General features: G+C 35.1%; 6 protein-coding genes and 1 long non-coding RNA gene across 7 annotated transcripts; 5 read left to right on the forward strand and 2 right to left on the reverse strand.

Annotated features, from left to right (window-relative positions):
• Positions 1–411: 411 nt before the first annotated feature.
• On the forward strand, positions 412–4,230 carry LOC126722168 (L10-interacting MYB domain-containing protein-like). The gene is made up of 4 exons (XM_050425317.1): positions 412–633; positions 993–1,026; positions 3,213–3,563; positions 3,655–4,230. The coding sequence occupies exons 3-4, from the start codon at positions 3,483–3,485 to the stop codon at positions 4,228–4,230; spliced, it is 657 nt and encodes a 218-aa protein (XP_050281274.1). The 5' UTR covers positions 412–633; positions 993–1,026; positions 3,213–3,482.
• Positions 4,231–8,756: 4,526 nt separating this feature from the next.
• Positions 8,757–18,256, forward strand: LOC126722958 (SEC12-like protein 1). The gene is made up of 10 exons (XM_050426122.1): positions 8,757–9,152; positions 9,344–9,444; positions 12,200–12,332; positions 12,446–12,537; positions 14,415–14,514; positions 14,604–14,676; positions 14,760–14,880; positions 15,608–15,727; positions 17,547–17,617; positions 17,730–18,256. Exons 1-10 carry the CDS (start codon positions 8,964–8,966, stop codon positions 17,915–17,917), a joined length of 1,188 nt encoding a protein of 395 aa, XP_050282079.1. The 5' UTR covers positions 8,757–8,963; the 3' UTR covers positions 17,918–18,256.
• A 974-nt stretch (positions 18,257–19,230) lies between these two features.
• On the forward strand, positions 19,231–23,510 carry LOC126722959 (zinc finger BED domain-containing protein RICESLEEPER 2-like). Its single transcript, XM_050426123.1, has 5 exons — positions 19,231–19,855; positions 20,719–20,786; positions 20,875–22,993; positions 23,094–23,178; positions 23,309–23,510. The coding sequence occupies exons 3-4, from the start codon at positions 20,878–20,880 to the stop codon at positions 23,165–23,167; spliced, it is 2,190 nt and encodes a 729-aa protein (XP_050282080.1). The 5' UTR covers positions 19,231–19,855; positions 20,719–20,786; positions 20,875–20,877; the 3' UTR covers positions 23,168–23,178; positions 23,309–23,510.
• A 7,792-nt stretch (positions 23,511–31,302) lies between these two features.
• Positions 31,303–35,863, forward strand: LOC126722169 (mitogen-activated protein kinase kinase kinase 20-like). Its single transcript, XM_050425318.1, has 2 exons — positions 31,303–31,422; positions 34,865–35,863. Exons 1-2 carry the CDS (start codon positions 31,303–31,305, stop codon positions 35,861–35,863), a joined length of 1,119 nt encoding a protein of 372 aa, XP_050281275.1.
• A 6,740-nt stretch (positions 35,864–42,603) lies between these two features.
• LOC126724484 (uncharacterized) lies at positions 42,604–43,556 on the forward strand. The gene is made up of 3 exons (XR_007655004.1): positions 42,604–43,159; positions 43,236–43,336; positions 43,453–43,556. It is a non-coding gene; the product is annotated as an uncharacterized LOC126724484 (long non-coding RNA).
• Positions 43,557–44,450: 894 nt separating this feature from the next.
• LOC126722170 (uncharacterized) lies at positions 44,451–48,164 on the reverse strand. Its single transcript, XM_050425319.1, has 9 exons — positions 47,739–48,164; positions 46,690–46,879; positions 46,454–46,587; positions 46,178–46,290; positions 45,475–45,721; positions 45,159–45,314; positions 44,964–45,043; positions 44,806–44,855; positions 44,451–44,584 (listed from the first exon to the last, which is right to left on the reverse strand). The coding sequence occupies exons 1-9, from the start codon at positions 48,162–48,164 to the stop codon at positions 44,451–44,453; spliced, it is 1,530 nt and encodes a 509-aa protein (XP_050281276.1).
• A 7,826-nt stretch (positions 48,165–55,990) lies between these two features.
• On the reverse strand, positions 55,991–59,210 carry LOC126722960 (uncharacterized). Its single transcript, XM_050426124.1, has 9 exons — positions 58,718–59,210; positions 58,301–58,490; positions 57,839–57,972; positions 57,626–57,738; positions 57,175–57,421; positions 56,895–57,047; positions 56,718–56,797; positions 56,547–56,596; positions 55,991–56,309 (listed from the first exon to the last, which is right to left on the reverse strand). The coding sequence occupies exons 1-9, from the start codon at positions 59,144–59,146 to the stop codon at positions 56,176–56,178; spliced, it is 1,530 nt and encodes a 509-aa protein (XP_050282081.1). The 5' UTR covers positions 59,147–59,210; the 3' UTR covers positions 55,991–56,175.
• Between the last annotated feature and the right edge of the window lie 7,392 nt (positions 59,211–66,602).

Consider the following 66,602-nt stretch of genomic DNA (forward strand, 5'->3'; position numbering starts at 1 on the left):
AGCTCTTCAATCAACTTGAGGAGACAACTAGTTGTAGCCTGTAGGCCGCTTATAAGCAAGTTTTATGGCAATTCGGTTCTAGGGAGACTTTTTTCCAAAACTTCTCCCACATACTATATAAATAATTAAATACACATTCACTCAGCTAGACCAACTATGCCTTGCAAGTTTTATTATGCATTGTATTCGTCTTTCACCTCTCATCTTCTTCATTGGTTTTCTAATTTAACCATCGGAACCTTCTTAGCCACTCCCTTTCGGATGGTATTGGTTGGTCTAAGGTATTCTTTTAAAGTAGTTGACCATTTTAGTTATGGCCCGTTTGGTTCCACTTTTTCAGCCCAAAACGGGCGTTTTCAAAAAAGCCAAGCCCGTTTCTGCGTTTGGTAAGTTCAAAACGCAACTTTTTTATAAAAGTTGCGTTTTGAACTTTTAGAAAAGCTGAAGACAAAACGCGCATAGAAAATGGACCTTCAGCAGTCCATAAATCAAAACGCGCTATGCGCGTTTTGTTATATTACCGTTAGCAATAATTGAAAGACCGAAATACCCACAGACGCCCCTCATCTCTGATCTCTGCTCTCCCTTCGCATTTGACGCCTCCATCTCTTCTCTCTGCCTTGCTCTGCCTTCGTAAGTCTCTCTACTCTCTGTCTTTTTTCTTTGTCTTCCTTTTCTTCTTCCGCTTCGTCTTCCTCTTCTTCTTCTTTCTTTCTTTCTTTCTGGTTCTTCCTCTCCGTAAGTCTTTCTGTAGTTTTGGATTGTGGTTTGTTTTATGGGTAATGATTTTTCTGTGTGTTCTTTGGGTTGATTTGTCATGGGTATGGGTTGTTTTGATTTGGACCGAACCGGGGTTGATTCTCATGGGTCTGATTTGGGTTTTTTTGGTTTTGATTTCTCTGTTCTTTGGTTGATTTCTCATGGATCTGGGTTTGATTTCTCTGTTCTTTGGTTGATTTCTCACTTTTGGTGTGTGGGTTTTGATTTCTCAGGTACCAAAAACACTGATCTGCTACCAAAAACCAGGTACCAACACTGATCTGATTTTTTTTTTTTTTTTACCGAGTGTGGGAAAAAAAATTTCGGATCTTGCTATGAATGGGTATTGTTCCTTTACTTGTTTTGTTATTTGTTTTTGCTGATTGGAATATATAATGAAGTGTTAGTTTGATGAATATATAATGGGTATTGTTTTCGGATCTTGCTGATTGGAATATATACATGTTCTCATGAAGTGTTTTTGTTTATTTGTTTTGTTATAACAAAATTTCGGATCTTGCTATGAATGTGTATTAACTTGGAGATATTGTTATGCTTCACAGACTGGTTGTAACATGTTGTACTCTTCGAAGAACTTATATATTTCAGTTGTGTTAGCTTGTGTTTTGGTTTGTAACATTTAATGTCTAGATAAAGAAATTTGGGCAGATCTATGTGTTAGGGTTTTTTTTTTTCTCTATGTTATGGTTTTTGCTTGTTTGTTAGGTTTAGATTCTTTATCTTTAATCACTGTTTAAAGCTGTAGTTGAAGCTTTCAATGTAGTAGTGTAGTCATTTGCACTAATGGAAATTGATTGCTTATGTTTAATTTTGGATCCTTTGAATTAGCACTAATTGGTGTTTTGGTTGTTGTTATCTCTGATGGGTTGTGCATTTTTAAATATGCTCTAAGTAAGGTTGCTGGTTATTGATATTTTGTCATTACGTTTTTGCTAAATTAAAATGCATTTTGTTTCACAGTTTGGTGATGGTTGAGCTTGTTTGGTTTTCCACTGCTATCATTGTGGTTACTGCAGGCTCAATTTTCCATTTCTTGAGCTATGTTAAGTTTAACATGTCATTAAATTCAACTGCTTTCCTCTCATAGAATTGCACATAAGACAACTTCTATGGTATTTTCCGCTTTTTGGTATGGTGCATTACTGATGCCATCATTCATATGACAGTTACTAAGTCAGGAACCCAGTTGCAGTGCTTTTTGCTGCAAGTAATCCATGATAAGCCATATCATGCTGTCTTCCACTTAAGGGAAATGGAAGAACATGTTTGCTTTGCTTAGCCCATTTCTCTGTTCTGTGTCTTATGTGCAAGTATTTTTTTTTATTTTTTAACTAGCTATGCTTTCACTTTAGGCTTCTATCTTGTGCACATATTAATGACCATGTGACTGGTAATAGTCCTGCTGGTAATTTTAGTGTAAAGACTATTAATTTGTACAAGTTATATGCATTTGAAAGTTTTTCTGGTTAAAAGTATTCTCTGCAACGTGTAATGAAATATGTTTTAAGATGATAATATATAGGAATTGTTCTTAGAAACCATTTCTTCTTGAACTAAAACGTGGATATGTAAAGTATCCACTATTGTGTCTAATGTAATTCCTGTCCTGTGTTATGGATATTATATCTAAGGCTGTGATTGGCGCCCTATATCTAAAGGGTTGGATTGGATTGAATTGAATTGACTATTTTCTGTACTGTGCTTGGAAAATTCTTTGATTATATTAAATAGAGAAAACATCTTACTGAATTTTTCTGCTGGTGGATTGTGGGCGGTGGTAAATATTGGAGTTGGAAGGGATTTCTTTAAAAAAAGAAAGTAATTATCGTTGGTTAACCATCATCAACAAGCATAAGTACACAGCAGTTGGCCGATAATGGCAAATTCACATGGCTGGCAATTCTCTGCTGGCAGAAAGATTTAGTGATCAGCGGTAATCTTGAGATCATTTGTGGTGATCTCAAGGTGGCTAAATTGCAACTTTTGGACAAACTGATAGGGTGACATATTATCCCCACAGGGTATATACAATTATACCACTTCCATCCTTGTGTTGTTATGTATGTCACATGGAAGATTAAAAATTCCAAAGGGATTAGTATATCCAATCCAATTGGTCATGCAAAATTGATAGATATGAATAGTTTTGTCCAATCCAACCTCTATCATGTCGCATCAAACACTGCCTGAGAACATTATAAATTGCTAGTTTGTGGTTTTTTCCAAATGAAGTGACATTTCATCTTTTAGTGTATATTTGAGGTTGCATTTATTGGTTGATAGAGATGTTTGCAACGTTTCTGTTTACATAAATTATAGAACATAGACTTCTCTGTATTGAACCTGCTAGTCCTTGTACCTATTTGTTTTGATCTTAATAAAAAATTTATAGTTTTGCTAATATGTTTCAACCTCATTGGTTAACTTTATAGATGGGTAAAAACACAACTTCCAACCCCGAGGCAAAAAAGGCTAGAGCATTATGGGATAATAATTCAAGTTGGACCACTACTTTTTGTAATCTTTGTGTGGAACAGATTCAACTTGGGAATAGGAATAAAGGTGCTGCCTTTAGTACCCTAGGTTGGACCAATATAGTGACCAAATTTTGTGATGAAACCGGTCAAAATTATGATAGGGAGTAATTAAAAAGTAGGTGGGATGTGTTAAAAGGTGATTGGAGATTGTGGGAAAAATTGAGGATGCATGACACAGGTTTAGGTTGGGATACAGCGAAGGGAACAATTCTTGCTCCTGATGATTGGTGGGACCGAAAGTTGAAGGTGAGTTGAGTATTTTATTAATATGTAGTTAGTTGGAAATAGTTTTTTTTTATTGTTGTTATCTGAGTGAAAGCACTTTTACATTTTGTAGGAATTACCCAAAGCTAAAAAATTTCGAGAGAAAGGTCTACAGAATCCAGAACAACTTGATATAATGTTTAGGGATGTTGCAGCAACTGGAGAAGCTGCATGGACCCCTTCTTCAAATACACTCCCTCCAACAATGCCACAAGAGGGTGCTGGTGATTCGGATGGTAGCTCCGAATTTAAGGATAATCAATGTGACATGAGTTTAGACATTGATAGTTTGCAACAAGGACATACTAGTCAATCACGTAGTTCAAGACTTAAGCGAACTAGTGAATCTATACCCTCACAGAAGAAAAAGAAGAAGATAGGAGGAGCTGCAATGTTGGACAATCGTATTAGTGAATTAATAACTGTATGTAAGAATAAGTCTGAAGGTACTTCTCGAGAGTCACCAAGTTCAGTTGATAATGTCATGGCGATTGTGAGAGCACTTCCTAGAGTGGATAGTAAGTTTGTGGTTCAAGCTTCCTTAGCGTTACTAAAAAAGATACATAGGGATATGTTTCTAACTTTCAAGGAGCCAGAGTTACAGTTGGCATACCTACAAGAATTGATTTCTTGGAAGCAAAAGAAGTGACCAACCTTATGTGATACTCTAATTAGCTTAGGACTAATATTAGCTTATGACTAATATTAGCTTTATGTTGTATTAACTATGTTGTATCAACTTTAAACAATGTTATGTGATATTTAGTATTAGCTTTGGACTAATATATGTGTAATGTAAACACATTTCGACTAATATTAGCTTTTTGTTGTATTAACTTTAAACTAAGTTATGTAATATTTAGTATTAGCTTTGGATTAATATATGTTGATTACTTTGTTAATATATGTTGATTACAAAGTTATGTAATACTTTGTTGATTACTATGTTGATTTATATTAGCAATGGTTGATTATTTGTTACTTTGTTGTGTAGCCTAAACCAATATGGATGATTATAATGGTACTTATGAGAGTGACAATTTTATGGAACTATTAATGGATGGGGATTACAGAAATTATTGTGATTATCATGATGCTAGTGATTATAATAATGCTGACAATAATGATGATGGTGATAACAATGATGATGATGATGGTGATAACAATGATGATGATGATGATGATAACAATGATGATGACGATGAGAGTAGTGATAGTGATGATGACAGTGACAGTGATTCTGATGATGATGATAGTAACGACGATTCTGATGAGTTTTACCAGCTTGTGGCAGTTACCTGCGAAAGCAGTTGTGACATATTTCAATAAGTACATTAATAAGACTCCTTGTTATGATTCTGAACAAACAGGGTGGGTTTGGGTGAGACGTTGTATGGAAGGTAATGAGGAATTGTGTTACAACATGTTTAGAATGAAAAATGAGGTGTTTCTTAATTTGTGTCAAGTTTTAGAACGTGACTTTAGACTTCAACATTCAAGGAATATAAGATTAGAAGAGTCAGTGGCAATCTGTTTAATGATACTTGGTCATGGAACATGTAACCAAATGGTTCAAGAAATATTTCAACATTCGGGTGAAACCATAAGTAGACATTTTGAGAAGATGATCACTCTGTTGGGTGCTCGCTTTGCAGCTGCATATGTAAAGCCTTCGGATCCAACTTTTAGTGAAGTTTCAACCAAAATACAAGACCATCCAATTTATTGGCCACATTTCAAAGTATGTGTACTATTGTATATTTGAATAAGTGTTATTGTCTATAAGATAATACAATGCATGTGGAACTGAAAACTATTAATGTTTTTATTAGGATTGCATCGGTGCGATTGATGGCACACATGTGACAGCGGTTGTACCTACTGAGAAGTCCATTCCATACTTTGGAAGAAAGGGATATCCAACCCAAAATGTGATGGCTGAATGTGATTTTGATATGTTATTCACATTTGTTTTGCCTGGATGGGAAGGTGCAGCACACGACACTCACATTTTTCTTGATACTATTCGTAAACAGAGTAACAACTTTCCGCACCCACCACCAGGTTTGTAATTGGTTAATCAATTGTTCATTATAATTACATATTATATGAGTGTGTTAAAACAATTGAATTTTTTTTTTCTAGGGAAATATTATGTAGTTGATTCTGGATACCCAATGATGAAAGGTTATTTGGCACCATACAAAGGGATATCATACCATCTTCAAGACTTTCGAAGGAGAGGTGGAAGCCCTAGAACTAGACATGAAAAATTTAATTATGCTCACTCATCTCTTCGATGTACGATTGAGCGCACTTTTGGTGTGTGGAAGAATAAATTGAGAATTATCAGAAACATGCCATCTTTTCCATTCCATATCCAAATGCTTATTGTATCTGCTACTATGGCTCTTCATAATTTTGTTAGACTAAATGATAGGGATGATAGGGGCTTCATAAATGCTAATCGAGATTCAATTTCTAGAAGAGAAAATAATAGTGAAGCAGATAGCAGTTATGAGCAGAATTTAGGATCTTTAACAGACCCTGCGATGGTGGTTCTTCGTGATTCCATTGCTAATTCCATTTGGGGGGATAATAATTAGTAGTTGTCTTTTTTTTATAATATCCTGTAGTACAATTTAAACTTGGGTTATTGGTATGTATTTTATCATATTTTTTACATTTTTGTGTTGTACAATTTAAACTTAGATTATTGATATGTATTTTATATGTTTTTACATTTTTATGTAGTACAATTTAAACTTAGATTATTGGTATATATTTTATCATCTTTTTACATTTTTATTTTGTGCTTCATGTTGATGGAAATTATTTAGATTTAATTAATATTATTATTATTATTGTTTAGTAAGTATATGAAATAGATGATTTATAATAAGTATGAAATAAACTCACATCCACAAAAAAAAAAAAAAAAAGTTTGAAATATCCCTTATATATACATTGTCCTTTTTGGTCATTTATCCCTCAAAAAGCCACTTTTAACAGTTTTTATCAAACACTTAGCTTTTTCATTATGCACTTTTTAACAGCTTTTACCAAACACTCAGCTTTTTGAAACTCCACTTTTTCATTATGCACTTTTACAAAACTCCACTTTTTCATTATGCACTTTTTCAAAAAGCTGAACCAAACTCACCCTTAGTAATTTTAAGTCTTTGTTGCGGTTCCATTGTATCACCAAATTTCATCCCCATATATATATTTGATTTTTTCCTTAAGGTTAGTAGAAAAGATCTATCCCTAAAATTCTGGTCCCCATCTCACATTTGAAAGAATTTAATATCGTTCCAATCTATTTCCCCTAAATTCTTAAAAAAGGGATGACTACTATTTTTTTTACTCGTATCTTTATTCCAGTCATTCTCAATTAGAATTACAGAATATAATAATTTTTAAGGCAAACGAATCTTTTAGCTAGAAAAATGTAGCGTTTTCCCGGTTGGTAATGGGTGAATAGGTATTACTATATATATATATATAAAAGTGTGCTCTCAAGAAAATAAAATATTTTTCTTTTCAATATCACATACCTTGTTTTCTCTTTTTATATTTTTCTAAGAAAGCAACAAATAAAGTCAAACACCAAATCCGCACTCAACAAGTTGGTGATGTGAAGTTTCGTGGTAAAGAAAAAAAAAATAAATAAAAGAAATGGATTCTACTAAAAAAAATATAAAAGAAATAGATAAAAAAAAATTGTGTACAAAAAAGTTTAAATAATACTAATTTCAAGTAAAATTATATTACTAAAAATTATCCTAAGATTGAACTAATATCAGGCACTACTTAGATTTAAAAAAATACGTGGATTCTAGTTAGCTCAACTGGTAAAATCTCTTATGGTTGTATAAGAGATCTGGGGTTCAATCCCGCCTACACCAAAAACTGATTGGTATCTTGGTCTGATAATAAAGAGCTATTATCAGGAGCAGATGTCATAGGTTGAAACTCTCTAAAAAAAAAAGATTTAAAAAAATACTAATATCTAATTTACTCTAAGCACAAACCACACTTAATAGTTAATACTGTTTGATTTATTTATTTATCCAACTATTTTTTCAACTTCATTTTTCATCTACACTATTTAGTATTTAGTATTTACTGTCTGGATAGTCTCCTATGCATAAAATTTTCATAAGGACAAAATTTGACAAATCCACCGTTAAATTACATTTTCATTTTATATCTTCTATGCTTGTAAAATTTTCAGAAAATCAAAAATTAATAGATATGTCATCAATCAAATATTTAAATTTCAAGTTTTTATAATTTTAAATTATATATAAAAAAAAAGTTAATGGATCGAATAGTAAATAATATTTGATTGATATGAAATTTGACGTGTGTGTTAAAAACACAAATAACATGCAATCTAACGGTTATATTTTCAAAATATATAGCTTTATAAATGTTTTTAGTGGGAGTTATAGTTCTAGGCCATAATCAAGTTTGTAACCAAATTTTGTCATTTCCATAATATAATCACTCCGTAATCGCATTGTGGTAATTAAATTGACCAAAAATTATTTTTTAGAAAAATGAGCACAAACAATATTAAGTGCAGTTTGTGATTAGGGGAAAATTAGATATTTCCGAAAAGCATGGGTAATGCTAGACATTAGCCCAAATTTCAAGGATGATTTTTATATTTTACCAATAATTTTAAAGAAATTTTATTATCAAATTAAAATTCCAATAATAAATCTAGTATAATTTTTGTGTGTAGGAATAAAATAAAGATAAGAGCAAGAAAAAAGTTATAGTTCAAAAAAGTCCAACTCTTATATTATTTATAAATTTCTTATTACTATGACCTAAATAACATTTTAAAATGGGTTTGAGTGGTACTCCATTTGGGTTTTATTTGAACCCACACCTCTTCACTTAAATAATAATAATTTCAATCAATTAGAATTCAATCATTATAAATCCTATCATTACAAGTGGGAAATAATTAAAAAAAAAAAGAAATTCTATCATAGAAAATGTTTTTTTTTTTTTTTTTTTTTTTTTTTTAAATTTTTCAAAAATGTAATGACAGAATAGAGCAAACCTCCACCGAAGAAGCAACGTCATAATACACTTCCCGCGGTATCCTCGGGGAATATCTTCTGCTAAGTTCTAACCCCAAAACACAACAAGCCTCGACGGAGTTGACATTGTTATTTGTAGCCAATTGCGACGGTGTTTCTTAAGTAGGCCCCACCCCCCACACACCCCATTATATACCAAAAATAAACAAATTAAAAAAATCCCAATCCACTTCTTAAAAACACACAACACACAGACACAGAGTCTTTCAAAAATAAGATAAAACTGTTTTGAAGAAACAGAAATTTGTGTTAGCATTTTCAGATGGAAGAAGAAAGCGGGTCGAGTCAGGGTCCGGTGGCGTGCGGGTCGTGGATCCGGAGACCCGAGAAAGTGAATCTGGCTGTGTTAGCGAGGTCCAGGAAGAAGCGTGGCGATTCTGATTCCTCTCCTTCTGTGCTTCAGATCTTCTCCTTCGACCCCAAGACCGCTTCTCTCTCTTCCTCGCCTCTGGTCTCTCTCTCTCTCTCTCTCTCTACAAAACGCCGTCGTTTTTGGAGTTTGTTATTCTGTTTTTGAAAAACAAACAAAAAAAAACAAATTTCCAACTGTTTTTATTAACCGTTGCAACTGTTTTGGCAATGACTTTCTCACCGACTTCTGGGATTTTTATCTAACTGGGGTTTTTTTTTTTGGGGGTTTAGACCACGTATGTTCTTGAAGAAGTAGATGGTGATCCAGTTACGATTACGGTGCACCCAAGCGGTGATGAGATTGTGTGCTCTACCACAAAGGGTGGCTGCAAGTGAGTTTCTTTTTCATCAATTTTCATAATTTCTCATACCCTTTACTTTGTTCTTATTGGTTTTTATGAATCAATAGCACCTTTGTCAATTTGATTATTGGACATTAATTGTTCGAATTGAAAGTTTAAGAACCAAATTGGCACTCGCTTTAAAGCCAAAGAATGATATTTGTAAAAATTACTGTTGCTTTAGAGCCAATTTGATCATTGGACACTAATTGTTCAAATTGAAAGTCTTCAGAACCAGTTTGATCATTGGATATTAGGTTTCATTCTTAAACTGCGAGTTTATTGCATTGGGATCAATTGTATCACAATTTCTCATACCATTTACTTTGTTCTTATTGATTTTTATGACAATTGTTGTTATTTTTGTAGTACGGTTATTATAAGTTTTTTTTTTTTTTTTTTTTTGGATATCACCCTTGGAAAAAAAAATGAGTGTCAATTTGATTATTAGCAAATCAAACAAGTTATGTCAATTTGATTATTGGACACTAAATTGTTCAAATGGAAAGTTAGGGAACCGAATTGAAACTCGCTTTAAAGTCAAACAATGATATTTGTAAAAATTACAGTTATTTTAGAGCCAATTTGATCATTGGACACTAATTGTTCAAAAATCAAAAGCCTAAGAACCAATTTGATAGTTGGAGATTAGGTTTGTGACAAATTAACAAGTTATGTCAATTGGTCAAATTGACAGTAATTGTTCAAATTGAAAGTCTAACCAAACTGGCACCTGCTTTAAAGTTGAAGAATGATATTTGTCAAAATTACAGTTATTTTAGAGCCAATTTGATCATTGGACACTGATTGTTCAAATCAAAAGTCTAAGAACCAATTTGATCATTGGATATTAGGTTTCATTCTTAAACTGCGAGTGTGCTTCATTCAGAACTTGTGCTACTGTATCCGTCTGTGTGTTTGTGTGTCTGTTTACTGATTGGTCAACAACTCATGCACCCAATTGGACATGAACCCATGATCTCACCTACTGGGCCATTCTAATTGGGGGTGGAAGTGCCATTTAACCCTGAGATCAGTGGCATGGCCTCTCTTAATCAAGCACCGCTGGTGGCTTTTATAGGTTCACCTCTGGATTATATGTAATGGGGTTTGGAAGCTATTTGACCAGTCTGAACTTTTTAAAATAGATAGTAATATGTTAATGGAGTTTAGTAATGTTAGAATAATGGTTAAGTGCATAAATTATTTAAGATTTTATTTTTATAATTTGAATTCTGATGAATTTGGTTTTAATTTTGAGGGTTTTATGGAATTTAATTAGATGTTTTTTTTAAAAAAAATATATATGTAATTTCTAAACCTTATTAAACTAGTGCTCTTGTAATCGTGAAGGAAATTAGAATTTGAATACGAATCTTATGAGTTGAGAATGTGTTTTGTTTGGTGGTGACACCAAACCTTAGGTGGTGATGCTTAAGGTTTCTGTTCTGTTCTGTTATGTTATTTTATATATTGCTGTTCACCTACACGTCCTACACCATTAGGCCTAGGCCTAGAGCTGGTCCTGCATTGGGCCCATCATGTTCAACAGTCATCGTTGACATAGATAGCCTTTTATTATTTTGGTTTATGGCTGTCTTACCTAGTTATAGGTAGTGGATTGTATTTTTAGAGCAAACTGGATGCCGGCATTTCCTGGTAGCAACAAATTTCGGTTTTAAGGTAGTCTGGAAGGGTCAGTTGCTGTCAGAAGGTTTGAGAAAGATCTGGGGTTTAAGGGTTTCTCAAGTTATGAGAAAAGGGTTATGGTTTGGAGCTTAAATGGAAGAAAACAGATAAAAAAAATGGTAGCTGTTTGAGGCTGTGTAATTAATGCTACATATAGTGAAGTGAACTGTAAGTAGGAAAAAGAGAAGGAGAAGGGAATGAAAGAGAGAAAGCTTCCCAGTAGGGCACACATGCCTTCCATAATTTAAAAAAAAAAATTATATATTCTCTATATCTGCACTTCTCTTAGTAAGACTATACTTTGAATAGTAACCAAACTCCTGATTGGATTGGACCAAAGTCTACACAAAAGCCTATAAACTGATAAGACTTGCCTATTGATAATTTCAAATTTAAGTTCTACACCAAAAAATTATGGAATTGCGAAAATATGCTTGACTATTGAAAAGCCAATTACTATAAAAGAAAATAAAACTAGTTAACTACCATAGGCACTTGTTCTTGGACCAAAAAGGCTTTTGGTTTTGCCTTAATCTTAGGCTTCCAAAGAGGATGTTTCTTCTCTAGCCATGCAACAGTTGCGCTTCAGTTGTTCTATTGTAGGCTTAGTTGTTTTTGTTCAAGCTCTTGTGCTTTTGCAAGGCTTACCTAATAAACTCTAATTCTATAGTTACTGCTTGCCAGAATATGGGGAAGCCAGAAGTTAACTTCATCTTTGCTGGTGCTCTCTGCCGGATCCTTGGCATTTTGTTTTATGAGAACATTTTCCCATTAATCTGCAGAACATCATTTTGTGCTCAAGATATTGTGTGAATATTATGATAGGTCTTTAAAATGATCTCTAAGAGAAAGGGGTTAAAAAAAGAGAGTGAAAGGCGGTCAGTACATTTTCTTGTAAAAATAGCAAGTTCTGCTTGCCACTCAATATCCTCTGGTCATTTTATTGTCTTTATTATTTTTTTTTTTTGGAAGCTACATGTCTTTAAGCATTGCTAGCTATCCATACATTCGAAAGGGTCTAGAACTATAATAAGGTGATTTCTTTTTTAATTTGCAGATTGTTTGAGTTGGTCAGTCATGATTCACAGACAAGGCTATTGGCCAAGGAACTTCCTCCTCTCCAAGGTGTTGGTCCACTGAAATGCATAGCTTTTAGCGTTGATGGATCTAGATTTGCCACTGGTGGGGAGGTAACCAATAACATATAATTTAATCAATCATTATCGTATGCTTTCTGGCACTGCATGTTTGAACTGTTTTTATATCAAACCACTGTGATGATATATTTATTAATCAAATATAGGATGGACGTCTTAGGATTTTGGAGTGGCCAAGCCTGCGCATTATTTTAGATGAACCAAAAGCACATATATCTGTGCGGGATATGGATTTTAGGTAACTTTAGGTCATATGTATATGTATTGTCTCTTTAAATTCATTAAACATGTTTTTTTATTTTTATTTTTTATGGTTATTTTATTTTATTATTTTGTTTCTAAAGTAATGCATTTTATTCAAGAAGAGGAGAAACATCCTGGACTCTAAAGAATGACAGTATATGGAACTACAATCTCTGAGAGAGTAAATAAAATTTAAAATAGAATGTATCTCACTAGTCACTACTTCCTAGAACTCTAGATTACCTAAATAAGAATCTAAAAAACAATGACTTTATTTCAATGATCAAGACCTCCACTCAATTAAAAGTGCAATTGTTTCTCTCCCTCGATACCACCCACATTAAGCACAAAGGGGCAATGTTCCGAACAATCTTCTGTGCTTAACAAACCAATTCCTTCACCAAAATAGAATATCTTCTACTTTTATAGGCTTTACACTTTGAACTCAATTATAGAACCCCACAATTCATGAACAACTGCACAATGCAACAGCAAATAATCCACAGTTTTTCTATTACTCTTACACATACATCACCAGTCTACAATAATAATGCCTCTATGAATAAGGTTGTCCCCCATTAAGATCTTCCCCCATGCTGTTGTCCACACAAAGAATGCAACTCTTGTTGGAGCTTTAGTACACTGGATACTTTTCCAAGGGAATGCAATATCTACAGAGCCTCTTAAAGCTTTATAATAAGATCTGACACGAAACTTTCCATTAATATTCAAACTCCACCTCATTTGATCTGGACCCTCGACTCATTCAATCTGCCGCAGCTCCCCATCACTAGAGTCACATATGATGTTTTACAAATGTGAGCCCCATCATTTTGAGTCTTCAAGTAAGAGTTAATTGAGGCATCCATTTCTACTGCAATATCATACAATTCTGGGAATAGTTGATTGATCCCATTTCTCCCTATTTCACACCAACAACTTGCCTCCATGACTGATTGCCTTCCTACCCAAAACGCCATAGCCATTTACCTACTATGGAACTGATTGTATGTGCCCAATTTTTGCATCCTCAAACCCCCATATTTGATAGAACATATTGTGTTGCAATCCACAATATGGTATTCAAACCTTTTTTTCCATGACTTTCCACTAATGTTTATTTATCTTAGTTGATGAGTGCCAAGACACTAAAAACAATTTTATGCAGGAAAAACATAAATAATAAGTACACTTTTGGTTTAGTTGAGCTACTACGATATGGACTGTTTCCCTTTTGGTATTTTGATGAACTAGCTTTTTATGAGATTTGAATTTTTCAAGGAAGTTATTCATTAGCTTTTTCCATTGTTCACTACCGTGAACTCTTTTTGTTTCTCTTACTTTTCTTTTCTAATAATATTCTCTTCTTACTTATCAAAAAAAAGATTTCAAGGAAATGTATTTTTTTTTTTTTTTGTCCTTATTCTTTATTTTAGGCGAGAGAGAAAGACCACCACTTTTGTTTTGAAAAAGTGCTGGCTTCATATATTGCTACAGATGCAATTTGAGAGCCCTTCAATAAATGTATTCTTGGAATGATAGTGTGGTTGTATTGGAGAGTGAGAAGATTTCAAACTATTGTCTTGTAGTACTCTTATAGAGAATCATTTAATGTTATTGGAGATTCGAGAACCATCAGATTGTCAACTGAATATCCTTTTCTTATATATATACACACACACACACACACACACACACACCATCAGATTGCCAACTGAATATCCTTTACTCATATATATAAAGTGTAAATAAAACAGTATTGCCTTTACTTTTTCCCCCCAATTGTTGGCGGAAAAGAATTTTGAAAGAGAGTTGGAGATATTGCAGAGCTAAGTGCTGAATTTTTGGCTTTCTCTGTTTATCATACTCTAGCCTAGACTCGGAGTTTTTAGCTTCAACATCTACTGATGGTGCAGCAAGAATATGGAAGACAGAAGATGGTGCTCCCTTGACTACTTTGACTCGCAACTCGGTATGGTTTATCTAATTTAAAAGTCTGTGGTGGTATTATGCAGATATCCCTTATATCTTGATGTCTCATGTGGTGTCTGTTTCCTCCAGGATGAAAAGATTGAATTATGTCGGTTTTCTAAGGATGGAACAAAACCATTCCTTTTTTGCACTTTTCAGAAAGGTCGTTAATTATCAATCTCATCTTTATAGTGAATAAATTGTTTCATCATTATTTTCAGCAACTTATTTGTATCAAATGAACAGGTAATAAGGCCGCAACTGGAGTTTGGGACATAAGTACATGGAATAAAATTGGGTATAAGAGGCTGCTTAGAAAACCTGCTTCTATAATGTCCATAAGCCTGGATGGGAAATATCTTGCTCTGTAAGCACTTAATTTTGTACTTTGGCTTCTGTTATTTGATAGCTAGAATTATTTTACTATTAATTCCAGGAAAAAGGAAACTTGCTTTTACTGATGTATGAGCTTGCATTTTCAACATTACTGTAATTATTTACTTTCATCTCTACTATTTCATAAAGGTAGAGGAAGACCAAAAATAATGTTAGTAGAAGTAATAAAAAAGTACATGTTAATTAGGGAAAGTAACAGAGAATATGACTTCAGATAGAATAAAATAAAAAAAAAGAATACATGTGGCCGACCCTAATTAATTTGTTGAGGATCCATATTTGACCCCAAAAATTTGGGACTAAGGCTTTGTTGTTGTACTATTTCATAAAGGAAACTCTTCCTGTGCATGGATGCTACATTGAATTATTTGACCACCCTTAATATCTTTCTTAACAAAAACTAGTGACTTTATTCACTTAAAAGTTTTACCACTGCATATTTGGAAATAACTCACCACATTTGTTTCTCTCTTGTCAGATGATGCCCCACTAACTTTTACATGAAAAACTTTTTTAAATAGCTATGGAGCAATAGAAGAGAGAGGAATGTTCTTTACATGTAAAAAGAAGAAATATAAGTTCAATTTGTTGTTTCGTTGGGGGAAAATGGTGCTATGATGACTTCATTAAGTAGATTTTGTTTTCAGAATTTTGTGATTGATTTTTTTTGAGTAATATGTTAATTTTTATTCCTTTAGGGGAAGCAAAGATGGAGACATATGTGTAGTTGACGTAAAGAAAATGGAGGTCTCCCACACAAGTAAGAGGCTACACCTGGGTGCTGGCATTGAGACGCTAGAGTTTTGTCCCAGTGAAAGGTCAGCTCCACCAATAACAATTTCTTATCTATTGATGGAGAAACTTATTATTTCTTTGGTATTACTTTTTTGATAAGTTATTTCTTTGGTATTACTATGCTGAATTGCCATAACTTTCTTTTTATCACTTTTAGAAATCAATATATTCATAGAAAAATGGTCCTTGATTTTTGTAAGGAAGACAGAATCTGAGTATAGGTCAACATTTCAACATTGGATAGACCATTATACAGATAAATGATTTACTGAATGTTTTGAATGTAGAAACGTGAATTTGTTTTCCTCTCTCTCTCTTGTAGTGTCTTCAAGGTCTATTTTGCTTTATTTCTAAGATTTTAACTTTTAGACACAACTTCAAAGGACTTTGTCTGGTATCCCCTATTCTTGAAATTCAGATCAGCATCATAAATTTTGTTCTTCCCATCTTTGTAAAACACTTGTTTTTATAAAGTTTGTAATGCTTCCTGTGTCCCTGCCTACTTTATTCTGGGTGTACTTTGTAACCTTTTTATTGGTTTGGAAAAGTAACAACTCTCTCTCTCTCTCTCTCCTCACTATTTAAGGTCACAGGGGGTAAATCTGACGTTTGGTATTGTTCTTTTGTTGTTTTTCCTCCCTTTCTGTTGGCCAGTCATTGAGATCTTGTTGCATTTGGATATGACTCTTTTTGGTTTATTGGCCACCGAGGTCCATGTTTACTTAACAGCTGCCAGGTCAATAAAGTTACAATCAATGGCTGAGATGATAGTGCCCACTCTACATGTCAATATCCAGGATCACATCTGGAAGTTTATGTCAAAATTCTTTGCATGGATTCTTTTTTGACGTTCACCACAAAAAATCCTGGCCTGTTGACAAACCTGGTTGCCCTCACTTAGTTTGAAATACATATCCTAAAAAGTTCTAGATGAAGGGTTCTCCCATAATGGTAGGGTTTTCTGTAGTAACTGAAGGAGTTAAAACACTCTTCAAGTGGCTGGGTGAACAACTGTGACATTTGTAACCCCTGTTAGAATTAGACCACATACTTCTAACAACCTCTAATAATAAAAAGTCGTGGAGATAAATGATTGATTGTTATTAGTCAAATATAAATAATTATATTAAATGTAGGAATGGAATTGATGCTAGAAGGAAAAATCCCCTTTGGAGCTCTTGGCTTATAAAGTGACAAGCATGAAGTAGGGGAAAACACTTCAAGGAATCATAACAATATAATTGCAGCATAATTGAATGAGTTAAGAAGAAAATCTAAAATAAAATTAGTGACTGGGAGGACTTTAGTCTGCACAAAAATATATATGACTCCAGTTTGTTCCCTTTTTGATTTTAGAGTTTGTTATGAGTTTAGTGATTGGAGGAGTTAAAAGTTTGGGAGTCTAGCTTTTAGAGTCGTTAATGTGGCTATAACCCTATGGAAACATACTCTGTGATCATGTATGCTATATGAATGATAAATGCTAGCCCGCACATGATTGTTTCTTAAAGTTTCTTCTGGCATCTTTATGGTTACTCCATCCAGATAATTGATCCTGACATCTATTTTAATGATATTTTTTATTCTTTAGTTTTTAAATGCTAAAATTTTAAGTCACTTGTCACAAGTCTAGGTATGTTTATTTCTTTTTCAAAATATCAGTCGTAGAATGTAATTTGTAAGAAAACAAAATTAAAAGACTTGATTGCAAAATGTTTTTTGAAGAGATACTCTTGAAAATCTACCTTGATATAAGCCTATTGTCATCAGTCTAGATCTTTTATGGTTTTCCGTTCTGGTTTTGGCTTCTCAATTATATGTGGGTGGGATGCATTCCTGCAGGGTTGTGCTTACTACTACTACTGAATGGGGAGCTGTGGTGACCAAGCTAAGTGTTCCAGCAGATTGGAAAGGTCTCTCTCTCTCTCTCTCTCTCTATATATATATATATTTATTTATTTATATAATGCGTGTGTGTGTGTTTTTATTTGGCCCTTTTAACCAGAATTTCTGTCAAACATGCAGAGTGGCAGATCTATATGTTGCTGTTAGGAATGTTTTTGGCATCAGCTGTTGTATTTTATATCTTCTTTGAGAACTCTGATTCATTTTGGAAGTTCCCAAATCAAGCAGCTAAGCCTAAGATTGGAACCTTATTAGGAGATCCACAATCCTCTGATGATCCAAATGTTTGGGGTCCATTGGATATGTGAGCGCTCTACACGAGCCATTCTCCAGGAGTCATACGAAGTTGCATCAGAAATAGGATGCAGAATAAGTTTTTTCTATCTTCAAGACCTTTTAGATTTAAGACTGAAAGTCTTGTAGCATACTAAACATGCAAGTCAAAATTATTTAGGTTGGAAAAAAACAGGAAGAAAGAATGTGTAGTTTATCGCATATTTTTTTGCTTATTTATTTTTTTCTTGTATTCTTTGAAATTTAATTTTAGAGCATATTAGTAGAAATTTGTGTGGTTTAAGGTTAAGAGGATCATTTATATACTTTTTTTGAAAATGAAAGTGTTCTTGTGGAAGGCAGAATTTGATATTTGTGGCTGGTGTTATAACCTTCAAACTTCCAAGCTTGCATTAGTGTTGGGGTCAGCACTAAAAGTCATATGCACATCACTATTACCTTGTTCTAACTTGTAAGATAGAGTTTGAATGCTAAAAGAATCAAGATTCACAATGTCATTAGCTCAATCCTAGCGAGATATATATATATATATATATATAGAGAGAGAGAGAGAGAGAGAGAGAGAGAGAGAGAGAGAGAGAGAGAGCCATTTGCAAGTGTAATCATGTATAAATTTTATTCCTCTCTTAAATCAAACTGACTCCGCCACTGTTAGGAGCAATTTGGTAAAATAATAAATATTTTGATAAATTGATTTGTTTTAGTAAAATAGGTTTGGTTATTAAAGGTACCTAAAACACTCAAGGCCGAACCTCTCCCAAAATTGATTGGGTATTAAAAAGTTCAATCTAACCATAAATATGCAACTGTCAAATTTTTTTTTTTAGAGTGGGTTACATACCTGGAAATAGGGCTGTCCAACGGGTTCAGGACCCGTTCAAACCGCCCGAATCCGACCGACCCGAAGCCCAACGGGTCGGCCTGAAGCTTTTGGCAGTTCGGGTTCGGTTCCTTCTCTCAGGAAACCAGAATATTCGGTTCGGGTTGCGGGTTAAGGGTTTAAAAACCCGTACAAACCGACCCGACCGAAGTTTAAAAAAAAAAAAAAAAAAATTCTGATCCAGGGGCAGATCACGTGAACTGAGAGTCAGTGGACTGATAATTGACAAGATGGAGCACTGTTGTTTCTGCCTCATTGAGAACCACACGGCACCTGTGCTGCTGCCTGCTGTGCACCACAAATTTCTTTCCACTCAAAAAGTAAACATCAAATCACCAGCTGCCCATAAGTCTTCAGAACGGCTAAAAAATTAAAACTAAACTCTAAGTCTCAACTCAAAAGCCTAAAATTGGAACTAAAACTCTAAAAACCTAAACTTTCCCAGTTTCCCTTCATTCTTCAGTCCGGCCTTCTCTCTCTCTCTCTCTCTCTGTAAAGTCTCAAAAGCCTAAAACTAAAAGCCTAAAATTGGAACTAAAAATCTAAAAGCCTAAACTTTCCAAAAGCCTAAACTTTCCCTTCATTCTTCACTAACACTTCAGAGTCCAGCCTTCTCTCTCTCACTCTCCAAGTCTCTTCACTCTTCTCTAGTCTTCGGCCTCCTCACTAACTCTCTTCCGTCTTCACTTTCCTCTAATTCTCTTCAGGCTTCACTCTCTCTCTCTCTCTCTCTATCTCTCTCTACCAGCCGGTCCAGCCCCAAATGGCTAGTCGGCTACCCTTCAAATCAAACTCAGATTTGATCTTTCCCATGCCTCTGTTCATGAATCATAGTTTAGGGTTTCAAGACTCAACTTGGCTACACTTCTCAAAATCAAAATCAAAATCAGATTTTCCCTCATATCTCTCTCTTATAAATTGGACTTTTCCCGAGTGTTCTACGTTCTCTCTGCTCTCTAGTCTCTCTAGTCTCTAGTGATTTCAAAATCTCTTATTTTTATTTTGAAACAAACAAATCCCTTTACTCCTTAACACTCAGCCTCTCAGACTCGGCTTCCTAGTCTCAGATCAGGTAAAGTTTCTTCCTTCCTATTTCATCCCTCTTTTTCTGTATTTTGTGTTTGTGATTCGGCAAATAAAGAGGAAAGCTTGATGATTTTCAGTCCTTTGTATGGTATAATCCGTTCTTCATTGATGCTAGAAATTGCTAAGCTTTATTTTATTTTATTTGTTAATGTTGTGATCTGCTACTTAATTGCATTCGGCAAATATGAAATCAAACTTATTTGTTAATAGTTTCTCAGATTGTTAATCCGTTCTTCATTGATGCTAGAAATCAAACTTATTTGTTAATAGTCTCTCAGATTGTTAAATGCATTATAAGGAATCTAATTTTCATTTCACCTTGTACAAATATGTGTTCTTTAATGTTGTGATCTGCTACTGAGTGTTATTTTCATTCGGCAAATATGTGTTATTTCCTCTTTTTTTGCCCAATCTGGGTTTATCATTTTGTTAGTGCTCTGTGTGTGATTTGTTAGTGCTCCCTGGGTTTATCATTTTCTTGCTTTGACTCATTATGGTAGTGCTCTGAGTGTGATTTGTATCTGCCCTATTTTATTCCTTGTTTGTTTTTTTTTTTAATGATCAATATACTTGTATCTTCACTGTAAAAAAAGAATATGAACCCCTATTTTAACAAGATGAAATCCAAACACATTTTTATTTTCTTATCTGCCTGTTTTATTCTTTGTTTTGTTTCGTTTTCTATGATCAATGTACTTGCATCTTCACTGTATAAAAAAGAAGAAGATGAGCCTCTATTTTAAAAAGATGAAATCCACATTCTTATTTTCTTATGTGATTGTATTTTATTACTCGTTTGATTCATTTTGCTTTCTTAACTTAAAATTTTGAAATGTTAATTTTATACAGGAGTTGAAATCCTAGGCTTTTTGCTTCCTTTTCAAGGTTAAATCCCTGATAGCTGAGAGTTCTTTGAGGTATCCTTTCTTTCTCTTTTAACTTCTTGTTATTGTTTGTGTGTTACTTTTATGGTTGTTTGCTAATCTATAAATTTGATGTTTATAGGTTATGGAACCCTCAAGTGATGCATCCCCTTCCCAAGCAACACCTACTGCCACAACTGAACCTGTTGCCCAAGCTGCCCAAGCTGTACCTACTGCCCATGCTGAGGTTCCCCTACTTCCACCTAAAGGTAAAGGCAATGTCTGTACTAATAGGAAAAAGCCTATTGCCTGGAACCATTTTGAAAAAGTAGATATTGGTGATGGTCATTTTAAGGCTGTTTGTAATTACTGTCAAAAAACTTATCTAGCTGATAGTAAGGGGCATGGTACTGCTAATTTGTTGAATCATACACCAATCTGTGTTAAAAACCCTAATAGAAAGATACTTAGTGGGCAACAAACCTTAATGTTTGAACCTAAAATGGATGGGGAGGAAGGGTTTCAGCTTGTACCGACAGCCTTTACTGTTGAGGCTTCTAGAAAGGCACTTGCTGAAATGGTTATAATAGATGAGTTGCCTTTTAGGTTTGTTGAAGGGTATGGGTTTCAAAGATATGCAACAACCTTACAACCTAAGTTGCGAATTAGGGATATCCCATCTCGTCAAACTATAGCTAGGGATGTGATTAGCATTTATGGTGTTGAGAGAGAGAAACTAAGGGGGGCTTTGAAGGGTCGTAGGGTGTGTCTTACTACGGACACATGGACGAGTATTCAAAATCTGTGTTATATGTCCCTTACAGGTCATTTTATTGATGATGATTGGAAGTTACATAAGAGAATTTTGAATTTTTGTCAAGTTGAAGACCATAAGGGAGAGACTATAGGTAGAAAGATTGAGTTGTGTTTGCGTGAGTGGGGTATTAATGGCATATTCACTTTAACAGTGGACAATGCTAGCTCAAATGGTGCCACTATTAAGTTTTTGGAGAATGTAACTAAAGATTGGGAGGGGACTGTTTTAGAACATGAGTTCTTACACATGAGGTGTTGTGCACATATCCTAAATTTGATTGTGGGGGATGGTATGAGAGAAATTGATGCATCCATTGCAAAGGTGCGTGAAGCTGTGAGGTATGTGAAGTCCTCACCAAATAGGAATCAAACTTTTGTGGGTTTTGTGGAGAGATTAGGTATTGAGTCTAAGTCTCTTCTTTGTCTAGATGTACCAACTAGGTGGAACTCTACCTACCTCATGTTAGAAACCGCACAAAAATTTGAAAAAGTGTTCATACGTATGGACTTTGAGGATGATAGTTATTCTTCATATTTTATGAACAAGGAGAATAGTGGTGGTATGGGATCTCCTAGTAGTATTGATTTTCAAAATTGTAGGATATTTGTGGGGTTTTTGAAGCTTTTTTACAATGCCACAAAAAAGTTTTCAGGTTCTTTGTATGTTACTGCCAACACCTTTTTTGATGAGATGTTTGTCATTCAAGAGAATATTTCCAATTTAAGTAAATCACAAAACCACCTCTTGAAAAACATGGCAACTAAAATGGAATCTAAGTTTGATAAGTATTGGGGGAAAGGGGATAAAATGAATCATCTCTTGTATGTGGTTGTGATTCTTGATCCAAGAAAGAAGTTGAGGTTTTTGAAGTTCTGTTTTTCTGAAATTTATGGAAATGAAGTGGCTGATGTGATGGTTGAATTGGTGAGGGGTGCCTTGGTCAAGTTGTATGATTTTTATTCTCGTGTTGATTCATCAAATGTACAAGTAGCAAGTGAGAGGGAGAGGACACACATAGAAGGTGAGTCAATAGGTTGTAGTGATCCATATGTGATGGTTAATTCTAGGTTTGAACGGTTTTTGGAGGCTGAGCAGTCCATAGGGTGTAGCAATGAGATTGACAAATATTTGGCTGAAAATTATGAAAGTAGAAGAGGGGATGTGAAATTTGAGATATTAGGGTGGTGGAAGGCCAATTCAGATAGATATCAAGTGCTATCCAAATTGGCTAGGGATGTGCTGGCTGTACCTGTTTCTACTGTTGCATCTGAGTCAGCGTTTAGTACCGGAGGACGCATACTTGATCCATTTCGGAGTTCACTCTCCCCACTTATGGTTCAAAATCTGGTTTGTGCACAAGACTGGCTTCAAGCCTTGGTTCCAATTTCTTTTCGCAAATCAAAAGATGAGGTAGAGGTCTTGGAAGATGAATTTCATGATTTAGGTAATATGTTAACTTCCAAACTTTGTCTATTAAGTGCTATTAAATGTGTCTTAAGCAAATGAAATTTAATCTAATAGTCTTCATTTCTTTCTCTTTCTAGTTATACGTCAAGCAGCAAGAGGTGGTGGAAGTTCAAGCTCAAGCAAAGGTATCTCAATTAACATTGATGACTAATCAAAAACTGGGTAAGTTTCTGCCCTTATATTGAGTTTGGTTCTGCTTTCTCTATTGTTTTTTGTTATAACTATTCTGTATTTGTTGGTCTTGTCCTTATATTTTTTATTGATAAATATCTTTTTGCCCATTTTCTTGTAGGAGGAAGGACACACATTTTGTATAGGAGGCAGATTTTTGGATGCAATTTGGAAGTTTTTTTGGACAGTGCTTTTCTAACTGATAATTGATAAATTAACTCTTGCTTATAGGAAAGAAAACTTATTAAGTTTAATAGGCTTTCTTTTCTATAAGTCATGGACTAAACTCTATATAGTAGTTGCTCTTTAAATGTTTTAGAAAAGCTATTTTTTGGAAGTTTGTAACTAATTATAGCTAGCTACTGCTTTACACACTTTCTGCCTTCTTTAACTCTATGGAAATATTGCAAGAGATGCTCTTATTATCTTTTGTTACCACACTTGTGATGTGGTAGTGATTGAATTATTTGTTAAAATTTGTTTGCTGGTTTGTTGGTTTGTTGCCATACTTGTGGTGTGGCTGTGACTGAATTATTTGTCAGAATTTGTTTGCTGGCTTGTGTTAGTTGTGTTACATAACTTACATGTATGAGTGGTTGGCACAACTTGGTAGGTTTAATAGGCTGCCCAGGTTTACATGTAAGTTATGTATTGTGAAGTTTTAACAGGGGGTTTACATGTTAATGCCTATAAAATTTTGGGCCTCCTCTTGTGCTTTTGCTGCCCAGGTCCTATAATGTTATAGGCATTTTGAAAAATTTTCTTTGTATTGTGAGAAGTTTTAACAGGGGTTTACACGTTAATGCCTATAAAATTTTGGGCCTCCTCTTGTGCTTTTGCTGCCCAGGTCCTATAATGTTATAGGCATTTTGAAAAATTTTCTTTGTATTGTGAGAAGTTTTAACAGGGGTTTACATGTTAATGCCTATAAAATTTTGGGCCTCCTCTTGTGCTTTTGCTGCCCAGTCCTATAATGTTATAGGCATTTTGAAAAATTTTCTTTGTATTGTGAAGTTTTAACAGGTGGTTAGAAAGTAATATCATGTGTTTTTTATGTGCTTGCAAATTGCAATTACCCAGGTTGTGTTGTTATATATTTACTATATTTTTTTGTCATTAGATGTGAGCTAGAAAATTAAATTTGGACTGAAGGGCTAGAGACCCAAAGGTTTCAAAGTTGTGTAATGGGCCAATTTGAAATAAAGGAGGTGAAAAAGGCCCATTTGATATATATATATATGATTTAATGATATAAATCTTTGTTAAAAGTAGTAAGCCCATTAATTTGGGCCCAAAAGGCCTGTCAAAAGTTGAATTAAAAAAAAAATTATGCAAATTCACAATTTTAGCCCAATTTTGGCCCAAACCCGCCTAACCGACCAAACCGACCCGTTCAACTGTTGACCCGAACCGTCGGGTCTGACCCATTATTGGGTCGGTTTCGGGTCAAATTTTTTATAACCCGATCCAGTCGGGTCGAGTTCGAGTCAGGCCCAAACCCGAGCCGGCCCGACCCGTGGACAGCCCTACCTGGAAAATATAGTTTTATTGCCATGCGTGTACATATAGCAACCATAGCTTGACAAAATATTTATGGTACAGAATAGTTACTGATGATGCACAAAAATCGTCAGTAAACTGATTGTCCTGATCGCTTCAATGGGTACTTGAAGAACAAGATACCAAGAACCTAACAGAGAGCACCGGTATGGTATCGGCCAAAGACTCTCCGAATGTCAAGTTAATGAATGAGAAATTTCTAAGAACTCTATAGTGAGAGATTTAGGGATTTTCTGCGTTCATGTACTTAGTAGCATTGTATAACATGTCGGCCATCATCTTTAGGTTGTTCTTGTAGATGGAGAAGAGGAATTCTCCTGATTGGAGTCCATTGGTGAATGCGGTGACCAAGACTTTGTTGTTGGCCTCATCGATCAATAGGGTTTCTTTGTTGAAACAAGTCACGTATGACCTCAAACTTTCATTGTCCTGTTGCTTGATGTTCAGTAGGCTTGCTGAGGACCTCTTGTACTTCTGGCCTTCGATAAAGTGGGTGACGAAATGTCTGCTCAGTTCCTTAAAGGTGGAGATCGTATTGGGGGCTAGCTTGTTGAACCGTACTCTTGCCAGTCCTTTAAGCGTGGTAGGGAATGCCCTACACATGATTTCATCCGGAACTCCTTGTAGGTGCATAAGAGCCTTGAAAGACTCTAGATGGTCGAATGGGTCTCGCGAACCATCATATGCTTCACTTGAGGCATTCAAAACTTGGTTGGAAGGGGGAAAGAAGTCACCTGTGCTGTGAAGGGTGAGTTGGTCCGCTAGACTAGTTTATCCAGGTTGGTGGATACCCATCCCCTCAGAGCGTTCATCATCATGTCCATCTTTTCTTTCATCATCTTCATATCCTGTGCCATGTGCATCGCGTTGCTCTCCAATTCTGACGGACGGTTGGTGTCATTCGGCCTATCCCGCCTGCTGGGGATATTGCTTTCTTCTTGGTCTTCCCTTTCCCGGCAATCTCCCGTTGGGAGATGATTGCTATTTTGTTCTTCGTTGTTCCACTCATCATATGTTGATCCTTGGGGTGTCGTTCGTTCCTCTGGTTCAGTTGTTGTTCTAACTCCTAGTTGCGTTGGGTGAGTCGCTTAACTGCTGCCGCTAGGGTTTGCACTTGTCTTTCCAATGCATTGGAGGGGTTACTAGTCTCCTGGTTGATGGTAGCCATTGGCGCTGTTTGTAGGAATCGAGTGATTGGCCATATCCTCGCCTTTAAGATAAAAGAGTTGTACGGTCCAAATGAGATCAATGACTACCATCAACCAATAATTATACTATGTTTCACTTTGGAAGATTTCCATCAATATATATTCTTGCTAACTATACAACTAAGATTTTAGTAGTTAGATTTGCATATGTTATATCTGTGCACGCCGGAAATGAGACTGTTGGACTTAACCTCACTTGGGCTCACAACTTATTTATAGGGTGGGCTTTAGGATTTCCTACTTTGGGTCGTTCTTGGCACAAAAACTCAAAGTAATATCCCTCCTTCCTTCCTCAAATACTGTTTTTGCTTCCTTTTTTCTGAACCCTTTTTTCTTCCCTAACTTCTCCTATTTATAGTTCTAAGTTAGTGGGGAGATCATGATTACTGCCATTGTTAGTGCAATTGAAGGTCCAATATTATCTGTTGTAAGTGGATGTTTAGGTGAGAGTGGAATGCAGCGATTATGGTTTTGGAACTTGGTTCCAACTCAGGTGAATATGCTCGGTAGTGATGTTCCCCGAACTGCCGAGCATCCTATGGTACGTCCGAACAAGGTTTCATTGATTGTTCGGGAAATTTATGCCGAGCATAGGTTAGGGCTGAGGCTCAAAACTCGTATTTCGTAAAGGTAGTTTCAAGCAGAACTTAAAGTGATGGGGCCGTGCCATTGGGCCTGAGCCCAGGGCCCATCTGGGTCTTGAGACCTTGGTGCCGTACAATATCCATTGAAATGTCAAAAATTAATCATATTGACAGTATCATTATTTCTTTATATGCAACTGAATTAGATTTTTTTTTTTCATTCAAAACTTTTTTAGGTGGTGCTCTAGTTGCTTGTGATGCTTAAGGGTAATGGCATTTGTATTATCATTAGTATGGGATGCTTAAGGGTAGTGCATAGCAGCATTGTTTGAGATGCTCATCAAACTTTGGTTATTCTCCATGACATTGGGGCCATTGCAGTGAGTCAGTGACAGACTCGGGACTTTTCTAAGAAACTTAGTCTACAAGATCTTATCATTGGATGTGCTTTGCTGCCAGTATATTTAGCTCTAATCTCAACCAACTTCAGTAGTTCCAGCTTTGGTCATCTAAAGAAGAGGCAATCTTTTCGTTGTATTAAGTTTAAACTTTAAAATTTGTACCAAAGAAATGTAAGACAAGTGCCTTGTATAATACAAATGCTTATGTATTACAAAAGATATAGTAGGGATAGTTTAAAAATATGTTGTTGGAGGATCTTCCAAATTTCCTTGTTAAGTACATACTGGATGAAGTTTATCATTAGAATCAATAAATTCTTTGTTCAACAATAGTACAAAAATGGGTTACACCTTTGCAAAAGAAGACTTATAAGCCAAAATATAATGGAAAAAGCATACCCCATTATGATAATATAGAGATAGTGGTAGTGTTGCCAAGGAGGTAACTGGGTAAAGGTGTTCTTGCTCTATTCATACTATCTATTGAGACCTTATTAAAAAGAAAATTCACTTACCTTTCCTCATACTTCGAGGTGTGACAATAGGTGTTGGTCATTCTTTTTATTAAAACTCCAAAAAGTTAAATGAGAGATACTAAATAAACAGATATCATGCATATGGTCTTATTTTAACAAGTTCTATTTGTTTATAGAGTAAAAAGTTTTACTAACAATGCATTTATTGAAATCTGCAATTCTTAAAATAAAAAAACCATTGTCCAAGCCTCATGTAGATCAAAATTGTTTTCCTATTTTTGAACATTACATAATGCCAAACTCTCATTTTTATATACAATACAATCTCAAATAGATAATCACCATTTAAATTTTCACTCACAAAAACGTTCAACATGCCCAAACCCCAAATCTCTCCTCCATCTGAATTATCCTCATTTTTAACCACAAATAGCTAACATCAAAATGACACTAAACTCCAATCCATTAGTGGACTATGAACCATCAAACTTGGCAACAAAATGTACAGTTAATCACAGTACTTGAATAGTATTCTCATATGGAAGTAGGAGGGACTGAAACAATAGATCAGTAATGGCCACTTCCACCACAATGAAAACCCATTTCCAATCTCCTTGAAGTTCCTAGAGCATTATAATTCAGCGACAAAGCACATAAGTGATTCCCCTCCCCTCCTAAAAATTTATATATAAAAAAAAAAAAAAAACCGAAGGGAGAGTTGATAATCAGAGACATTGTACAAAGAGCAAAATGGGAAAATTGAAAACTTAAAATCAAATTGAAGCAATAGCTTTAGCTACAGTACAGTTTAAGTTAAATCCAAAAAATTACAATGATAGAGCAGTAAATAGACCAAGGATTTTTTTTTTTTTTTTGAAAGGAACTCACCTACACTGCACTTGGATGTTGATTTTCGTAGTTCTCTTAGTTGAAAAAAAAAAAAAAAAAAAAGAAAAGAAAAAAGAAAAGAAAAGAAAAAAGAGTTAGTGTGAAATATGAGATGGGGGTGGCTCCTTATGGTTGTTGGACCAAGGATACTTAGGTATTGCGGCGGTGCAATGGAGGGGAGGGTGAAAGAAAAGAAAGTGAGGATAAGTGGTGCGACGGTGTAGTTGGGTGGTGCCGGTTTGGGGTGAAAAGGAATTTGTCTAAGAGCATGGCGGAGGTTCGAATTGAAAATTTGGGACAAATGGGATTTAGATTCCAAGGAGAAGAAACTAGAGAGAGAGAGAGAGAGAGAGAGAAATTTGATTTAGGAGAAACCAGACCACAAGCCTGGGACTTTATTGAATAAACAAAACAGAACTTAATGAACATCAAAGTCTATCAGCTCGGCAATGTCTAAAGGCAAAGCTTCCATCCAAAGCTGGCAGCCAACAATGGAAGAGGCCTTTTTTGCAAGAGCATCCGCTACTATATTACCCGAGCGGTTTACATGACTAAAAATAATTGATGAAAAACTAGGCAGTAGATGCCGTACATCATCTACTATATTTTCGAAGGAGGACAGTCTCGAAGTCCCCTGGGAAACTGCAGAAATAATTGTGGCCGAGTCACCTACAAATATTACGTGATGAAGATCAAGCTCAGCAGCAAATTGGACCACTTTGAGGCAAGCGAGAGCTTCCATATCAGCAACTGTTGATGATAGCATAGCAGGCACAGACAGAGCACCAAGGTTAGCACCTCGCCAATCACGCACGATGACACCGAGTCCAGTTGAGTTCGTGTGTTTGAAGAGGGCAGCATTGAAGTTCACTTTAACAAATCCTTGTTTTGGATGGCGCCACTGATGCCGAACAGCAGGTCGAGAGAGAGAAGCTTCTGGAATCTGACTGGTAATGAAGTCGTGGAGTAGAGCACATGCAGCGGCGCTGATCTTCGCTATGGGTAGAGCATCACGTCCAAAATGGAGAGCGTTACGTCTATTCCATAAGCTCCATGTAATTGTTGCGAACATCTCCGTTTTGAATTCGTCACCTACCTGCATAAACTTGTTAAGTAAATCACAGAAATTCAGGGGAAGGAGAGATATCATGGACTGGAACCATTGGTAGGGCAGCCACACAGGAGCTACATGGCTGCAGAAACACAACGCATGGAGAGCATCTTTTGGAGCAGCTTTACAGAGCTCACACGCATCCGATTCTGCAATATGTCTTTGCTTTAGATTGCATTTAGTGGGTAAGGCATTGTTACACACCCTCCAAACAAAATGTTTTATTTTGTTGGGCACCTGCATCTTCCAAAGACGTTTCCAAAAGCTCCTTTGGTTGGCCTGGTTGGACGAACTTGCATGTTTTGTTGAAGCCGAGGCAGCCAGCAACTTATAAGCACTACTAGTGCTGAATTCTCCGGTTGGGGTGCACGACCAAGACACACAATCAGGGGGATTTCTATAGCTTAGTGGAATACCTAATATCATTGAAGCTTCATGAGGTAGAAAAGCATGGTTTACCTCCTCAGATTTCCACACACCCAAATCAGGATTAATTAGAGAGCTCACCCTTCTTTCTGCCATCACTGAAGGGAGGGGGGAAAGGATTACTCTACTCGTATAAAAGGCTGAAGTGTTGATGTGTTTTCTTTGATACACATGTCACTTTTCATTGGACTTAGAAACACCACGTGGATGTTGACCTGGAGAAACAACATATACTTTCTCCAAATGCACACCCATAAAGTAATTTTTATTTATTTATTAATTAGGATGTGTGATTTGCCACAATATTTATTTTTCCATGAAAAATTGAACCATTGGAAAAAGAAATTGCGTTTCTTGAAGAGTGGAAACAGAGTTCCTTGGGGTGAAAGTCTAAGAGTATCTCCAATAGATTAGCCAAAGCCATTTTTTGGAGATTAAACCCAAAAAATCAATTCCAACAGATTCTCTAAACCCAAAACTTTTCCAATTTTTTTTTTTTTTTTTTTTTTTTTTTTTTTTTTTTTTTTTTTTAAGTTGCTACAATAGTTCTCTTAATCTAGAGAACACTTTAGCAACTCCAAATCATTATTTTATCTTAAAAAAAATACCCTGCTGAATAAAAAAAAATTCTTTCTCTTTCCTCCTCTCTTCTTTGTTCATCTCTCTCTCTCAAATGTATTAAACAATAACACAATCAAAACACAAACACAATCTAAAATCAAAATAAATTTAAGGGATAATTACAGTAAACTCACCTGTGGTTAGGCCCATTTTCACTTTGCCTACTCGTGGTTTAAAACTTTACACTTTGCTTACCTGAACTTCAATCCATTACCCATCCGTTACCCACCTCTCCCTTTGCCGTTAGAAAAACATATTTTTAAGGAAAAACAAACATAACAATGATCAAAATGTTAGGATTTTTTAATGCTTAAGAACTTCTATGAGAACAAATTTTCTCAATGCAAAATGAATTTTTAACCAAGCCCTATATTAAACAAAAGATATATCGAAGCAAATAACAACAAAAACAAAAACAACAAGGACAAGGACAACGTTGTCAAAACTGGCCTTCCTTGGTTTCTCCCCAACCTGGTTTCTCAATCCCATAATCTTCACCATCACTCCTAGACCCAGAAGTTGAACTTGAATTCAAATTCAAATCCGCACCACTTTCCTAAACCCCACTTCCTTCCAATCCCATCAAACGCACCCCATGTCGTTTCTTATACTCAACTATCACACACCCCATATGAAACAAACATTGCACCACATATCCAACAACCCACACCCTCAACGGTGCAATCGGCCTCTCCTCCATCCTCAGCCCCAACACCATCAACCTGACCCTAATAAACGCAAAGTTCCTAAGCATATCCAAAACCAAAATCGACTTTGAGTACGCCCAATCACTCTGCCTCTCCTCCAACTACTCTGCTGCATTCTTCCTCACCCGAACCAATGGCTCCTGGAGTGGCGCTGCACAAAGGCGGTGGCGTGCGCATGATGCTCAACCCACAAGCGAATTTACCCAATTTCTTTGAAAATTTTTCTGGGTATTTTTTTCTTTCGGGTTCTGAGGTTATTCTTTTCTGGGATTTACTCCTGGGTTGCTGTGGTTTTGGTGTGTTCTTATTGTTAAGATCTCACCGAAAATAGTGCTTGTGATAAAGACTAAGTTGAATATGCTCTTGAACACTTCAATACTTTGGGAGCTCTGTGCACGTGTTGGTCATTAGCTTGTGGGTTTTGAGTATATGGGTGCTGTTTTGATAAAAAGGAGGTTGCTTTTTAGGCAAAGAAACAACTAAGAGTACAGATCCAAACCAATACATGTTTGAATAACCCATTCGACAAGAGAATAGCAATACTGTTGATTTGTGGGCTATTCCTCTACTTTGTTCTTATAGAAGTTCTTAAAGCAATAAAAAACCCTAACTTTTTGATCTTTGTTATGTTTGTTTTCCCCTAAAAATATGTTTTTCTAACGGCAAACAGAGAGGCGAGCAACGAATTGAAGTTCAGGTGGGCAAAGTGTAGAAATAACATATCAAGAATAGGGAAAAAGACAAATTTAATTAGAACAACAAAGCTAAAATCAAAACAAAAACAATAGATCAAGAACATGAAAGCCTATCTAAGCTCCATTATAATAACAAAGTGAATCAAAACAAGAAAAGAAGGAAGAAAAAAAGAGAGAGAAAGAAGCCAATCTGACCCAACCAGGTTTGCATGCACTTGGTGGTGAGGAGGAGGACTGGCGGCGGTGAGTGGATGATCTCCACCAGCCTTCGCAGTGGTGACCTCTCTCTCTCGGAGATTCCTGTGGGATGATTTCTCTAATCTTTTTTTTTTTTTTTCCTCTCTGAAACAAAAAAGGAAGGGGTGGAGAAAAAATGGAAAATGTGTGTTGTGGTGGAATTGTTTTTAATGATAATAATTATGTTAAGTTTTTTTTTTTTAAGGAAATTAATTATAATTTAATCAATAATAAAAAATAAAAGGAATTGGTCTATTCCGTGTGGTGGACTTTTTTTTAATGAAAAGTATGGTAAGTTTTTCTAAAAAGTAATTAATTATAAGTTAATGAATAAGAGAAATGATATGTCTATAATATTTTTACAACAAATCCTAAGTGGCAGGTTATTACTGGTTGTTATTGTTAGGGCAAAAAAGTAATCTTAGTGTTAGTTTCAAATTTGAACCAATAACAATTAACCACCTGTGATTTGTTGTAAAAATGTTGTAAAAATGTTACAGACGTAGCATCTCTCAATGAATAATAGCAAAGAATTGGCATGAACATTTGGGAATAATGCAAGAGATACAAATATTATTACAAAGAAATTTACAACTTGCTGATGTGGTGAGTAGTTATTGGTAAATAAAAATGTGGTGTTAATGGTAGGCTTACATGAAAACTAATAAAAAGTTGGCCATATCAACATTTTATAAAAATGTTGTAAAATAGTTTGTGACTGTAGTATTACTCATAAAAATAAAAATCCCTTAAGAAATATTACCATTTGAGAAATTTGATTATTGAAAAGTTTGAAGAAGTTTTTCTTTTTTTTAAAAATATAGTTGTTAAAAATTTTAAAAATATAGTTGTTGGGAATGAACATAGGAAGAATAAATAATGATTAAAAAAAAAATGAATGAAGAAATAATACTAAAATGAGATGAAGAAAATGATAGAAAATCTGTTAAAAAGTGTATTTGAAAAAGTAAATAGGTAAAAGTTAAATATAGCTGTTTATTGTCCAAATAGTACAAAAATTTAGATAAGTTGCTCTAATGTAGCCAAGCCAACGGTTCGATTTGTTTTTTTGCATAAATTTCCATTAATCAATTGATCAGAACCATTTTTTTTTTGGTAAAGAGGAGATAATTAGATTAGATTAAATGGAAACAGTTACACCTCGAGTGGTTCGAGTATACAAAACACTAGTAGCATCATTAGTTAAGACCTTCATAACACCAAAAGGAGGGGAAACATAGTAAACAAAAGGATCAAGCTAGCTATGTCCTAGTTTAGCAAGGAAGTCAGTAGCACGGTTAGTCTCCCTGAAGCAGTGTTGTAGCTGGACCTCTTGGAAAGCTTGGAGAGTGTTCCTGCAATAATCCACAATGGGTTGGATTAGCCGATTAGTGGCTTTTGTGTGAGAGAGGAGGTTAAAAACTTCAAGTGCATCCACATTAATAATGAGTTTTTCAATATGAAGATCTCTAGCCATAATTAGCCCATCTCTTAATGCCCAAAGCTCAGATAAAAGGCAGCTAGACTTGCCAATTTTCCTAGAGAAACCTTTCACCCAGTCACCACTTGAATCTCTAATAAGACCTCCACCACAAGCATGATCCGAGGCTGCCAAAACAGAGGCATCGGTGTTGAGTTTATGCCATCCGGGGTTCGGCTTGATCCAAGAGATATGCAAACTTCTTTGAGGGATTGGCTGGTTGGCTCCTTGAGTGAGGTAGAAAAATTCTGTAGCTCTTGCAATACACTCTTTAATGCTAGGAGGGGTTGCTTGGTTCCTTTGATGAACAACTGAGTTTCTGTTTAGCCAAAGTGACCGAAGCCCGAAGCAAAAACTGATTCCCCATGGTACACGATGGCATTGAGAGGTGAGCTTGGAAGTACCATTGAAGTGTAGCCAATCAAGGAGGGGAAGTCCAAAGGATTGGATGACATTTGAAGGAAGACCAAGCTGGTTCCAGAAACTTACCGAGAAGTGACATTCTCTAAGGAGATGATTACTTGTTTCCTCATGGCTGTGACAGAGGGGGCAAGCTTAATATATGGTTAAACCCCTTGAACCCAAAACTTTTCTAACTGGTATACTATTATGAGAACAGAGCCAAACAAAAAGGATGATTTTTTGAGGGGTGTTCATTTTCCAAATCCAGTTAAGATTATTAGTAGTAGGGTTCAAAACATTTAAACCTTTAGCTAGCAGGTAGGCCGAACCCAATGTGAAATTTCCATCACTTGAAGGAGACCATGCAATAGTGCCACTACTTGGAGAGGTGGGATTGGTGGGAATGGCTTGAATAACATCCAGGAAAGATTGGGGAGGAGAGAAGGAGAGGTTATCCCAATTCCAGCAACCATTAGAAGCAACAAAGTCACTGACCAAATTGTTTTCTTCCTGAGCATTAAGGGGACCGAACCATTTTTTTTTCTCTCTCGCACTCTAAACGCTCAAACACTTTCACCTTTTGAATATCCACTGATTCTCTCTCTTCTAGCTAAAGGGTTTTTCTCTTCCGGCTAAAGGGTTTTTGATTTTACCCTCAGAGATTCTCTCTTTCACTGTAAAGTCGCTTCCTTTACTTTTGTACAATGAAGAGAAAGCGAGAACTGGAATCTGAATATGAAGAAGGCGAGTTTAAACTACAGAAAAGTCTAATGGGAGGGTCATGGCAATGAGGCCCACTGCTTGGAAAAGGGGGTTTTGGGTCTAAATATTTGGCTGTTCTCACTGATCCTGGACTAAGTATCTCTGCTAATGCTACCCAGGTTGTGGCCGTGAAGTCTACTAAGGAGGATGATTCTGAGGAGCCTTGGCTAGACAATGGTTTTCTGGATGCTCTTCAGGGCTGCCCTTACATTGTTACTTGCTTTAGAGAAGATTTTACCGTTGATGCTGAGGATGAAGAGGCCCCTTGCATAGCCAATTACTTTATGGAGTATGCTTCTCAAGGAACTCTTGCTGATCTAATCAAGAAATTAGAATGTGGCTTGCCTGAGGAGGACGTGAAGCGCTTTACAAGGATGTTACTTGAGTGGCTGGACTTTGTTCACAAGAAAGGCATTGTTCATTGTGATATAAAGCCTCAAAATATTCTGCTTGCACCTGATGAGACAGGTTTATTGGTTGCAAAAATAGCTGATTTTGGTTTGGCAAAAAGTACTTTAAGAGACTTGGAGATAGGTGTTAGAGGGACTGCCATGTATATTGCTCCTGAGAGCATTGTTGATGAGATTCAGCTTCAACCATCTGATGTTTGGGCACTCGGTTGTGTGGTTCTCAATAAGCTAACAAGGAGGCCAATTTGGAAACTGAATTTGGATGAGGGTATTGAAGACCTTTGGAAGCAAATTGCCTCGGCAATAACCAGTATCCCAGATAGGATCTCACATCTGGCCAAAGACTTCTTGCTTAAATGCTTTGTTAGGAATCCTGAAGAGAGGTCAAGTGTTGGCAGCCTCTTATATCACTCTTTCGTCAATGTTGTTTTACACGACATGCCCGAATTTGAAGTGGGTTTCTTATCCTCTTGTGCTGTTGCTTCTTCTGATCTTGAAGAAAAATTTAAAGAAGAAGAGGTGCAGGAGGTGTATGATGATGACATTATGGAGGACCCCTCTGAAATTGAAATTGGGAATCAAGTAACACTTTTTGGCTCATCATGGGCTTCCAAAGAAGCAGTGGAAGCTGCTGTAAAGCTTTTCAATTTTGTTCGTGTAGATAATATCATACCACTCGGTTCAGCAGTTAGATTCAAAAAAAATTGAGATCTCAGATCAGCATCGTCTTAATTTGATGGAGCGGGTACTTCCCAGAGTTATAATGATATGAAATATGGTTTCTGCTGTTTGATGGAGTGTAGCTGTACATTGACTCATTGTATGGCGACTTTTTTGTATACTTATTTTAGAGTAGGAAGCTTGTTACTCTCTCTCTCTCTCTCTCTCTCTCTTTTTTTTTTTGGACATTGAGAATACAAAGTTTGAATACTGAGTTCTATCCATATTTTTTAATATAAGGCTTTGGTTTAAATGCCCCACTCCCCTACAACTTGATTCAAGTCATTTCTTCTTCCTTTCCTTTAACTTAGATGAATTCTATTCTATTTCTAACTGTTACTATTATATTATTCCAACAGAATGTGATTAGTTTTATTATGCAATGTTGGTTTCATATTTGTTTTTTGGTAAAAATCCAAAATTGACCCTCTAACTTTCATCAGTTGTCATTTTAGTCCACTAACTTTCGTTTTTGTTATTTTAGTCCTCTAAGTTTCAATTTTTGTCAATTTAGTGTTACGTTAAAAGTCAGTTAAGTGGTGTCATTAAGTGAATCAAAATGATGCCGTTTTGGCTCTTTAAAAAAAAAATTGGAATTAAAAAAAATAAACAACTTTTATTAAAAAAAAAACACTAAAAATTAGGGGATTGAGAGAGAGACCTAGATTGACAAAATTGACTAAATCAAAGTAGTTCACTACTTTCAGACTAAATCCCCAAACTTCGCATACAAATCAATCAAAGCAGTCTGTAGAACTAAATTTTGCTCAAACGCAGTTCTCAAAACAACAAAATGAACCTCCTTTCCTGTCCATAATGTATTCAAAGTTGAACATGCCTTGATGACAAATGGAAAAGTATAATCATCAGAAGGGCAACCTGAAAATCAACAACTCAAATAGAGAAATAAGACTTCTTTATATAGACAATTATTGCATAGACACCTGATCATCAAATTATGCAAGAACAAGCTCGGCTTTTCAATTCATCGGAATATAGAGAGAACTATATTTGGGGCACCTAGATAAAAGCAAGAATTAAGGAATTCTCCTATGATAAACTCGTGCTCAACTAGACCCTTCACGATTAGTGAAGAAAACTGAGAAATCTATGAACAATTATGATGCAAGAGTAGTGAGAAAAGGCTTAAGCAGAGAGAGAGAGAGAGAGAGAGAGAGAGAGAGTGAGTGAGTGATGAGAACTGAAGAACTTATATAGATCCAGCCTAACACGCATAGACCTCTCTGTAGGGACTATAACAGACTCCAAATTATGCGGAGCTAACTAACTAATTACCAACGCTCTAACTAATCTTTGATTACAAAATATCTAACTAATCTTTGATTCCAAAATATCTAACTGGCTTCAGAGATAGCGTCGCTTGGCTTTAGTCTCAAATCCTTGCTTGATGAAACGCTGTCGTCTAAATAAGTAACTGCTTGTATCATTGCTTGCTTCTTATCTCTCCCATGTGCGTCATTAGCTCGATAAGAAACAACAGCGTTTCTATTATTGTCAACATCCCCCTTCAAACGAATGGGGGAAGAAATAGCCATGAGTTTGCGAACAAAGGAAGAAAATAAGGAAGCAGTCAGAGGCTTAGTGAAGACATCGGCAAGATTGTCTTTGCCAGAGACAAAATGCACTTGAATATCACGACAGAGGACTCTCACGAACAAAGTGAAAATCAACTTGGATATGCTTGGTACGGGCATGAAAGACAGTATTGGAAGCAAGAGACAATGCAAAGACATTATCACACCAAAGTTGTGGAACATAAAGAAGCACAAGGTGAAGCTCACGACACAAGGAACACAACCAAGATAATTCAGCAGTGGTAGTGGCGAGAGCACGATATTCAGCCTCTGTTGAAGAACGGGAAACAGTGAACTACTTCTTAGCGGACCAAGAAATTGAGCTAGAACCAAGGAAAACAAGGTAGCTTGTGTTAAACCGACGATCAAAAGGGTCACCGGCCTAGTCTGTGTTAGTAAAGGCTGAAAGGGTTAATAAACCATGATTGAATTGAAGAGAATGATTGAGGGTGCCGCAGACATAGCGCAAGACTTTCTTAGCAGCTGCAAAATGCTGATTAGTAGGGAACTGCATAAACTGACAAAGCTGAAGAACAACATATGAGAGATCGGGCCAAGTAAAAGTGAGATACTGGAGAACCCAAACCATGCTACGATAAGGAGATGAGTCAGAAAGAAGCTGTCCAGAAGTAGAAGTGAGTCTGGTTAAGGGGCAACAAGGTGTCTTCATAGGCTTGGCTTGTCCATGTCAAACTTATGAAGGGGATCCAGAGCATACTTGGATTGGTTGAGAGAAACACCAGTGCTAGTGGGAAGTATCTGAATCCTAAGGAAATAATTGAGAGGACCCAAATCTCTAAGCTCAAAGGCCCTGCCCAAGGCATTGACTAGAGAATTAATGTGATGAGGATTGGGGCCAATGATGATAGTATCATCAACATAGAGGAGTAGGTAGAGCAAGACATGTGGATTATGATACACAAATAAAGAAGGGCCAGCAACAAAAGCCGTGAAGCCAAGGTGAAGAAGCTGGCTTGTGAACCGTTCAAACCAAGCCCTTGGAGCTCGTTTCAAACCATAGAGAGATTTATGTAGTTGGCAAACATAGTCAGGATGAGCAAAATTAATGTAACCAGGAGGTTGAGCCATATAGACTTCCTCTTAGAGAAAACCATGTAAAAATGCATTGCTGATATCCAATTGTCTCAAAGGCCAATAGCAGCTAACAACAAGGGCAATAATAATCCTCACAGTGGCAGGCTTGACAGCTCGGCTGAATGTTTCTGAGCAATCCAGACTAGGTTGTTGATGAAAACCCTTGGCAACCAATCTAGCCTTATATCTAGAAATTGTTTTATCACTGTTAAGCTTCAACTTATATACCCACTTGTAGCCTACTAGATTCTTATGAGGAGGATGGGGAACAAGAGACCAGGTGCCTTGTTTCTGCATTGCTTGAAATTCAGTGTCCATAGCTGAACACCATTGAGGATACTTGGAAGCAATCTTAAAATTAGGTGGTTCAGTATAGGTGTAATCAAGAACAGAAGCATAACACACTTTAGGCTTGGTAATGCCACTCTTGGACTTGGTTTGTATAGAATTGATGAGAATTGGTGGTAGTGGGCATAAGAGGGAGAGTAGATGTGGCAGAAATAGCAGTAGGGATGGGATTAGGTGGAGATGGTGCAGATAGAGAAGTAGGAGGACTAGAGACAGGAGAAGGAACAGATGATATAATAGGGAAGGAAATAGCAGTAGGAAGAGGACTAGAGACAGATGAAGTAGAAACAGAATTGGGCTGAGGAATGGGACCTAGAATAGAAGGAGCATTAGAGGAATGTGTGTAAAGAAAGTTGGACAACCAAGTGTTAAGCTGAGAAAGAGAATCACATTGAGATGAAGAAGGTGCAGAAAGTGTTGACCCGAATTGAAAAACTTCTTCATTAAACAAAACATGCCTAGATGTGTATAGAGTTTTAATTGATTGATCATAACACAGATAACCTTTGGATTGAGGTGAGTACCCTAAGAAGATGCATTCACAAGTTATAGGTTCCAATTTATGAAAAGTGTAAGGCCTAAGGTAAGGGTAGCAATTGCATCTAAATATCTTGAGTTGAGAGCGATTTGGGGTATGACCATAGAGTAGGGACCAAGGGGACTGAGAATGAAGAGTGGGTAACAGATTAATAAGATATATTGCAGTAGAAACTGCTTAAGACTAGAAAGAATATGGTAGGTGAGCATGAGAAAGAAGGGTGATAGCAGTTTCTATAATGTATTTGTGCTTCCTCTCAACAAGGCCATTTTGTTGCGGAGTGTAAGGACAAGAAATTTGATGAACAATGCCATTGTTAGCAAGAAAAGACTTAAAGGCAGTAGAGGTGAATTCACCACCACCATCAGATCTAAAAGTCTGAATTTTAGTAGAAAATTGTGTCTCAACCATGGATTTAAATTGAACAAAGATAGAGAACACATCAGATTTATGTTTAAGCAAGTACAACCATGTATAATGATCAACAAACAAAACATATTAGCAAAATCCATTAATAGAAGGAGTAGGAGCAAGGCCCCATACATCAGAATGAACCAGTTCAAAGGCATGAGTAGCAACAAATTGAGAGCCATGAAAGGGCAATTTGTGCATTTTTTCCATGAAGACAGGAAGTACAATGAATCATAGTAGTATGAGTCTTATTTCTAGATAAGCCTAGAGAAGAAAGAACATTATTAAGAATAGAATGATGGGGATGACCCAATCTAGAGTGCCACAAGTTCCAATTAGGTTGTGTTATTGTAGAGAAAGCAGTAGAGAAGACACTGTCTTTGGGAGGAAGCTTGAGATGAGGAGTCAGAAGAGGATAGATGGGATAAAACCCTCTTTCACTCTTGCCCTGGTAGAGTACCTTCCTCGTGAGGAAAGCCTGAATGGAAAGTTTATTTTCATCAAAATAACACTAACAATTATTATCATAACACAGTTTATGGACAAAAGCTAAATTGGAAGTAATTTGAGGAACTCTGAGCACATTTTTAAGTTTAAGAAGAGAATGAGAATTAGGTAAGTCAACATTACCTATGTGAGTGATTGGAAGGCCCTGACCATTGCCAACAGTTATGTGTTCTTGACCACCATAAGGCTTGGGAAAGGACAAATTGTTCAAGCTGGAGGTAAGGTGATCTGTTGCTGCACTGTCAGCCAACCATGGTTCTTGAGTATGACTAGCATTGGAAGTAGCTGACATTGCTGCTAATTTGGTGGGTGGATGTTTGCCTTGAAAGGCAAAATCCATCTTGTGATAGCAATCTAAGGCCGAATGACCTATCTTGCCATAGATTTTACAAGTTGGTCTAGAGGAAGAACCTTGAGAAGTGACTCTTCTTTTGCATTCAATAGAGTGGTCAACTCATCAAAAGTCAGCTGTGTACTTTTGGTACGAATAGCAGATTTGAAGGAATTAAAGTCCTTTGGCAGTCCCTTGAGTGCTATGTGAAGCAATTCTTCATCATCAATAAGAACACCAACAACCATAAGTTTGTCCCTTACCACTTTGATTCTTTGCAGATAGACATCCACACTGTCAGTTCCTTTCTTTATATTGTGAATCTCACCTTTCAAATTCATGATGTGAAATCTTGATACTGAAGAGAAACGATTCTCCAATAATTTCCACATTGCTTGAGCAGAATTGCATCCCACAGTGAAAGCAAGAGTTGTTAGAGACAGAGTTGAGCTGATGAAGGTCATAAGTGCCTTTTCTTTAGACTTCCATATATGAAACTTAGGATTCAGATTGGTTGTCACAGCACCTGAACTGTCTTTGAGAAATTGATCTGTACAAGGTTGAGAGCCATTGAGCAATTCAATCATCGAATAGGTTTCAAGTACCATTGTTATTTGATGTTTCTAAACTATGTAATTGGAATTTTCCAGCTTCACTGTCATCATATTTGACATATTGGACAGCAAGAGTAATGGCTGATTTGTAATGTTTATGGCAATGCCTGAATTGGTCGAGGAAGCCATTGTTGAAGTTGTAGAAGCAGTAGTTGCAGTTGAATGTGTTGTAGGAAGAGTGGTTGAATGAATTGTGGGCTCTGATACCATGAAGAAAACTGAGAAATCTATGAACAATTATGATGCAAGAGTAGTGAGAAAAGGCTTAAGCAGAGAGAGAGAGAGAGAGAGAGAGAGAGATGAGAATTGAAGAACTTCTTGCATAAAAAGATAATTAGCAATATACAAAGCTTATATAGATCCAGCCTAACATGCATAGACCTCTCTGTAGGGACTATAATAGACTCCAAATTATGTGGAACTAACTAACTGATTACCAACGTGCTAACTAATCTTTGATTACAAAATATCTACTAATCTTTGATTCCAAAATATCTAACTGGCTTCAAAAATGGTGTCGCTTGGCTTTAGTCTCAATTCTTTGCTTGATGAAACGTTGTCGTCTAAATAAGTAACTGCTTGTGTCATGGCTTGCTTCTTATCTCTCCCACGTGCGTCATTAGCTCGATAAGAAACGACAACGTTTCTATTATTGTCAACAATTAGAACTGACTTCATAGGCTTCAAGTCTTCTACGTTTCAACAATGCCTTATTTAACGAAGACATTTGGTCCCTAAGGGATTGCTTACATTTGCATAATGTAAAGGAAAGTTGTTCACGGCAGGGGATTGAAAGATTGACTTAGACTTGATGGCACCACTTAACTGATATCTAATGGAATACTCTAAATTAACAAAAATTGAAACTTAGAGGACCGAAATGACAAGAATGAATGTCAGAAAATTGAAATGACAAAAAATGAAATTAAGTTAGAGGGCCAATTTTGAATTTTTGCCTTGTTTTTTTATATAATAGGACTAACATGGTTAGTGGTATTATTGAGTTGATTGAATTGTTGACTGTTTCTATTATTTAAAAAGAATGTGTTTAGTTTTTTGCTATTCCTACTTTGGTATAGAGGACTGAAATGACAAGAATGAATGTTAGAAGACTGAAATGACAAAAGATAAAAAGTTAGAGAGTCAGTTTTGAATTTTTGCCTTGTTTTTTATATAATAGGACTTACATGGTTAGTGGTATTATTGAGTTGATTGAATTGTTGACTGTTTCTATTATTTAAAAAGAATATGTTTAGTTTTTTGCTATTCCTACTTTGGTATATGGAGCAATTTTATAAAACTAGCACGCTTCATCGATAATACAATCACAGACTTTGCATCTTGTTTAAGCTAATGGTTTCTGGACCAAATGGCATTTTCTCTTCTTAGCACACAGCCACATGACTAAATTGTTAAATTGTACATGATTTCTTCAACCTCTGACTTAGGGTGGAATGTATGCTTATGTGTCTAGGCATCTTGTTGTTTGTAATTTAATGCTTATCTTAAAGCATTCATTAAATAAAGAAAAAATTGTTGAAGCCGCATTATATCAGGAAGCAGACTAGGCAGAAATCACTCTAGCTTACCTTTTCTTCTTGGTAGAATTACAATGATGGAAGGTATTTTTAGCATAGACCACCCAAACAAGATCACCACATTCAGTTTAGGTAAAATAGTAAAATGAAGGTTCCTGCAAACACAAAAACAAAGTCTGCTGAGCCACTATATTCATTAAATGGAATGAATTTGAGCTTAAAGGACCATCCTTGCATAGGAAGATATCTACCATCTCAGAGCTGAAGAGAACCATTGGATGACGGTCTCTCAATCGCCTATTCAAGAGTAAGCTTTGTACTCACACTCAAGTTCAAGCAATTTGAATTGTCCATGTTGGCTTGTTTTTTAATTAATGGATCAGTTTTGCTTGCCCATCAAAGCTTCATGTGTTTGGAAATAAAAGAAGGGGGCTCAATTATATTTCTTCTTTCTTTGCCCAACAACGATCGACAACCCAAACAGGTCAGATTTTTTTTAATCACTATTTTGTTTTTGCTCATTTTGATGATAATATGTATGTATGTATGCAATTTCGAAGTAGAGTATGGAGTTTAGCTCCAGCTTTTTTGATATGGCAGATTGAGGGGAGAGGAATAGAAGGACCTTCGAAGAGCAGGAGACACCTACAGAGAGGGTGAAATCCCATTTTGTTGGAACTTTATTTTGCTGGGTGCCTTTTAGATAAACATGTTGGAAATCTGAGAGGTCCTCTAGTTGGAGCTTAATTTTTTTTATTTATAGAAGGAAGCTGTTAAGGATAAGGAAGTGGCTCCTGGGAGAGCCATATCATCTACTTTTGCTGATTTCTTGCCCCAGAATTAAAGGGGAAAAGATGACAGCTGCACTTGTACGGTATAAGTAAATTGACCACCTCAATCAGGTGATTTCAGAAGCTTGAGAGTTATGAAATTCAAATATTAACACACACACATATATATTTTAATATTATAAGGGAAAAATTAATAGATACCCTATTTGCATTGATCTAATTAAAATTTTTTTAGTACTCATTAGTCTCATCACATGCACTCCGCATATGCAATGAGACTATTTATTTATTTATTTATTTTGAGTTTAATGTAATTTTTCAATTAGAATTTATCTATGGTTAAGGAATTTTTAAGAAACTAAAATTTAGGAATTAAAATAAAATAAATTGCTAGGTTTAGTGTGTGCTAGTTTTTAGAAAAAAATGTATTAAACGAAAGTGAGATATATTTAAATGAGAAACTACTTTTTAGGAAAAAAGTTTCTCTAATGGTTTTGAATTTTTTTGAATTACAATTTTAACCATAATTTTTTTTTTTTTTTAAGAATAAGGATTATCTAATTAAATTATAAGTATTTTTGACATTTTTTTTAAAGACATAACTAACTTTTTGAATTCTCTTAATATATTAAAATAATACAAATTTAAATCTTGTCTTCAATATTTCATATAAAAAAAAAAAAAAAAAAACAAAACAAAACTTGTCTACGTTACACTAGTCTACATTCTGCGGTTTGGCTTTGCGCTACACTAAAAGCAGAATCTTATTTTTGGTGTCAACTTCACAATTGATCCATGACTACACTTCTATCCAAACTTACGCAAATCTTCGTAGTACTTGTTAAACCACTGTTCTATTATCTTGGTTATTTTTAGTCGCTGGTCGACCAACCAATCTGGGTCGTCTTCACTTGCGTTCAATATATCAAGGCAATGAGAACCTGCAGAAATTAACTTTATATTAGTAAAGTTGTTCCTCAATAAAGGCCAGCAAATTAAAGATAATTATTTTGATATTTTTTGGGGTCACAAAAATTCAATGGAACTAATATGACAATGACAATCTCACATCCATACACATTATTCCTTTCACATTTTAAATATGGACATCGCATTTGAAATTGTGAATGCAATGTGTTCGGAGTGTATATTATGAATTTACCATTTTTTGTAGTCAAGGCAACTAGGGTGTCTGATATGTCTTCCAATATCCTGAAATAAGAACATATTAAATCATTCTAACTAAATAAAAGGATCAATATTTTTGCCCCCACAAAAAAAAAAAAAAAAAATCTAGATTATATATTTTTGAAAAGTTACCCTGCACTACTATATGGGTCACGGAGGCCATTGGTGAAGATGATGTTGCTACCAAACTTGTGGAGAACCCTTTTTATATGCTGCAATTTTACATTGAGAAACCAAAAAAAAAAAAAAAAAAAAAATTCATTTACGTCATTTTTAAATCACTTACACAGAGAGAGAGAGAGAGAGAGAGAGAGAGAGTAGCCATACTTCACCACCATAATAAGTTGTGACCCAATGGGGCGCAGGTTCGACTCCAAATTTGTCCACGCAGTAGTCCTTATAATCTTTGTAATCATATGATATTTCAGGAAACATGGTTTCATTTGGGCCACATCCAATTATTGTAACCTCTTCATTACATGTCTACAAAGGCCAAGGAGAGAGGTCTAATCAAAATAACGTTCTGTAATTGTTGAAGCTGTATGAATTCCATGATTTAATTTTGTAAAGTAAAATGACCACAAAATTAAAATGACTATGTAATTAAGAAAAAGAAAATTGATAAAAATTTCATATGCATTACCTGCCAGTCCCAACCATCCAGTGTTTCTGATGAAAAGAATTCACCTAAATCATAGCACTTTCTACTTTTCTCGTAATAAGCAACAACTCCTGAGAAAATTCGGCCAAGAATGTCGGTTCCATTAGCTCCTCCGTCAATACCTCTGCAGACAGTGTCCACTGGATAGTCTGGAGGACTATCATATTGAGCCGCGACTGAATACAGACTGTTCAAGTAATCCTTTAACTCGGATGCCTTCTTCAATGGCCTAATGGGGAAAAAAATGTTATATAGGACAAAGAAAGAGCTATATAGTTGAAAACTATGTGTAAGATGAATGTACCAACATAATTGTATATTATGAATGTACCAACATACATAATTGTATAATATGAATGTACCAACATACATAATTGTATGTGATGAATGTATCATGGATAATGCAGGAGGCTAGTTGGAGCCGTTAATATAATTGTATAAGATGAATGTACCAACATACGTAATTGTATATTATGAATTTACCAACATACATAATTGTATGTGATGAATGTATTATGAATAATGCAGGAGGCTAGTTGGAGCTGCTAATGTAATTGTATAAGATGAATGTACCAGCATTTTCCTTGGAAAAACAAAAATACAGTCCAATGAGTCACCATACATTTTAATCTAAAGTTAACAAAGAAATGGGATATGGAGACAATGAAGAACTCAGTATTATTACTTGCAAGTTTTGAATTTCTTGCTGAGTTCGGAAAGACCATTGGGTTTTGCAGCAACTCTATCAATCTCAGACCATGAACTCTTTACGGTTTCATAGCAGCTCCAACTAGCCTCCTGCATTATCCGTAATACAAATTCAGTTTCAAATTTTCAATCATTACAAGTGAAGGAGGGGGGATTTGAACCGTAGTTCTGTTTAAAAAAACACGACCAGACTATGTCACTGAGCTATAGGCTTTGTGAAAAAATAGAGTATATATAAACTATTGATTTTAACCTGAAAGTCCTGGGTAACAACAACATAATATGAATTTGGTGGCACAAGGTCATCGAAGTAAAGAATGGGTGCTGAAGAGGCTAATGCCCCCATTGCAATATGAGGATACTTCAGGCGGAACCATGCTGCAAGTTCTGTTGGGAAAAAAAAAAAAGTGGAAAACATTAGGAAGTGAGATTAATATATGAAGTTTATAGTTTGAGTGGGATTTAATTTCTAATATTCATAAGACTTACCTCCACTATAAGATCCTCCAGCTACTAAAACTGGAGAGGAATCGGCTGATAAATTTTTCTTCAAGCTTACAATTAATTCTGCATAATCTGCTAGAGCTTGATTTGAGCTACAGTAGCCGCGAATGGTAGCATTTTTCAATGCTCCTTCTCTTGTAAATCCATGCGGGATTGATTGTCCATAGAAGCGATGCTGCACGAAAAATAGTTAGGACCAACAACTTTAGAATATATTTCTTTCATGATGCCACCAGTGAATTTGTTCCAATAAAGGTTAAACAAAAAGGAAAACAATTTGGAGGTCAATAAATGAACAATGTTAAATTTCTATATAATTAATTAATTACCAACAGTAGTGGAATCATATATTTAATGTAGTGAATCTAGTGATTGAACCAAGTAAAGATAGAAATTCAATCTCTATGCTATATAGGCTTGTAGCAATCTTGTTATTCCCATATCGAGTAAACATTGTTCAGTAATTAACTTTTAAAACATAATTTATTCTAAATTCAAGATTATCCGAGCTTGTTGAATATTTTTGCAATTATATTAACGCTTGTAACAGTATAGTCTCTTGTTCTGGAATAAGAAATTTGTGTTCGAGTTCCATCAACAATATATTCATATATATCTTATAGTATGTATCAAAACAGTATATTACAATTGGATATTCTAAGAGCATTCTAGCAATCTTATTATTCTTCAAGCGATTTTAATTTCTCATAAATTGATTCTCAAAAAAAAAAAATTTCTCATAAATTATATAAATTTGTATAATTACTATATATATATTCAATTCATATCAGAACATTTTCTTATTCGGTGTGCAAACAATGAGGTTATTTATTTATTTTCAATTCAAAATGTAGATATAAAAAGGCAATTTTTTTTTTTTTTTTTTTTGTGATGTGGCCATAATTTTCTTTGTTTTGGAGACATTAAGAAGCAAATCAATGACGTTATTTATTTATTTTAAAGAAAGTTTATACACACAAAACTATAAAAATCAAGTTTACCCAATTAATAACTAACAATATGCTTATACTCACCTCTGCATACACCTCCAAACCACCAAACCTGCGAGCATTATCCACCATGAATCCTGTAGAACCAACATCATCGTCTGAAGAAGACTCCCCTCCGAGATATACGAATATGGGAGCAGCCTTCTTCGCGCCACCCCAATGTGTAAAATTCACGATATATCTTTGCCGGAATGTGGTATAGCTTTCGGGCTGATAATTAAAGTGATCGAGCGGTTGGTCATAATAGAACGTTTGATAATCATTTTTTGATCTAGTTGCAGTTAGAGATTGGCTGTGACTATTTTGTGCCCTATTGTTGTATCCTCGTCGCACACCAAGCCTTGGTCTCCCTGGTTGTGAAGCACAAGTGAACGTAACGAAGAGTAAAAGAATAAACAAACATGGAAGCCATAGAGTTGCCTGGAATGACCTTGGAGCTCTAATGGCCATTATAATATGTGGGAGAAATGCACACAGTTCTTGAATGGGAAACTCGGTATTATTTTTTAAATGGAAAGGAACTACTTCTATACAACTAAATTTGAGTTGGTCCCAAAAAAATTGCAGTTTTTTTTTTTTTTTTTTTTTTTTTTTTTTTTTTTTTTTTTTTTTTGTATTCAAAGTATGTTATCTGTAATGATTCTTGACTTTGTCATGTTCTTGCAGTATTAATTTATCTCTTTTACATTTATAAACAAAATGTAACGAAGGATTTCTATATTTGGTTCTAAAAGAAGTGCAGGCATTTTGCTTTGGTGTACTAATAAAAAATAGTAATTTAGAAAATTATTTTTTTCTTTTGTTAATATGGCTTTCATTATATTAGTTGTCATGTCAATTTGTAAATTATTTATAGTAAAATTTGTGACAATTTTAGAATTTCTATATATAATAGCAATCGCTTTTGATATATATATATATATATATATGCAATAGGACTTTACTTTATAAATCTAAAGCTTTGGCAAAAAAGAATAAAAAAAGAAAAAGAAAACACAACCTAAAGGAGTATTGTAGTATGAATTGTATTATCACCACCTTGAAAATAAAAGAAAAACCAATAACGTTTCACTCAAAATAATTTTTTTTTTAATGTTTCCAACATAAATGTTCAAGGGTTTAAATTTGCTTTCATGGCTTAAAATGTATATATATTCCAATAATTTTTTATATATATGTATATATATGCTTTTTATCTCTCTTAAAATTTACATGCTTAGTATTTGCAGTGGGAATTTTTATTTTTATTTTTTCACTACATGTTTGTTTTTTATATCTACTATTAAAGGTACCTCTACCTCTACACCTCTACACACCTCTCTAAACCACTCTCCCTTTGTACCTCTCTACACCTCTACCCCTCAACACCTCAACACCTCTCTACCCCTCAACACCTCTCTACCCCTCTACCTCTCTTTAGCTCTCTATACCTCACACAGAGAGAGAGAGAGAGAGAGAACAAAAACAAAAATGCAACTATGAAACAAACTTGTCATCAAAATTCCTAAGTTTGTCGGTTATAAGAGGGATAAAGAGAGAACATATTTATATCTAAAAAAAAGGGGGATGAGGAAGATGAAAGGTTGGAGAAGATGATGAAATATTATACATGTAGATAATTGAAGTAAATGTTATTGTAATTGCTAAAATAATGATCTGATATAAAAGCAAAAGGAAAAAATAGATACACACACGTTTGTGTAAAAAAAAAAAAAAAAAAATCAAAAGCTAAAAGTTAGGAGAATATTGTATACATTTTAGTACTATATGTGTACAATTTTAATTTTATATGTCGAGAAAGGGAAAAAAAATGACTTCTAGGCTTCTTTCTAATTGTGATGTATTTAATTATGGTTCCAAAATAAGTTTTTTAATAAACCCAATAATATCTAATAGATAATTAGATTACACATATTTCAACAAATTACTTTTTTTAGAACAAAATACTTTTAGCTTTTGAAAATTAAATAACAAATTAGGAGAATAATCTTAGAAGGGGAATGATTAGGAAAATAAGTAGATAAATAACAAATTAAGAATTAGTGGTCATAAATAATAATAAAAAATGATCTTAAATACCATACTAAATAAATGCATTTATTTCATTCAAAATTTTAATTATAGATGCCACGTGTCTAGTATTATGGCAAACACATTGAATGTACAAATACTTTAGAATAATACTATGTTTGTTACATTTTCACAACAAATTTTAGATGCATAAGCAAAGTTGGGGGGCCATGGCCCCTGGCTTTTTGAAAAATTTCAGTTATAAAATATAGACTAAAAAAAATGATATATTATATGTAAATTGAATAACTGGCCCCCCTAGAATTTTTAGGAAAAATGTATTATTGGTTTAGTCTCCGAGTAAAATTTGAGTTTAAAAAATCAAGGCGAAAATGCACTTTTAGTTCCTACATTTTGGGCCTATTCTCAATTTGGTCCCTAAATTGATTTAGCTCCTAGGTTAGTTCCTGATTTTTAAAAATCGTTTTTAAAATAGTCCTTGCCGTCAACCCGGTTATGGAATAAGCTGATGTGGCAAACGGAGTGCATAGGTGGCATGTTAATCGCTGACGTGGCAAATAAAATAATATTAAAAAAATTTATTTTGCTTTTAAAAATGACAAGTCAGCATTTTAATTAATAAAAAAATAAAAATAATTAAATTGAAAAAATTCAAAAAAAATTCAAAAAAAAAAAACCTTTTTTCAATTTTAAATATTGAGAAAACAATTTATAGTTTCAATTTTTCTTGAACTTTCTTAACAAACAAACATTAAGTTAACACCCCTTCTCATTCTAGGCTGGCATGTCTGTGTTTGTGTTTGTATCTATTTCATTTTCTTCTTTCTTTTAAGATAAACTAAAAAAAGAAAAATCAAAATAAAAATAACTTAATAAATAAATATGGTGAGTGTTTGTGTGATTGTGTCTGTATCTTTCTTCTTTTCTTTTCCTTATTTTTTTTTTCAGATCCTCTATTTCTCTATCTCATGGTGCGTATATTTGTTTGTATCTTTCTTTGTTCAAGCTTTCAATCCCTCTCTCTCTCTCTAAACCTGACTCTCTAATCTTTGGGTTTTTCTAGTTTTCCGTGGGGTGGCCGGTAATGGAGGTGGAGATCGGTAATCCATGGGTCTTGGATTATGGGTTTGGTTGGAGATGGAGATGGCTGAGTTTGGTTGGAGAGGGCTGGGTTTTTCTGGGTTTGGTCGGGGTGGAGATCGGTGGTCAGGGTGGTCGTTTTTGTTGGAGAGGGCTGAGTTTTTCTGGGTTTGGTCGGGGTGGAGATCGGTGGTCGGGTGGTCGTTTTTGTTGGAGAGGTCTGGGTTTTTCTGGGTTTGGTCGGGGTGGAGATCGGTGGTCGGGGTGGTCGTTTTTGTTGGAGAGGGTTGAGTTTTCTAGGTTTGATTAGGGTGGCGATTGGTGGTCGTTTTTGTACTGTTTAGTGGACTGTGACTCGGATTGGGCTTTGACTAGGTGGATTTGGTGCTGTTGATGGCGAGTTGATGGTGGATTTGGGTTTGTTGATGGTGGATTTGGTGTTGTTGATGGCGGATTTGGTGTTGTTGATCGGCGGGGTGTTGTTTGATGAAGTTCTGGGTTAGAGGTTTGATGATTTTTCTGGGTTGGTTTTCTCATGTTGGTTTTGGTTTGGGTTTGATGAATTTTTCATGTTCTGGAGGTTTTGGTGGAGGATAGGGATTTTGTATGAAATATTGCATTGTTTTGGGTTTGATTGTGCGCTTGTTCTGGGTTTTTGGATTTTGAAGAACAAGTTAATGTGTTCTTAGCTAAACAATAATGAAAGCAATAATAATAATAAAAATAAAATCAAATTTAAAAGTTTGTTTTTGTTTTTGTTTTAATTTAGTTTGAATTAAATTGAAATTGAAAAATATAAATTATTTTTATTTTTTTAATTAAACTAACGTGGCTTTTTTTAATTTAGAAAATGCTGACATGGCATTTAAAAAATTTTAATTATATTTTTTAATTATTATTTTATTAGCCACGTCAGCAAACAGTACATTCCGTTTGCCACCTCAGAATTTTTTGTCACTGGGTTGACGGCAGGGACTATTTTAAAAATGATTTTTAAAAATCAGGGACTGATCTAGGAGCTAAATCAATTTAGGGACCAAATTGTGAATAGGCCCAAAATGTAGGGACCAAAAGTACATTTTCGCCAAAAATCAATTGATACAAAGCAGTCAAAAAAAAAAAAAAAAAAAAAAAAAGCATCAATTAACCCATCTTTGGACAGTTTGACCCATTATATCTTCTACTCCAATAAATCCCCTTACGCCGTCGTCGTCTCACTTTCGTCGGATTCTCTCTACTCCAATATAGCTTCCAATCAATGACTGGCAAACATTATAATTTATATCCATTATGCTTATTATTTGTTTTATATCTAAATTAGCGACTTTTTATAGCTTACACTTTTCTATTCTACTATTTATGTTGTAATTTTATATTATATTTAAATGGTTTACCATTAATTGTTGATGCTTGTTTTGGAAGCCCTATATTAGGAAGAAGCCCAACAATATGAGTAGAATAGAGTTAGTAGATTAATAGAAAAACCATTAAGTCCGAATGGCAGGAACAATGGATTATAGGACCATAAAGTAAATAAATGGGCCTTGAGGAAAGCAAATGGGCCTAAAGGAGCCCAGAGAGAGAAGTAGTAAACCCATGGGCATTATGTGATGTAGAAAAGTAAGAATGGGCCACAATAAGCCCGAGATAATGAAGTAAGGAAGTAAGGGGTTGATGGAAAGCCCATGAGCCTCAAGGATGAAAGACAAGGTAATTAGGCCAGGGAAGTCCAAAAGAGTTAGTAAAAGTCCATGTGAGTGCAGAATTAGAAAATGGGTTAAGGATGTCCAAGGAAAGCAAATGGGCCAAGGATGCCCAAGAAGAAAGAAGTGAGACAAAGGAGCCCACAAGTAATGTAATGGGTCAAGAAAGCCCAAAGTGGCATGAGTATAAGTCCAATGACCATATTGAGTCATTGAGAGAAGAACAGGCAGCAAGCCCAAAGAGGCCTAGCAAGCACGAGTCAAATACCACCACGGCAAGAATAACAGAGTGGTATGACAGGAATGACAAGAAGACCATGGAAGGAGCAAAGAATGGATTGAATAGAGGAAAATCTACAATCAAACAAGGCCTGACCCTTGAAAGAAGCCAATAAATGAGGGAAAATCAGAAAATAGTTCACGCCATAAGAGGTCAAGAATAAGCGGCAGAATGCACAAATGAGCCTTTAGACCGTGGCAAACGCGTGAGTAGCAGACAAGCTTTCAACGTACATAGGAAGTGGAGCACACGCAAGGCCTAAGCACTACCAACATGTACTCTGCCAATACAGGAGTGGTGGGTCATGGGCCAGAGGTAAGAAAGGGTATGGTCTGGAGGTGAGGAGAAGGGAAAGCCTATTTTGGGGTTCCTACTCATATTCTTTTGGGGGTGATGTCTTGCTGGGATGGCATACCACCCAAAATAAGAATGAGTTGGAACCACTAGGTGCATGTCATAAGGGATAGTAAGAGAGAATACCCACACTATGATGGATAAGAATGTGACAGTGTGCAAGCAAACAAAATAGTCTTCTTTGTCTGGTAATGGGGAGTGGCACAGCCAGCACAGGTAAGTGGTGGTGGCTAGATAGCTGACAAACCAGTGGGTGGTTGGGAGGAATACTCTAAACTAGACAAAAGTGGTTAAAGGCTAAAATGGTAAAATCAGTCACGATAGGCAGTATATAAAGGGTCCTTACTATGCACAATAACATCATCACAACCATAGTAAGCTCTAGAAGAGAATCATAGTACCACCGTCACCATTACACCACACAAGCAAGCATTAAGAAAGAAAGAAAAGAGTGGGAAAGAATCAAGGTAACAAAACGCAGAGAAAAGAGAAAGAAAAGAAATAGGGAGTATAAAATGGCAGGCATGCACTAATAGGCTAATCTCTTCTCTCCCTTTAAAGGCCTACCCTTTGTTAAGGGAAGAACACGTTTGGGCACAAGCCATTCGGGCTCATTCCCTCAAAGTGGATAATTTCTATAGCAGGATCATCCTGTGAGGTTACCCACGTTGAGGAAGTGGTTTTCTCCTTGGCCTTAGCCTCGTAATACAATTGAACGTAGCAAACTGATCTTTCATTCTTTGATTTTACCACTTATTGCTATTGTTTCTTATTTCATCTTTGCAACTTCACCCATAATGTGTTCTTTTTCTCTGTTTTAATTAAGGATCCCTTGCTTGTTTCGCCTAACATTAACGTATTTCTTTTACCATTGTTTTATTGCATCTATTTGCCATAACTCTTCTGTAGCAACTTCGCTTGCCATAGGCATGTGACTAAGGTTACGGCAAACGGGGCATAGTTTGTGCACAAGCCGGACCAAGGTGAGTTGCAATTGGACCGGTCCCAACTATCTTATCCAAAACACTCGGGCCCAGTGCAGCAAGAGGCAGTCCAGCCCAAAATCACAAAAGGCCCACCACAACCGTTTACCAGTTGGTTGAATTTTTGTTTTCTTGATAATGATTTTTGTAATTAAATTATGTTATTTTTTTTAGAAGAAAATTATATTATTGATATATGTTTGTTTATTATATATTTATATTAGTAGTATGTGTGATTAGTTTTAAAGTGAGTAATTTAATGGGAGAAACCATCCACAAATGATGCATAATAATTTAGTACCATGAAAGAACATAAACCATAACTTTGTTGAGTTAAAGTTAATTTATACAATAATATTTTTTATTTATTTAAGAATTTGTTATATTTAGCTTGGTCCCCTTAGAATAAATTCCTGAGTCTGCTAATACCTAGACAACAAGTTGTTAGTTGTTTTAAACTAGGTTTACCATTGGTGCTAGTCAAAACATTATTCCCAAACATTTTTTACATATTTTTTTATTTATATAGAAACATTTATTATATTGGTAATTTGATATTGCATCGTCTTTTGAAAGTTATTATTTATCTAAAAAGTGAACCTCTAACTTAAAGTAATCTAAGTGATCATTTGGAAACAACTTATTTAATTGAAATTAAAACTTTTTACTGAAAGTACTGAAGATAAAGCTAAAAGGTAGTTGAAATTGTACAGTGAGACTCATGAATAATATCAAAAAGTGCAATAAAACTCATGAATAATACCAAAAATAAGTTAAATAGTGGCAAAAATAAGTTAAATAGTAAAAAAATGTTGGCTTTTTAAGCCAATGGCAAACACAACCTAAGAGGCTTTCATCCAATGGAAAATTCAATGCTAATATATATATTTTTTGAAACCAATACTACTTTGAATTTATTTTCATTTATTTTTTTTTAACTTTTTTTTGAGAGATAGTTTTTAATGATGATTGCTTTTTATCATAAGACCAAAATGTTAATTGGTTTTTGGTGAAGATGATGATCAAATCAAGTACCTCTTATTTGATGTTAATAAACCTTACCAGTTGAGTTCATTGAAACCTAAAAGAGGGGTAGAGAGACCAAAATATTTGAAGAAATGAACAAAACGAGTCAAAGGACCACAGGCGCTTTCTTAGGCAATGGCTTCAACCATAGATTATTAACCTATTTGTGTCCCTAGACTAGTTCTCTCTCGTGTAATAGTTTTAGCTTACATTACCATCTGTTTTCCTGTACATTACTATCTCTTTGTGAGTCAAGTGGACTTTTGGACTCTTTGCTTTTGGTTGTATTTTTGTTTTTTCTTTGTGAGACGTTTGGCCTGCTGTACTCTTTCCTTTTGGTTATTGAATGTTTATCTGGTATTACCAAAAAAAAAAAAAAAAAAAAAAACCTATTTACTACTCTCTCTCTCTCTCATTTTATTTTATTTTATTTTTATTTTTTTTTGTTGAAAATTTTAAGATAGGATAGAATTCCAACTTATAGTTAGCATCTACTATACGATGATTGCTCTTATCATTAGGTTGAGACACCAATTGATTTTTTTATGTAAACGGGATTTGAAACTTAAGGGTCCGTTTGGTAAGAGATTTCTAGTAACGTTGTTTGTATTTTTTAAAAATACGTGTGAGTAAAAAAGTGTGTAAAAATACGTATAATGTAATTTAAACACTTAAAACTGTTGTTTAAACAACAGTAACAAACTGACCCTAAATTTCTTGGGGTATGATAAAAGACTTTTCTAATTAATCTAACTAAATCCTACTACTAGTCAGTTCTTTATTTTGAGAGAGAGAGAGAGACATAATACACCCTTTTATTTTTACTCTAAATACGCATTTAAATCTTGTCTTCATTGGTTTCTAAAAAAAAAAAAAAAAAAAAAATCTTGTCTTCATTACACAAGTCTGTAATGCTGCGGTTAATCTTTGGTCCACACTAAAAGCAGAATCTGATTTTTTGTGTCAACTTCATAATTCATATGAATACCATTATGTGTGAACTTCTATGCAAACCCACGCAAATCATTGTAGTACTTGTGAAACCACCATTTGATTACCTTGACTGTTTTATTTCGTTGTGCGGTAAGCCACTTTGGGTCGTCTGCCGTTGCAGGCACTATGTCAAGGCAATGAGACCCTGCAGAAATCAACTTTAAACTAGTAAACTTGTTCCTCAATAAAGGCCATTGATATTTTTTTGGGGTCCAAAAGTTCAATGGAACTGTTAATATCACATTCATTTTTGTACATATTATCCCTTTCACATTTTAAATATGGATATCGAATGTGAAATTGTAGACTCAATGCGTTTAGATAGTACGTTAATAAGTGTGGAAATATTTATTGCATAAATTATTATGATTTTATGAATTACCTTCTTTTGTATACACGGCAAGTATGGTGTCTGATATGTTTTCCAACACCCTGAAATAAGCACATATTAAATCATTATTAGGAAACTAAATACCAAATATGACAAAATATCATAAAAGGATAAATATTTTTGCAATAAAAAAATCTAGATTATATATTTTTGAAAAGTTACCCTGAATTACTATAAGGGTCACGGAGGCCATTGGTGAAGATGATGTTGCTACCAAACCTCTTGAGAATCATTTTTATATGCTGCAATTTTACATTGAGAAACAAAAGAAATCATGTCCATTATTTTTACATCACTTACACACATAAACAAACAGAGAGAGAGAGAGAGTAGCCATACTTGACCACCATAATAAGCAGTGGCCCAATGGGGCCTAGGTTCGACTCCAAATTTCTTCATGCAGGAGTCCTTATATTCATTGTAATCAAATGGTGATGCTTGAAACATGGTTTCGTTGCCTCTCCCAAACGGCGAGACCAATTCGCTACATGTCTACAAAGGCCATGAAGAGGTTTAATTAGAATAAAGTTTGGAAATTTTTGTAGCTGTGAATTCCATAATTTTGTAAATGAAATTGATTAAATTAGAAAAAGAAAATTAATAAATGCATGTGCATTACCTGCCAATCCCAAGCACTCAGTTTATCTGTTGAAAAGAAATCATTTAAATCATAACACTTTCTACTTTCCCCGTAATAAGCAATAACTCCGGAGAAAATTCGGCCAAGAATGTCGGTTCCATTAGCTCCTCCGTCGATACCTTTGCAGACAGTAGTCACTGGATAGTCTGGAGGACTATCATATTGAGCCACGACTGAATACAAATATTCTAAGTAATCCTTTAATTCAGATGCCTTCTTGATTGGCCTAATGGTAAAAAAAAAAAAAAAATGTTAAAGGACAAAGAAAGAGAAATATAGTTGAGAACTACGTGTAAATTAATCATGAATGTACTAACATTTTCCTTGGAAAAACAAAAATATATTCCAAGTAATCACCATAAATTGTAATTTAAGGTTAACAAAGAAATGGGATATATGAAGACAAATGAAGAACTTATAGTATTATTACTTGCAAGTTTTGAATTTCTTGCTGAGTTCGGAAAGACCATTGGGTTTAGCAGCTACTCTATCGATCTCAGGCCAGGAACGCTTCACGGTATCATAGCAGCTCCGACTAACCTCCTGCAATATCCATAAAGGAGACCGGACTATAACACTGAGCTACAAGTTTCTTAGCACAAAATATAAGGTCTGGTTCAAAGTATAAACTATTGATTTTAACCTGAAAGTCCTTGGTAACAACGACATCATATGAATTTTGTGGCACAATGTCATCAAAGTAAAGAATAGGTGCTGAAGAGGCTAATGCCCCCATTGCAATATGAGGATACTTTAGGCGGAACCATGCTGCAAGCACTGTTGGGCAAATAAAAAGGTGGAAAACATTAATTTATATATATATATATATATATATTTTTTTTTTGATGCTGAAACTTGGAAAAATATCATTCCAACCTGAAATTGAATTAGAACAGAGCTAGGACACAAGGCAGAAAAACAACAAGAGAAATTACATCAAATCATCCCTAAGAATCTGCTGAATGAAAGGGGGGTAACACCCTTCCATATCTGAGTTTGGCCCGAGAGTTTTGCTTCTCTGGCTAACACGAGCAGCTCTGGGAAAACATTAATATATGAAGTTTAGTTTGAGTGAAATTTAATTTCTAATATTCATAAGACTCACTTCCACCATAAGATCCTCCAACGACTATAACTGGAGAGGAATCGGCTGATAAATTTTTCTTCAAGTAAATAATTATTTCTGCATAATCTGCGATAGCTTGAGCTGAGTTCAAGTACCCACGAATGGTAGCATTTTCCAATGATTCCTCTCCTGTAAATCCATGTGGGATAGATTTACCATAGTAGCGATGCTGCAAGAAAAATGGTTATGAATCACAACTTTAGATTAATACAGTTCCATGATGGGATTGCCATAAGTGAATTTGTTCAAATAAAGAAAATAAATGTTTGAAGGCACAATGTTATGATTTCTATATAATTAAATAATTATCAACAGAAGTGGAATCATATATTTCCTAAACCAATGCACTTAGAGCATCTGTTAATTTTTTCCAATTGAGAATATGTTTATACTCACCTCTATGTACAGCTCCAAAGCACCAAACCTGCGAGAATTCTCAGGCATGAATCCTATACTACCAACATCATCATCCAGGGAAGACTCCTCTCCCATATATGCAAATATGGGAGCACCCGTCCGGGCACCACGCCAATGCTTAAAATTCACAACATATCTTTGCTGGAAAGTGGTGTAGCTTACGGGCTGATAGTTGAAGTGATCGAGCGTTTGGTCATAATAGAACGTTTGATAATAATTATTGTTTGAATCTGATGCAATTAGAGATGGGCTATATATTCTATTTCTTTCTTTATTGTGTCCTCCTAGCACACTGAGCCTCGGTTTCCTTGGTGCTAAAGCACAAGTGAATGTAATGAAGAGCGAGAGAATAAGCAAACATGGAAGCCATAGAGCTGCCTGGAATAATCTTGGAGCTCTAATGGTCATGATATGTGGGAGAACCGCACGTAGTGGGAAATTGTTGATATTATATTTTACGTTAAAAAGAACTACTTTTATACTACTAAATTTGAGTTGATCCTAAAATGATTGCGAGATTTTTGTGTGGCTACCATTATTTATACTACTTTTATACTACTTTTATTTATGTGTGTGTGGCTACCATTAAAGTGATAAAGCGTTTTGTCATAATAGAATGTTTGATAATCATTGTTTGAGTTAGATGCAATTAATAGAGATGGGCTGTATACACTATTTTTTGCCTTATTGTATCCTCGTAGTGCACTGAGCTTCGGTCTCCTTCGTGATGAAGCACACGTGAACATAATGAAGAGCAAGAGAATAAACAAACATGGAAGCCAAAGAGCTGCCTGGAATGATCTTGGAGCTCTAACGGCCATGATATCTAGGAGAACCGCACGCATTTCTTGAATGGAAAACTCGGTGTCATATATATTTATGTGGAAAAGAACTACTTTAATACAACTAAATTTATGTTGATCCCAAAATTATTGCAAGATTTTTTTGGGACAAATTTTAGTTACAAAATTGATTGTATCCTTATGTTACAATCTTATTTAATATCTTTTTATTGGAGGTGAATTTTGACAAATCTACTATTGGATAACATATTTTTTTTATATTCTTCATGTTTGCAAAATTTCTATAAAATTAAAAGTTAAAAACTATGGGTCCATTTGGATTGAGCTTATTTTTGCTGAAACTGAAAATACTGTAGCAAAATAATTTTTAAATGTGTGAATAGTACCGTAGGACCCATTTTTAATTTTTTTATGAATAAAGTGGCTTTGGGTCCTATGAACAGTACGTGAACAGTACCGGAATAGTGCGTGAACAGTGACATTTGTCTCATGAACAGTAAATTTTGTCTCCTCCCTGAAACGTGTGAAAGCAAAAAAAAAAAAAAAAAAAAAAAAAAAAAAAAAATGCAACGCAGGATTCAATGGAAACGCTGAATCCAAACAGCATCTATGTCATCAATAAATTGTTGGATAAAGTTTAGCTACAAAATTGGTTGTAGTCTAAGACTATAACCTTACTCAATAAAATAAATATCATTACATATTTTGAAAATCTAATCGTTGAATTGCATATTCCTTATGCTCTTAATATACATGTCAAATTTTGGATCAATCGGATATTATTTACTATATAATCCATAAGTTTATATTTTATGCACAATTTTAAACTACAAAAACTTGCAATTTAAATAATTTATTGATAACATAGCTATTGATTTTTAATTTTTTAGAAATTTTGTAAGCATGGAGGATATAAGAAGAAGATGTAATCTAATGGCGGATTTGTCAAAATTCACCTTTAATAAAAAGATATTGAGTAAGGTTATAACCTTAGGCTAGAATTAATTTTGTAGCTAAATTTTGTCCTAAATTGTTTAAATTACAAGTTTTTGTAGTTTAAAATTATGCATTAAATATAAGCTTATAGATCATATAGTAAATAATATTTGATTGACACAAAATTTAACGTGTATACTAAAAACGTAAAAAACATACAATTTAACGATTAGATTTTATTGAGTAATGTCATAATCTTAAGTTACAACTAATTTTGTAGCTAAATTTTGTTCTTTTTTTGTATTCAAAGTATTTGTTATCTATTATAATTTGCAAATTGACTTTGTCACCTTCTTGCAATATTTTCTCTTTTATCTTTTCTATTTTTCAAACAAAATGTCATGAAGTATTTCTTTGAAGGTGTCATTGCTAATTTCAATTTAGTAAGTTCTAAGGGTTATCATTCCTTAAAATAAAAGAAAAAAAAATTATCATAACATCAAAGAGGGATTTTTCTAAACAAGTTGTGTGTCACCCTCATTTCCAAAGCATCAAGCTTGCTTAATATGAAAATTGGATTCATAAAGTTGACATATTTGGAAAGTAGACATCACAAAACTTCATTACATATGTTGTTGAAATTTCACTTAACATTCTGGTAAGAAATTTAAGTTCCACCATATAATATTCAACTTATTATTATTCTGTGTTGTGGTTCGTAGATCCAACTATCTTTGATAGCTCATTCTTTCGCTCTACAATTCTTAAAGAACTACGTACGCATTTCACCAACTTTTCAAAATTTGGAATATAATGTAACTGTTGTTAGTGGAAATACTAATGCGCTGTTTTCCCTCAAACCTTAAGGTAGGAAAGTGTCATTTCTGATCATATAGTCTATGTTGGTGGAAAATGTCTTTTCATTTTTTTTTTTTCATCCTCCCAACTAAACCGATACTTCAGTTTTGGGGCAGAAATTCATTCCCTCACGAGGCATAACTCAAGAGAAAATTTTGTAATTTACCCATTTTTAAAGTAGAAAATAATAATAATATGACAACAACATTTCTCTGTGTGGTGGGCCGGCCTTTTCTACAACGAATCAAGTTATTCCCACTGCAACAAAATGATAGCTTCTATTTTAATATTCCTCAACATTTTTCTCACTATATCTATAACCAGAATGGTAACAAATGATTGCCTTATTTGAATATGCTCTACCTGTTTAAAAATCTAGTTGTTGAAATATTCACCAACCGTAAGAATTGAATCGTAGAAATACAAGAGTAATTTCATTGATTCCATCCATCCCCAAATCCTATTGCCCCAAATAAATAAATTAACAAAGGTTTCTCATTTGACATAGTTATAAGCTTTTTCAATATCATGCATGCTTGCTATTGCTAATAAGGTCTCACATGATTTTTTGTCCACACTAAAAGCAGAATCTGATTTTTGGTGTAAACTTTATAATCCGTGAAAAACATTATGTGTGAACTTCTATGCAAATCATAGTAGTACTTGCGAAGCTACCGTTTGATTATCTTCACTTCTTTTTTTCGTTGTGCAGTCAACCACTCTGGGTCGTCTGCCCTTGTACCCAACATGTCAAGGCAATGAGAGACCCTGCAAAAATCAACTTTAAATTAGTAAACTTGTACTCGAATAAAGTCCAGCAAAATATAATTATTTTTATTTTTATTTTTTTTGGGTCCAAAAGTTCAGTGGAACTGTTGATCATAAATTAGGCTAATAATTATCACATTCATTTTTGCACATATTATCTCTATCACTTTTTAAAGGTGGACATCACCTATAAAATTGGGAATCCAATGCTTTTGGAATGTACATTAATGAGTGTATGAGAAAATTTATTGCATAATTTATTATATATTACCTTTTTTTGTAGACACGGCAAGTTTGCTGTCTGATATATTTTCCAACACCCTGAAATAATCACATATTAGATTACTAAATACCAAATATGACGAAATAAAAGGATAAATATTTTTGCCAAAAAAAAAAAATCTAGATTATTGTTGATGCTGAATTTTTTTTCTACATAACATTAAATATTAAAAAATTTAGTTAATTGTCACGTTTCAAAACAATGTTGAAAACTAGCATCTTGAGTGTCTAAAACTCGAGTTCCAAGATAAAACTCGAGTTTTTAAGTCTCGATTTGTAAGTGGATTACCTTAAAGTTGGAAAAAATCAAGCTGAAAATCGAGTTTTAAAGACTCGATTTCCATAAATTGAATAAAAATGCCGCTATAGGTCTATAAAACGTCACTATAGGGCTTAAAAACGCCACTATAGGACTCCCTAAACCTGTACTTAATTTTTTTTTTTTTTTTTTGCAGGAAAACGCCGCTATAGGGCTTTAAAACGTCACTGTAAGGCTTAAAAACGCCACTATAGGTGAAATTTTTTTTGCATGAAACTCGAGTTTTAAAGACTCGAGATCTATGTGGCATTTTCACACAAAACGAGTCTCTTGGACTCGAGTTCTAATATGGATCTCGAGTTTTAGAAACTCGAGATGCTACTTTCCTTTATTATTTCAAACGTTGCCTAACTAACTATATACAATTCTTTTGCACTGCTATTTTGCACATTACCTCGTTGATGCTCATTTTGGCAAAAGGGCCCAATGACAGAAGAAGCCCAACAATATAAAAGGGGTGAAGAAAGAAGAATTAGCAAAGTAAGAAAAACCATTAAGCCTGAATGACAGGAATAATGGTACACAAGCCCACAAAATAGTAAAAGGGTCCCAAAGAAAGCAAGTGAGCCCAAGGGAGCCCCAAAGAAGGAAGTAGTAAGTCTATGTGAATCATTAGAATTAAAAAGCAAGCAAAGACGGGCTGGAGGAGCCCAAAGAAAGGGATTAGTAAATGGGATTGGTTCAAAAGCCAATAAACACAAAAGTAAATGATATAGTAATTGGGCCGGGGAAGCCTAAAAGATTTAGCAAAAACCTATGAGAATGTAAGAAGTAGGAAAGAATGAAATGGGCCAAGGATGCCCAAAGAATTAAATGGGCAGGGGAAGCCCAAGATGCTATGAGAACTAACCCAGTAAGAATACTGGGCAACGTGAACCAAGGGAAGGAATAATAAATGAAGTCGGCATGGCAGGTCCAGAGGGAGCCCAGCAAACATAAGTTAAACGATATCATGGCAAAAATAATACAGTAGCGCGGTAGGAGTACCAGTTAGCCCATGAACCAGAAGTAAAAGGAGATAGGGGTTGAATTAAAGAAGAAAAGGCCTATACCCAAGTAATACCCAGCCCAAAGAAGAAACGAGATGCAAAGAATGAAGACCAAATGACTCGTCCACCCCACAAAGAGTTAAACGAGTAGCAGAATGTGTAGCAAGACCAAACAAGCCCGTAAGCAATGGCAACATGTGAGCACTAGACAAGCCATGGACTCATATGGGAATGAAGCACATACAAGGTTTAAGCACCACCCACTTGTACCTAGCCAATACAGGGGCGGTGGGCCATGGGTCAGAGGTAAGAGAGGGTATGGTCTGGCTGTAGGGAGAAGTGGGAAGCCTATTCTGGGGTTCACGCTCAAGCTCTTTTGGGGAAATGTCCTACTGGGATGACATGCCACCCAAAAGAGACAAAGATGAGCTAGAATCACTAGGTGTATGCTATAGAAGTTAGTAAGAGAGAAGCCCAACCCTTTTCCGGATGGGAATGCCATGAGAAGCAAGAAAACAAAACAAAACTACTTTTATCTGGGAATGAAGCATGGCATAACCAGCACAGGGTAGTGGTGGCGGCTGGACAGCTAGCAAATTAGTGGGCAGTCCGAGAAGGACACCCACAACAAGCCAAAAGTGGTTGAGGGGTAAAATGATAAATCTTATCATGGCAGGTAGTATAAAGAGGCCTTAGCCGTACATAGTAAACAATATAAAGGAGGAACTGCAAGAAACATAGAAAAATAGAGAAGATAAACAAAGAATATAGAAAAAATCGAGAGGAAGCAAATAGGAGTGAGAGGAATGGAAAGCATACACCAATAGGCTACTCACTTCTCTCCCTTTCAATAGCCTACTCTCTAGCAAGTTAAGAATCTGAAGATTAAGCCATCTAGGTCCATTTTCCAAAGTAGGTAATTTCTATGGCAGGATTTCCCTGTGAGATTACCCACATTGGAGATTGGTTCCCTTCTTGGACTTAAATCTACTAAAGAACCAAGTTTAGTAGATTAGCCTCTTTTCTTCTTTTATCATGATTGTTTAAGTACTAACTTTATTTTTTCTTGTTATTGATTTATTTTTGCCATACTCATATTATTGTATTTTCCTGTTGCAAGATCGTTTAAACATTATCTTTGGCAAGTAGAAAGTACTTTAGTTAGAATGTTTTAACTAGCCTGCTGTATTATATTTCTCCTATCATAACATTTTATGACAACATTCCCTGCCATGGGCACATGACCAAGATCTTTGCTAGGGGTCCTAGCGCATAAGCTAGCTTAAGGTGAGTTTCAATTGAGCCAGTCTCGACTCTCCTACCCCAGAATCATTGGGCCACAATACGGCAAGATCAGTCTAGCCCAGGATACAAAAAGGCCCACTACAATTATATATTTTTGAAAAGTTGCCCTCCACTACTAAAGTAAGTCTTGTGTCTCACATGCATTTTGCAAATAAATTCATCCAAATAGTTGTATTGATCAATGCAACAAAAATAGTATCTTCTTTTTTAATGACTGTTAAATTCAATCTTATGTTTTACTAATCAATGCAATAACATGGTGGAATTCAATTAGAAAATGTAAAATATAACATGAAAAGAAGTATTCCTAAGTTTTACTTTTTTCAAAATACCCTTTCACCTAATTTCACCATCGCCATCACCAAAGGAACAAGCTACACAACACAAAAAGTTATAGGTTAAGACCTACGAGGTCAATAAGCCATCCATGGGAACTGATCCATCCAAAGAGAAGGAACAATTTTATTAAAAAAACAAAAAAAAGTAATATGATGGAAATTGTTAGATTTAGCATCAGCAAATTACAGTGTAAACTATCAAAGGTAGTAATCAATTCATTAGAGATGAAAATTGTTAGATTTAGTGTGAGCAAATTTCAGTGTTAACTGTGAAAGGTAGTTCTGATCAGCCTCCTTCTGACGTTCCCCCGTCTTAGTTTTACCTTTTTTTATTTTTGCTTTGATGTTTTGTAAAAATAATTTTGAGACAATGGTGGGCCCTATTTTGGGCTTTTTGTATAAACGTTTATCCCCGTCGGGTTTCTATTAATTTGTTGCTTTTTCATCTATCACCTTTATTTATTGCTTGTTGCCTTTGTTTATGCCTATTGTAATTGCGGATATGCCCCCTATCTGTTGTAAGGATTTGGCTATGTCTACGCGCTTGCATACTCGTTGGCATTATTTTTCATGTCCGTCCTGTAGGTAACACTATTTTTTTGTTACTATGTAACCATCGATAGTTCTGATTGTTTGTCTGTTCCTTAGGACTTAGAATAATTTAGGCCTGTGGGTAGAACTTAGTAGTTTTTGGACCTCGGCACCCGTTAGTGTTCTTGGGGATCCTTTCACCCCATAGGTAGTGCTTAATTAATTTTTCGGATCAAGGCACTCGTTGGGGTTCTTGGTGTTTTGCCCATTCGAAGGTAGGACTTGATAAATTTCAAGATCAAGGTACCCGTCGGTGTCCTTGGTGGCCTGTCCATCCTTTAGATAGGACTTGGGATTTTTGTGACTAGGTACCTGTCAGTATCCTTGGTTGTTTGTCCATCTCGTAGATAAGACTTAGGTTTTTATTTTTATTTTTATTTTTTTATTTTTTTTTATTTTTTTGTGTGTGACTAGGTAAATGTTGATATCCTTGGTCATCTGTCCACCCCGTAGGTAGGACTTTGTTTTTTTTGGTGACTAGGTACTCGTCGGTATCCTATATTATTCGTCCACCCCATAGGTAGGACTTAGAGATTTTTTTTTTTTTTTGGTGACCAAGTACCCGTCGGTATCCTTAGTTATCCGTCCACCCCATAGGTAGGACTTAGAATTTTTGCGGACAATCTCTTAAAGGGTAGATCTTTAAAAGGCACGAATAATTGTAGAAAAATGTAG

Source organism: Quercus robur, chromosome 4, assembly GCF_932294415.1.
Source record: "Quercus robur chromosome 4, dhQueRobu3.1, whole genome shotgun sequence".
Taxonomy (NCBI): Eukaryota; Viridiplantae; Streptophyta; class Magnoliopsida; order Fagales; family Fagaceae; genus Quercus; species Quercus robur.

What these genes read in the sequence shown, in the direction of transcription:
- LOC126722960 (XM_050426124.1), bottom strand. Translation starts at nt 59,146, where the DNA reads ATGACCATTAGAGCTCCAAGATTATTCCAGGCAGCTCTATGGCTTCCA. An exon ending in TTGTTACCAAGGACTTTCAG is followed by an intron (nt 57,739 to 57,838) that starts GTTAAAATCAAT and finishes TGGATATTGCAG; the next exon opens with GAGGTTAGTCGGAGCTGCTA. An exon ending in GACCCTTATAGTAATTCAGG is followed by an intron (nt 56,597 to 56,717) that starts GTAACTTTTCAA and finishes TGCTTATTTCAG; the next exon opens with GGTGTTGGAAAACATATCAG.
- LOC126722959 (XM_050426123.1), top strand. Translation starts at nt 20,878, where the DNA reads ATGGAACCCTCAAGTGATGCATCCCCTTCCCAAGCAACACCTACTGCC. An exon ending in AGATGAATTTCATGATTTAG is followed by an intron (nt 22,994 to 23,093) that starts GTAATATGTTAA and finishes TTCTCTTTCTAG; the next exon opens with TTATACGTCAAGCAGCAAGA.
- LOC126722958 (XM_050426122.1), top strand. Translation starts at nt 8,964, where the DNA reads ATGGAAGAAGAAAGCGGGTCGAGTCAGGGTCCGGTGGCGTGCGGGTCG. An exon ending in ACCACAAAGGGTGGCTGCAA is followed by an intron (nt 9,445 to 12,199) that starts GTGAGTTTCTTT and finishes TTTAATTTGCAG; the next exon opens with ATTGTTTGAGTTGGTCAGTC. An exon ending in GATGGGAAATATCTTGCTCT is followed by an intron (nt 14,881 to 15,607) that starts GTAAGCACTTAA and finishes TTATTCCTTTAG; the next exon opens with GGGAAGCAAAGATGGAGACA.
- LOC126722170 (XM_050425319.1), bottom strand. Translation starts at nt 48,164, where the DNA reads ATGGCCATTAGAGCTCCAAGGTCATTCCAGGCAACTCTATGGCTTCCA. An exon ending in AAGAAATTCAAAACTTGCAA is followed by an intron (nt 45,722 to 46,177) that starts GTAATAATACTG and finishes TTTCCCCATTAG; the next exon opens with GCCATTGAAGAAGGCATCCG. An exon ending in TGCCTTGACTACAAAAAATG is followed by an intron (nt 44,585 to 44,805) that starts GTAAATTCATAA and finishes TAATTTCTGCAG; the next exon opens with GTTCTCATTGCCTTGATATA.
- LOC126722169 (XM_050425318.1), top strand. Translation starts at nt 31,303, where the DNA reads ATGGCTCCTGGAGTGGCGCTGCACAAAGGCGGTGGCGTGCGCATGATG. An exon ending in TTTTTCTTTCGGGTTCTGAG is followed by an intron (nt 31,423 to 34,864) that starts GTTATTCTTTTC and finishes AATGCTACCCAG; the next exon opens with GTTGTGGCCGTGAAGTCTAC.
- LOC126722168 (XM_050425317.1), top strand. Translation starts at nt 3,483, where the DNA reads ATGCATGACACAGGTTTAGGTTGGGATACAGCGAAGGGAACAATTCTT. An exon ending in GGTGGGACCGAAAGTTGAAG is followed by an intron (nt 3,564 to 3,654) that starts GTGAGTTGAGTA and finishes TACATTTTGTAG; the next exon opens with GAATTACCCAAAGCTAAAAA.